Genomic DNA, 72,089 nt, shown 5'->3' with positions numbered 1-72,089 from the left:
AATATTTTAATTTTTTTTTTAGAAAAGTAAGTAAATACAATCTGTCTTGGAGTATATTTATCTTTATACCAACACAGTACCAAAATATGTTTTTCAATATTTTTATGGAGGAAGGGGCCTATGAAGGCAAAAGTCCGTAAGGCCCAGGAAAGTCATGCTTCAAGCAAATAGGAAGAATTGGATCATTCTGAAGGCCTGTACAGCTCTAACTATCTGCGGTTCCACATAACCATTCTCTTTTCCCTCCATTATCACAAAAGATAGTCGACTGGGGAGAAGGAACATGTCAGTCTGGACTGTTGGTTTCAGGGGCAGAAAACCAACTTAGGCAAATTAACTTAGGCAAAAGAGGAAGACTTTTAACTCTTGTCATTGAAAACTCTAGGAGTAGTTCTGGCTTCAGGCAGAGCTGGGTTCAGAGACTCAGTAAACCCCAGGTTCCCAGGTCTCCCCGTCTCTCAGCTCCCATTCCACTTTCTGGCCCTGCCCTGTAGCCACAAGATGGCAGCAGCTTTTTCACACTCACTTCTACTCTTTTCAGGCATCTAAGGCTCATTCTGTCTGGACCAGCTCAAGCCAACTTGCCACCCTGAGTGACTCAGGGGAATCCTATGCTCTGACTGGCTTAGGCCTGGGTCACCTGCCTTATTCTAACCACCAGGTAAGAGGCAGAGAGAGGGATTTCAGGCAAAACGCGGGCTATTCTGGAAGCAGAGAAAAAGAATGCAGGAGGCAGATGACACCTGCTGGATGGACTGCCCTCTGATCTGCACCGTGGAACAGCTGCTCCACCTTACAGCTGAGATATCTCCACCTCCATCAGCTTATTGCACCACCCAGCAACACCGGGACCAGGATATTATCATCCCCTTTTCACAGATGAGGAGACTGAGGATCAGAGAATTAAACTTCTCATCCAAGATCACCTGCCATGAACACAAAGCCATATCAAGATTCCAAATGTGTTCTGCCACTTAACCAGTCTCCCGGTTCTGTGTTTTCTCTTTGTTGTACAGGATGTGAGGAGAGAGGATTATCACAAACCTGAGAGAGGAGGAGAAGGAGAAAACACAGGAAGGATGAAAAATCCCTGACGAAGTTTTACCAAGGTGCCTCCCCACCACCCCGCCCCACGTGCTGTTCGGTTCATTGCTCTCCATTTAGGAGCCTTCTTCCCAGCCTTTTTAGTTGTTTACCAAACATACTCATTTCCATGTCATCTTCACGATTTTGCCACTTGTGTTTTTGTTTACTTATTGTCTTAAGTCAGCTCATTATTATACTTGCAAACATGTATGTAAATATCAACTTCATAGGGCAACTGTCAATCAAAAGGAGTGCCACTTGCCTCAAATAAAAATTAACTTCAGGATCAACAGAGAACTAATAAACTTAATAACAGCCATTCACACATCCCTCAAAATCATCTCACATCCAAAGTAGAGTCTTCAGACTAACTTTGGGGAATCAGAGCTACCTGGTCACACCGGAACACCAGCAATCACTGTGCTCTTTACTCTGACACGTGCATTCTGCCAGGCATGCCTGCACCTCCCTTATGCTCTGATATGCAGGGGAAGGAAGGCAGAGGTCCCTAGGATCAGGAGGCATGGGCGACCCACTCCAAATGTGGCCAGCATACTGCTGGATCACAGCCCAGTCCGTATCCCCCCACCACAATGCCACTAGTTCTTCTATTATCAAAATAGTTCCACTATCAAATTAGGGTATCAGAAATCCTCCCCTAACAAAAAATATTTTTCCTACCCTCCTTGGTTTTATTCCTTTGGGTAAGACCTCTTCATTTTGGAGATTTTTTTTTTGGAGACAGAGTCTCGCTCTGTCGCCCAGGCTGGAGTGCAGTGGCCGGATCTCAGCTCACTGCAAGCTCCGCCTCCCGGGTTTATGCCATTCTCCTGCCTCAGTCTCCCGAGTAGCTGGAACTACAGGCGCCCGCCACCTCGCCCGGCTAGTTTTTTGTATTTTTTTTTTTTTTTAGTAGAGATGGGGTTTCACCGTGTTAGCCAGGATGGTCTCGATCTCCTGACCTCGTGATCCGCCCGTCTCGGCCTCCCAAAGTGCTGGGATTACAGGCTTGAGCCACCGCGCCCGGCCTTTTTTTTTTTTTTTTTTTTTGTGACAGTCTTGCTCTGTTGCCCATGCTAGAGTGCAGCGGTGCGATCTTGGCTCACTGCAACCTTCGCCCCCCGGGTTCAAGCAATTCTGGTGCCTCAGTCTCCCAAGTAGCTGGGACTACAGGTGTGTGTCACCACACCTGGCTAATTTTTTTTGTATTTTAGTAGAGACAGGGTTTCACCATGTTGCCCAGGGTGGTCTCAAACTCCTCAGCTCAGGCAATCCACCTGTCCCGGCCTCCCAAAGTGCTAGGATTACAGGTGTGAGCCACTGTATCCAGCCTAGATTGTTCTTTATAACAGCATGAAACAGGAAGGACCCTAAACATTCAAGAGGAGGAAAGTAGTGGTGTCCACCATGGTGCAGCTATGTGACGAGATCTTATGCAGGATTAAAGTATAACGGGCCAGGTGGGTGACTCACGCCTCTAATCCAGCACTTACGGATGCTAAGGTGGGAAGATCATTTGAACCCAGGAGTTCAAGACTGTCTCTATTTAAAAAAAAAAAAAAAGTATGATGGTTAAAACATTGGAGTAAAATAACTCAGGTACTTCTCACATTTTTTAAAAAGCAGGAATTAAACTGCATGTGCGGTATAATTTCTAGTATCGAATAAAATGCTGCACTTTTAAAGCGAATTCTAGCTGTATATACACCAACAATAGCATTGTTAGTGGTGTACTCCTTGGGCATGGGTGGAAAAATAGCAAGATATGACTAATTAAAGGCAAGAGTCCCTGTTCCCACTCAGGGCCTCCCAGCTGCCTGGGACACCCAGCTCTGCCACTGCATGCCCTACAAACTGTCACCTGAACTTCAGGCTAGGATGCTAACCCAGGTGTGTGCTGAGCCCATGCACCTCAGGGTTTCTTCATGCAGGACACCACAACAGCAGGAATGCCACCAGATGTGGCAGAGTCCAAGTTCTCCTGGGGATTCTTTCTATCTCTTCAGACTTTCAGCTGACACTCACACAGTGCTGATTGCATCAATGCTGAGGACACTGTGAGCCCTGACCCTGACTTCAGGGAGCTTACAATCAATCTAGTATAAATATCCACAAGTGAACCCTACCTGCCCCTCCTCAGAAGTCCCCTCCTCTATTCATCTAACTGGCTGCACCTGCATCTCATCCTTGGAAGCCAAGGGCTGTAGAAGGACAATTTTCTGCCATACCCACGAGTCTGTACCAGTCCTCAGCATAGCACCTGGCCCATGGAAGCCACCAGTGTGCATGGGAAGGATGGCTGCATGAACCAGTGTTTTGTTTTGTTTTTGTTTGTTTGTTGAGACAGGGTCTCGCTCTGTTGCCCAGGCTGGAGTACTAAGGTGGAATCACAGCTGACTGCAGCCTCAAACTGGTGGCCTCAAGCAATCCTCCTACCTTAGCCCCCCGAGTAGCTGGGGTTACAGGTATGTGCCACCACAGTCAGCTAACATTTTCATTTTTTTTTTTTTTTTTTTTTTTTTGAGACGGAGTCTTGCTCTGCCACCCAGGCTGGAGTGCAGTGGCCGGATCTCAGCTCACTGCAAGCTCCGCCTCCCGGGTTTATGCCATTCTCCTGCCTCAGCCTCCCGAGTAGCTGGGACTACAGGCGCCCGCCTCGTCGCCCGGCTAGTTTTTTGTATTTTTAAGTAGAGACAGGGTTTCACCGTATTAGCCAGGATGGTCTCGATCTCCTGACCTCGTGATCCGCCCGTCTCGGCCTCCCAAAGTGCTGGGATTACAGGCTTGAGCCACCGCGCCCGGCCCGTTTTCATTTTTTGTAGAGATGGTATCTCACTATGTTGCCCAGGCTGGTATTGAACTCCTGAGCTCAAGTAGTCCTCCCACCTCAGCCTCCCAAAGTGCATGAACCAGTTTTAAAACAGTAATTAGAACTTCTGTAAGCTGAGAGCATGCTATCCTTAAGTCGGTAGTCCCCAGAGGCACAGGGCACCCTGTGGCCAGGAGGATCTTGGGCACCTCTGTTACCAGTCCAGCTTGGTTTAACTAGGGGGAGGGATCCTTGGACCAGAAGGGCATCTTCTATCCCTCCCACCCCAATTCAAGTACCAGGTCTGGTTCCCCCAGCTCCCCGCTATCTCAGTTCAACTTCCCTGGGGGCAGGTGGGGGCACCCGGCCCCAGCATGCTCTGTCGGCTGTTCCACTTCCTTGTTCCCTCTCTTCCCTCTTCTCACCCTTAGTTCCATTCTCCTCATTGTTGCAAGCCAGGGTCACCATGAACTTGGCATCCCCAGGACGCTGCAAATTTACCTTCATCTTCCCAGCGAATTCTGCCAGGGAGACACTGTCCCCATTTTATAAGCAAAGCACACTGGCCCCAGAGTATTTTGGCGGCTGCTGCTGCTGAAGGAAGCCAAATAACACATCAAAAAACTACAGATGAAAATGGGGCCAAACTGATGACACAGAACAGAAGGGAGTCCAGATCACAGCTGGATCCGGGGGTGCCTCTAGGCCCATGGCCCCAGTGTTTTCTATAGGATGCCCAAGGGCCAGAGAGGCTAAGAGGGAGGAAGGGGGCGGCCCCCACTGCACCCCCCAGCTTTCATGCCCAGGTGGGGAATCCCAAGGAATAGGTGAGTCTCAAGGCCCCCCACTTTCAACCTGTGGTGAAGGGAGGCAGGGTGCATTGTAGTGGGTTTAGTTGAATTTTTTATGTATGTATTTATTTATTTGCAAGTCTATGGGGTTAATGAAGTAATTCGGGAAATCTGGGGTCTGCACTCCTGGGCTCACAATGAAAGCTAAACTTTTTTTTTTTGGTAATCCCAGCACTTTGGGAGGCCGAGGTGGGCGGATCACATGAGGTCGGGAGTTCAAGACCGGCTTGGCCAACATGGTGAAACCCCCTCTCTACTAAAAATACAGAAATTAGCTGGGCCTGGTGGTGGACGCCTGTAGCCCCAGCTACTCAGGAGGCTAAAGCAGGAGAATCGCTTGAACCCGGGAGGCAGAGGTTGCAGTGAGCTGAGATCACAACTGCACTCCAGCCTGGGAGACAGCTAGACAAGAAGAAAGAAGAAAGAAGAAGAGGAGGAGGAGGAGGAGGAGGAAAGAGGAAGAGGAAGGAAGAGGAAGAGAGACACGCGAGCCCCTTTTAAGAATAAATCTTTTTAAGAATAAATCTCAGCTGTGTTATCTGTCTTGCCACATCACTGAAATGTGGGGATGAGGAGAACATAGTTTCACATTGACAGAGATGAGCTGTTTACATTGAGGCAGACGAGCAGGCAGGAGTGGGCAGTCTGTGCGGCTCTCTGTTTCTTTCACCTGTTAAGCGCAGAGTTTCTAGCTGCAACTAAAGACCCACCCAGGCCGAGTGCCCTTGGATTCTGTGGGAGGGCGGCCCCGTGTCCACCGCCTGGGGACACCGACTTGGGGCTGCGGACCTTGGATCGCGCCCGGCGGGCTTTGGTTTGGGCAAGGCTGCCATCGTGTGGCCGCCGTGGGTATTTCCCTCGGAAAGCGGCCGGGCAGCGAGCCGGCAGCGAGCAGGCGCCCGCGCGTCTTGGTTTTACAGGATTCCACGCTCTCCGCAAGTCTGTTCTGAGATCGCCGTTTTCTCCCACCAGCCAGAATGAGGCTCACTGCTGCAACCCTGGTCTCAGTCTTCTCCAGGGCACCTCCTAGGCCGTGCCCCGAGCCTTGACTGCAGTAGGTGGTGGTTTCTCCTCTAAAGGAAGAACTTGCCTGTCAGGGCAGTCCACAGTCCAAAATGTGACGAATACCGGAGCTCAGGCCTGGTATCAATCTTAGCATAGCATTTCAGGCTGAATAACTTTTATGGGAGCTTTCCCGCCTCTACCCACTAGTTGCCAGTACCACCCCTCACCCAACTGTGACAACCCAAAATATCTCCAGACATGGCCAAATGTCCAGGGTTAGGAGGCAAATCTACCCACCTGAGAACCTAGGAGGGGGTGTACTCATTTCCCATTGCAACTGTAAGAAATTATCACAAATTTAGTGGCCTAAAACTACCAGGATTTCTTACCACACAGTTCTGGAAGTCAGAAGTCTAAAACAGGTCTTGCTGGGCTAAGGTCAAGCTAGTTCCTTCTGGAGGCTCCAGGGGAGCATCTGTTTCCTCGTCCTTTCCACACAGGCAGCCTGCATTCTTTGGCTCATGGCCCCTTCCTTCATCTTCAAAACCATCAGTGGCTGACTGTGTCTTCCTCATGCTGCAACGCTCTGACAGTCCTCCTGCAGTCACATCTCTCTGTGCGTCCCTCATTTAAACGACCCTTGTAATCACACTGGGCCCACCCAGAGGATCCAGGATAATCTCCCCCTCTCATAATCTTTTTTTTTTTTTTCTTTTTTGAGACAGAGTCTCACTCTATCCCCCAGGCTGGAGTGCAGTGGCCGCATCTCAGCTCACTGCAAGCTCTGCCTCCCGGGTTTATGCCATTCTCCTGCCTCAGCCTCCTGAGTAGCTGGGACTACAGGTGCCCACCACCTCACCTGGCTAGTTTTTTGTATTTTTTAGTAAAGACAGGGTTTCGTCGTGTTAGCCAGGATGGTCTTGATCTCCTGACCTCATGATCCGCCTCCCAAAGTGCTGGGATTACAGGCTTGAGCCACCGCACCCCGTCTCCCTCTCACAATCTTTAGCTTAGTCGCATCTGAGAAGTCCCTTTTACCAGGTAAGGTAACTGATATGGTTTGGATGTGTCCCCACCTATATCTCATCTTAAATTGTAGCTCCCATAATTCCCTTGTGTGGTGAGAGGGTCCCAGTGGGAGATAATTGAATCATGGGGCACTTTCCCCCATACTGTTCTTGTGATAGTTAATAGGTCTCAAGAGATCTGGTGCTTTTATAAGGGGAAACCCCTTTCACTTGCTTCTCATTTCTCTCTCGTCTGCTGCAGTGTAAGACGTGCCTTTCACCTTCCACTGTAATTGTGAGGATTCCCCAGCCACTTGGAACTGTGAGTCCATTAAACCTCTTTTTCTTTATAAATTACCCAGTCCCAGGTATGTCTTTATCAGCAGCATGAAAATGGACTAATACAGTAACACACTCACAGGTTCCCAGGATTCCCATGTGAGCATCTTTGGGGGCTGCCACAAGAAGATACAAGTATAAGCCTTGACCAGGCTAGAGAGACAGTGCAGATGAGTGACACAGGCCAGTGAGTGGTGGGGATATGCCCTCCAGGAAAGGGATGGCAGCTTCCAGGCCCTAAAACATCTCACCTGCTGACTAATTTGAACCCTCAAGCTGCCAGTTTACAGACCCTGACTCATCCTCTTCCTTTCACCAACAAGAACCTGAGGGACCCAGAAGGAAAGTGATCATCCCAGCCCCCTCTGGAGGAAGGAGCCAGGCTGAAGCCAGACCCCAAGCTCTTCCCAGTTCTGGGACACAAGTCTATGTTACCCACTCTCAAAGGGAAACATTTCTGCCGTGGAGTTTCAAGCTGTGCATGAGGCCAGGGAGGAAGTGGTAGTCCCCGCACCATCTACACTCCACACCCCCCACCAGAGGTTGGAGACCGGCTGTGAGAATCAGCCCAGGGCCCTGCCTGAGGGGCTGGATGTGAGGGCAACGTGGGCACCATGACTCTCTGGGGACTGGCAGGATGAGCTCAGGGGTCTCTCCCTCACTTGGAGGGTGAGACCTGTGTTTGGCTCTGCATTGAGTATGAGGATACGGAGTGCCAGGGAGGGAAACAGAAAAGAAATGCCCAGTTATTGGCTTGGAAGTCTAAAAAGCCAGGCTCACTCGGGCAGTGGTGGGAAGGGCATCGTAGAAGCTCTCAAATAGATTTAGGGGTTCCAGAGTAGAAGAGAGGTGTGTTCCAATTCCAGCTTGGAGTTCTCAGAGAATGAGTGGCCCCAACCCCAGGGCTTAGAAGAGGACTGCATGAGCGTGCAGGGTCAGCCCCACAACAAAGCCAGGAGTCCCCAGTGGGGACAGACAAATGATGCTTTCCCACGTGACCAGGGACAGAGGCAACGCAGGTTGACAGCGAGAACTTGCCAGCCACAAACATCACTTCCTGGACAGGGATTTGGGGTAGAAGCGTCAACAGACGCCAGCAAGACCACACACCAGGTGTCATGGGAGCTTGAGACCAGAGACCATGACAGGACAATCGTGCATATTAGCTGGCACCAGGGTGGGCCAAGAGCAGATGGCATCTCCTCACCAAGGCCCCTGCCCTTGGAGCTGACCGCAGGAAGAAAGAGGTACCAAAGAAAATCCTACTTGGAGTGAGGTTAGTTGGAAGGTATCTAAATCCACTCAACTACTTTTTCTGCCATCAGCCAGAATGGGTGCTCCAGATACAGATAAAACTCAGTTTTAGGAAAATCAAGTCCTAATTTTGCACACTTGAGTGTGAACTGTGTAAAGTCAAAATTAAGTATGACAATAGCAGGTGCATGTAATAATGGAGCCTTTTACAGATGGAAGGGTGCTGTCCTGGGTGACATCCGTGGTGACCTCATAGGGACGTGCTGGGGCTGGTGTTTCATGCCCATGGATAGCCAGGACCTGTGGGGCTCAGAGCTGTGCAGTGATCACTCAACAAGACCTGTCCAAATGTGCAGGCCAAGTCTTCAAAACACTCTGTGTCCCCTCCCAAGCCGGCTTCATCAGAGAGATGGTGGAATGGAGCTCTCTCCCAGCGTCCACTTCCCGATCCATCAACAAGGGTCCCCACGCACCCAGGACCATCTGAAACACAAGGGTGGGAAGCCAGCAGGGCTAGGCACACACAGAATCCAGGCTTTGCAGGGGAGGGACCGAAGGCCTCCAGTCAGCTTGGCCTTCCCACAGCACAGGCACCAAGGCCAAAGCTGTTGGGCCTCCAGAAACCACCTCTGCAGCCCAGGCTCTGGTCCACAGCAAAAGTGGATGGGATAAAAGTCAGAGCGTGTATTGTGAAATCTGATTTATTCTGCTCAACTTATGTCTGCAGCATTCAGGAAGGGAGCAGGGGAGGGTTTTTTTAGGAAATTACCAAAAATCTCTGATGAGGAGAGATCAAGAGAGGAAAGCAGAGCTCCCGAGTTCAGTGTCTGAAGTCAAACCAGGGCCCATCGCCAACCCTTGCTGCCACATCGTCAGTCACCTACAGCCCAGGAAGGTTGGGGGTGGAGAGGGGCCGGCAGGGACTAAAGGAACCTTCCCAGGAGATCTCCTCTGGCAACTCCTTTCTGCTCCCAGAAGCATCTCGGGGAGGAAATAAAAGCTTCCGGAAAGTATGAGGAAATGGTTCTCAAACTTTTCAAACCATCGGCTATGATTTTATAGAACTTTATTTTCTAATACTAAATTAGTAACTTTTTTTCATTTTCAAAATATAGCACTGTGGTATTAGATGTCTTTTTCTAACCCACATCCACCTACTCCCACCTCACACCCCAAAACATCCTCAAGTACCACTCATGTGGCAGGGGTTTGGGGTAGGAGCAGCTACTAGAAATGCAAAGGAGTGGATGGGAAACTGTGCTGACGGCACAGTTCAACCAGAAAGGCACATGCATGGCCAGCAGCGGGACATTGCAGTGTGTTCCTTGTAGTCTTTCTCTCTCTTTCTTTCTCTTTCTTTCTTCTTTCTTTCTTCCTTTCTTTTTCTTTCTTTCTTTTCTTCTTCCTTCCTTCCCTTCCTCCCTTCCTTTTTCTTCTTTCTTTCTTTCCTTTTTTCTTTCACTTTCCTTCTCTTTCCTTTATTTCTTTCTTTTTTCTCTCTCTTTCTGTTCTTTTTCTTCTTTTTCTTTTCTCTTTCTCTCCTTCCTTCCTCGCTCCCTCCCTTCTTTCTTTTTCTTTCTTTTTTCTCTTTCTTTCTTTCTCTTTCTTCTTTTTCTTTCTCTCTTTCTCTTTCTCTCTCTCTCTTTCTTTATTTTTTTGAGATGGAGTCTCTCTCTGTTGCCCAGGCTAGAGTGCACAGTGGCACAATCTCAACTCACTGCAACCTCCACCTTCTAGGTTCAAGTGATTCGCACACCTCAGCCTCCCAAGTAGCAGAGATTACAGACACATGCCACCGCACCCAGCTAATTTTTGTATTTTTAAGCAGAGATGGGGTTTTGCCGTATTGGCCAGGCTGGTCTCAGACTCCTGACCTCAAGTGATCTGCCTGCCTCAGCTCCCCAAAGTGCTGGGATTACAGGTGTGAGCCACCACACCCAGTCCCTTGTAGTATTTCTTTATGTAGCTTATGTGAATTTAATTTAGACTGATTTTCATGAAGCTACTTTACAAATACAATACATATAGTTGGTTGTAATATCTACATTAGATGGTACGAATTTTATCTGCTTCTGTTGTTCACGTGGTGATATTGTATGGCTGTGTTCCACCCAAATCCCATCTTGTATTGTAGCTCCCGTAATTCTCACCTGTTGTGAGAAGGCCCCGGTGGGTGATAATTGGATCACGGGGACGGTTCCCCATACTGTTCTTGTGGTAGTGAATAAGTCTCACGAGATCTGATGGTTTTATAAGGGGCTTCCCCTTTTGCTGGGGTCTCATTCTCTTTTGTCTGCCCCCATGTGAGATTTGCCTTTCACCTTCTGCTATGATTATGAGGCCTCCCCAGCCACGTGGAGCTGTGAGTTTTATAAATTATCCAGTCTCAGACATGTCTTTATCAGCAGCATGGAAACAGACTAATACACATGGAGACCCAGCAAACATTTCCTAAATCAAAGCACCCCTATTGCAAGTTGACAGCCATGAGGGAATGATCATAAAAAGAGCCTACCTAGTCCTGTGACTGGCATTACCTAGGAAGATTATACCACAATCTGCCCCGAGGAGATGTCCTCCCAATCCCACAGAATTGGAACAGAATCTGGGTGCCCAAGGACCCAAAGCCGTCTGCTGGGAGCCCATCCTGTACAGCATCCATCAGCTGCCCACGAAGAATGGGTGCCTCGATTCTCAAGCAGTCAAGATCACCCAGGTTCACAGTCCTGCGGCCCGCCTGTCTGCACATTGTCAAGAATCCCTGTTAGAAGGGTTTGCTGCCTAGAAAATCGGAAGGTGACTTTTTTTTTTTTTTTTTTGAGACAGAGTCTCGCTCTGTTGCCTAGGCTGGAGTGCAATGGCATAATCTCAGCTCACTGGAAGCTCTGCCTCCGAGTTCACGCCATTCTCCTGCTTCGGCTTCCCGAGTAGCTGGGACTACAGGCGCCCACCACAATGCCCAGCTAATTTTTTGTATTTTTAGTAGAGATGGGGTTTCACTGTGTTAGCCAGGATGGTCTTGATCTCCTGACCTCGTGATCCACCCGTCTCGGCCTCCCAAAGAGCTGGGATTACAGGGGTGAGCTACCACACCCAGCCCTGAAGGTGACTTTTGTTTGGTGGGAAGGAAAGTTCAGAAAGATGAGGCAACTCCATTAAACAGAGTTAGTTGGCACTAAAGCACCCTTCCGGAAGCACCTCAGTGGCTGTGGTCACATTAGGATTTTCCTGCCAGGAAAGAAATTATTCCTTCCAATTGTGTCTCATCTGATGCTGAAAATAACACAGGACCTTCCTAGAGCCAGAAATCACAGCTGCGTAGATACCGGGCTTAGGGACCTCCCATGACTGCATTGCTGTGGTTTGAGCTCGGAATAATACCTAGCTCCAATCCCTCTTGCTTTGCCATGGTAATGTTTTGTGCCCTGTGTGAAATGGAGGAGCCAGGGGAAAAGAGGAAGGTGGCCAAGGAATTTCATGGCTTCTCAAGAGGGAAACTTAGATACCTAACTTTAAAACTTCCACCTGCTAAGCATGTTTTCCCTAGAAGGAGAATTAAATCAAATGCAAAGATTGATTCTTTAAATGGGGATTTTAAAAATTATCTCATAATCCATTGGCCCCCTGAGGTTTCTGGAAGTGGCCAATAAGTTGAGTTTATTTCTTCCTCATCCTGAAGGGCTTGTTCTCAAAGACTTCCTGGAACAAAATACTCAATGCTGCGAGAGTCTCAAAACCCTGCTTCCTGAAATATAACCTGTTTGAAGGCTCCATGCATAGCAGTGAGTGTCCGTCACCGCTGCCAGACCCTGGTCCAGAATGCAAGCTTCCAAGTGACTATGGACTCCCTGCCTGAGCCCATTTGTGAGTGTGGGGCAGAGCAGCCCTCAGGACAGTGTGACTGTTACTGGGCATGTGCACATGTGCATCTGGCCACTGCCTTTGAAGAACGTGGGATCCAGAAACAGCCTTGTTCTAAGTAATGACTTCTTTGTGGATTTCCCACATTCATTTTGGAGTCAGATCACTTTCTCCCCAATAACTCCTTTTAGATGGGAATGAAAGAGCATTCATTAAAAAAAAAAAAAAAACCACACACACACACACACGGCAGGGCGTGGTGGCTCACACCTGTAATCCCAGCACTTTGGGAGGCCGAGGTGGGCAGATGACTGGAGGTCAGGAGTTTGAGATCAGCCTAACCAACATGAAAAAACCGTGTCTCTACTAAAAAAAAAAAAAAAAAAAAAAAAAATTAGCCAGGCGTGGTGGTGCATGCCTGTAATCCCAGCTACTCAGGAGGCTGAGGCAGGAGAATCACTTGAATCCGGGAGGAGGAGTTTGTGGTAAGCAGAGATCGTGTCATTGTACTCTATCTTAGGCAACAAGAGCGAAACTCCATGTCAAAACACACACACACACACACACAATATTTACTACTGCAACTTTGTTGTTTTGTTAAAGCAAACAAAGAGAAAATAATTGGACATTGTCAAAATTAAAACTGGGCCAGCATGGTGGCTCACACATGTAACCCCAGCACTTTGGGAGGGTGAGGAGGGAGGATCACTTGAGCTCAGGAGTTTGAGATCAGCCTAGCTAACATGACGAAACCCCCATCTCTACAAAAATACAAAAAGTAGCCGGGCTTGGTGGCGCATGCCTGTAGTCCCAGTTACTGGGGAGGCTGAAGTTGGGGGATGACTTGAGCCTGGGAGGCAGAAGTTGCAGTGAGCCGAGATCACCCCACTGCACTCCAGTCTGGGCAACAGAGCAAGACCCTGACTCAAAAACAAAATTTAAAATGTGCTTCAAATGACATCAAGAAAATGAAAAGAGAAACCAAAGAATGGGGAAAAAACCTGCAAATCATATATCCAAAAAGGGATTAAAATCCAGAATTTATAAAGAATTCTTACAAATCAACAACGTAAAAACAACCCAATTCAAAAATAAGTGAGGATTTGAATAGACATTTCTCCAAAGAAGACAATGCAAATAACTGAAAAGCACATAAAAAGCTGTTTGACATCAGTAGTCACTGGGGCAATGCAAGTCAGCACCACAATGAGATACCACTTCCCACCCACTAAGATGGTGGCTGTACCAAAAAGATGGAATAGGCCCCGGGCGCAGTGGTACACGCCTGTAATCCTGGCACTTTGGGAGGCCAAGGTGGGTGAATCACAAGGTCAGGAGTTTGATACCAGCCTGGCCAACATAGTGAAACCCCATCTCTACTAAAAATACAAAAAATTAGCCGGGCATGGTGGCGGGTCCCTGTAATCCCAGCTACTTGGGAGGCTGAGGCAGGAGAATCACTTGAACCCAGGAGGCAGAGGTTGCAGTGAGCTGAGATCACGCCATTGCACTCCAACCTGGGGGACAAGAGCAAGACTTTGTCTAAAAAAAAAAAGATGGAATAAGTGTTGGCTGGGATGAGGGAAGCAGAAACTCTCATACCTGGCTGGTAAGAATGTAAAATGGCGCAGGGACTTGGAAAAAAAATTTGGCAGTTCCTCAAGAGTTACCATCTTGATCCAGAAATTCCACTCTTGGATGTGTGCCCAAGAGAACTGAAAACATATGTACACACACAAACTTGTATTTGTGTATGTGTATATTCATAGCAGCATCATTGAGAACTACCAAAACCTCAAATCAATCCAGACTACATCACCTAGTGAATGCCAAAATACAGTGTTCTACATCCATACCATGGGATGTTATTTGGCAATCAAAAGGAATAAGAACTGATGACACCCACCACAACATGGATGAACCTTGGAAAAATTATACTAAGTGAAAGATGCCAGCTGTGAAAGACCCCATATTGTGTGATTCTGCTTAAATGACATACCCAGAAGAGGCAAATTTATATATAGATTAGTGGCCACACCTCTGGTTAATTTCTGTATTTTTGTAGAGACAGAGTTTCACCATGTTGGCCAGGCTGGTCTTGAACTCCTGAGCTCAAGTGATCCACATGCATCTTCTCCCAAATTGCTGGGATTACAGGCATGAGCCACCTCGCCAGGCCTGAATTATTAGTTTAAATGAGGGAACTTTAAGGTTTGTATATAATATCTCAATAGAGCTGTTTAAAAATAAGAGACAGGAACACAGAAAACCGAAAAATAAAATCGATTTAATAAAAACAAGACAACACACACAAACATGTGCATTATGGGCAGTCCTGCACACAGTGCTGGAAGGGACCCCTGCACACGGCCTCACAGCTGGCACGGACTGGGCAGGAGGTTGCTCTCAGTTCCATGGCATTGCCTTCTAAATTGTGTGGTCGATTCATATGCCCTTAAACAAAGCCATCAATACATCAGCTGTTCTTCCCTGAGAGGTTTATTTTTATTGAACAGTAACTTCATCAAACCCCTGAGACATTTTTAAACATTTATTTTCATGTAAACACAAAATACTAACCATTCATCTCAAATAGCACAATGCTCACAGCACACACATCCCATGTGAAAGGTTACATCTGACACCACACACAGGGCACCCTCTAGGCTGAAGACTTAAGTCTACTTTTATGTTCTGTGCCACCTGCACAGAGAGCCCATGTGTAAGGGGCAGGGGGGAGGCAGGCTTCATGATGTCTCCATATGAAGCTCTAAACTATATTTCTAGTCAATTGGACCCTTCCATCTTTGTAATGGGTGCAAGAGAGATGAAAACTCCAGTTGAACACTCCAGAAGATATTCCTTTAAAGAGAAGAGAGTTTCCTGAGGCCAGTAACCACACCTCACTTATATCCCCTGTGCCCGGCACACAGCATGTCCCTGAGAAAGCATGCTGAATATCTGTTGTACAACAGAATGAATGGATGGATGGATGGATGGATGGATGGATGGATGGATGATGGATGGATGGATGATGGATGGGTGGATAGATGGATGGATGATGGATGGATGGAGGATGGATGGATGGAGGATGGATGGATGGATGGATGGATGGATGGATGGATGGAAGATGGATGGATGGATGGATGGATGGATGATGGATGGGTAGATGGATGGATGATGGATGGCTGGATGGATGGATCGGATGATGGATAGATGGAGGATGGATGATGGATGGATGGATGGATGGATGGATGGATGATGGATGGATGGACGGACGGATGGATGAATGGATGGATAGATGGATGGATGGTCGGAGAGATGGACAGCTGGGTGCATGGATGAATAAATAACAGCTCCCACTGTGTGTGTCCTTTGACTGCTCAAAGAACAGATGATGTATTCCCAGAACTTGGGACTGTTGGTGGTCTCCTTACCAGGCTACAGGAGGGGCTTTATTATATCCTAAAAAGGTAAAACCCAGCAGGGCGCGGTGGCTCACGCCTGTAATCCCAGGACTTTGGGAGGCCGAGGCAGGCGGATCACAAGGTCAGGAGATCGAGATCATCCTGGCTAACACAGTGAAACCCCGTCTCTACTAAAAATACAAAAAATAGCCGGGCGTGGTGGCGGGTGCCTGTAGTCCCAGCTACTCGGGAGGCTGAGGCAGGAGAATGGCGTGAACCCAGGAGGTGGAGCTTGCAGTGAGCCAGGATCGCGCCACTGCACTCCAGCCTGGGTGACAGAGCAAGACTCCGTCTCAAAAAAAAAAAAAAAAGTAAAACCCTATTTCTCTGTCAACAAGGTAACCAGGCAGCCCAGGGCTGACCCTGCAGCTGAACTCCAACGGCAAAGAGCAGAGGCGGCAAGGCCCACGGTAGCAGGCCCCTGGCTTCTCCAAAGTCAGTGATGAGCACAGAGGGTTTTGGGGTGTCCTCGGCAATGGGATCAGATTTGCATTTTCCCAAAAGCAGGGGCAAGAACTTGGGTCATCTCCCTCAAGAGGGCCTGACCAGCTTTCTCTGGGAAAAATCCTACTGAAATCAGCAAGGCTGGGCCCAGTTGTAGAGAAAGCACCGCCCCAGCTCTCAGGGAGCAAGCTTTGGGCTCCCTAAAGCAGCCTGGATTTGCGCTCCACCCTTGAGGAGGGCAGACGGCTCTGGGACAGCTCTGCCTAGCCCATCGGACCTGGGGCCTGAGAGTAGGTCCCTGTCTCTGCATCCCAAGTGTGGCCATACACAAGCCACCAGACAGGGCTCCATCAGTATTTGAGAATGGGGAGGTCAATGTCACATTCAAGCCAGGCTGTCATTTTTAGTTGCTTTTACTATCACAAGCTTTTCCACTCAAGGCCACCATATGCTAGAAGCACCATCTGCCCAAATTCCTACCTGGTGCTTCCCATCTAAGCTGATGGCTGAAGCCTGTGCAGAGCCCTCTCTGAGCACCTCCTGTATACCAGGCCAGAAAAGAGCTCCAAATCTGCAGTAGGCACCATCCAGCCCCTGCCCCTGCCCTCAAGGCACTTCTGATGTGGCTGAAGCCTCCCCGGAAAGAACATGTGTTCCCCTGGAAACCTCTTTGGTGTCCGTGGTCTCACAGCAATAGCAAGGCTGGCATGTGCAAACCTGCAATGAGTTTCTACAGCCCAGATGGAATGGGTGTGGCCCCTTCCTGAGCATCTTTAAACTTCTGTAAGGAAAGAGGTACATTCAGTAAAACATCCCTGTGGTTCCGGTGAAGTCCCACCAATTTATCCTAAGAAGCAGAAGCCACATTAGTTTTAACAAGTAAGCTTCTGAAATGTTTAGGAACTATCAACAATTAACTTAGGGAAATATTTCCCCACTGTTGCATGGTGTCGTATGCTGAGTGCAGCATGTTCTCAGGCATTCTAGAGCCTGAGCCCACCTCAGAGGTATGTGGGGCCTGCGGGGTCACTGGCCCCTCAAAGATCCCTGGGGAAGGTGCACTCCCGGCCACACAAGTCTCAGACCCGAATCCTGGGACCCCAGGCAGGCCTCCGGACCCAGCCCAGATGGGCGTCTGGAGACGTCAGGGACTGGACTTTGTAAGCTTGCCCAGTGTCTGCCCCACCAGCCCGGTATCCTCCTCTTCCACTCCACACTCTGGATCATTCTTTGTGTCTTCCAATTCTTCTCCACGCATCCTCTCCTGAAGTCAGAAAAGAATCCACAGGCATGCCAATTAAACATGGCAATGGGGTTGTCCCACACAGTCTGGGGCTGGACGTTCAGGACATGCAGGTGTCCTGGTCTGGCTTGCGCCTTCACTTCCTGCTGAGATTCAGAATAGGCCAGGTTCAAGCGCCCCAGCCAGCCACGAGGAAATCAGGTTTTGTGCATAAGAGCACATATTTACTGAAAGGAACTGAAGGACAGCCCAGCCTGGGGAGACCAGAGAAAGGGCAGGGAAGGAAGCACTGCTTTCAAAGCTGGCACTCCGTGCTCAAATGTGCAGAATTCCCCCAGGTCCACACCCATGGGCGTTACAGTACCCTGGACACTTCTGCTTCCTCTGACAGAGGTTTAAAAGAAAAGTCAAGGATCAACAGAAATGGCCAAGTACTACGCTCTCTGTTCAGTGCCTGTTGGGTCTTAGGTTAGCCCATCTTTCTATGGTGAACCAAAGAAAATGAAAGCCCTCATCTGCCAGATGGCTAGAGCTAATGTCAGACAGGAAGCAGCTTTCTAAAACAATCCAGCACTTACTGGGATATTTTATGCTTTCATTGTTGAATCTTCTATTTCAGAGCAATATATTTTCCAAAATAAGCAGTATTTGTCCATGATGTACAAGTGTGAGTTTAAAGTAATTTTGGACTCTTTAGGGATTTGAGAGCAAAGACCCTTTGGCACCAGAAAATGGACATTTTCACAATACCCTGTGCGGGCAAGAGTCTGGTTTAGCCACAGGAAAACCAGGAAAACCTAAAATCTTATGAAATACTGAATGACAACAAGCCTCTAAGAAATATTCTTAATATTCCCTCAAGATTCTGCTCTACAGTCACTCTGGATTATACAAAAACCTAATACCTAATTCCACTCCATCCCAGCAATCTGAGCTTTTGCAGTGGAGGAGGAAAGAAAGACAAATTTGTCTTGTTTTTTGTTCTGCTTGACAGACACTGGTCCATGGCAAAATTTGAAATTCAGATTTTTCAATATTTCCTTAACGATGCAAGGTTACGGCCAATTCCCATGTGTTCTGTTCCATTTTGGTTTCGTTAGAGCTTGTCTAGTTTAGAGAAAAGAACCATAAAAAATCTAATTACAAAGGCCTCTCCTCGCAACACCCTCCTCCCATGATAGCCCAGAGATTCTGAGCCTAGACCAAGGCCCTGCTGCCACGAGAAGCCCACAGCCGAGTCATTTAGGAAGCTGCCTGGTAGGTTCAGACCACGGCTTCACTAAGCAAGGACAACCTGATTACTAAGAAAGTGAGAGGTTCATGGGGGTGATATAGTATCACCATACCTTGCTGCTGTCTCCAGGGGCAGACTGTCTGGGTGTGTCATTCTGAGAAGTCCTCGCATGACGGCTCACGTTCTCCTCGGAATTTCCTGGGTGTGCTGCCCTCCCCAAGCAGGAGAAAGAGGATAAGCAAATGAGGGTGGCTCCCAAGGGGCTGGACAATCAAAAGAGGAAATGGTACACTGGGGACCTTGCAAACGTGTTGATAGCCATGACCCAATTCTATATCCTTTTTTTTTTTTTTTTTTTTTTGAGATGGAGTCTCCCTCTGTGGCCCAGGTCGGAGAGCAGTGGCGCCATCTGGGCTCACTGCAACCTCCACCTACCAGGTTCAAGCGATTCTCCTGCCTCAGCCTCCCAAGCAACTGGGATTACAGATGCCTGCCACCATGCCTGGCTAATTTTTGTACTTTTATAGTAGAGATGGGGTTTCACTATGTTGGTCAGGCTGGTCTTGAACTCCTGACCTCAAGTGATCCTCCGGCCTCAGCCTCCCAAAGTGTTAGGTCAATTCTATCTTCTTGACCTTCACTTTGCCACTTGCTGCAATGCTGTCCAGAAGACAGGTGTCAGGAGATGCAAAGTAATGGTTCCACTCAAGCATTTCTGAGCTGGAATTGTGATCTGTTCTTCCATCGATTCTGGCATTCAAGGGACTCACATTCCCAGTTCTAGTCCTGGATCCTTTTTTTTTTTTTTTTTTTTTTTTTTTTTTTGCTCACTGGTGGTTTTGCTCACAAGAGAGGTCATAATCACCCACGTTCAGTGAGTCACCCACGTTCAGTGAGTCTCCCTCCTCTCCTACCAAATCAGTACCGACTTGGAAAGCGATGACTTTCTTGTCCTCCTTTGCACCTCTCCACCCCACGTCCCCAAATCCATATGTGTGTGTGGTGTTCAGATCCCTAAAAAAATACGCAGTTTTGCATTTCAGCTGAAAATACCTATGTAACACATTTTGTTTACTAAAGAACAAATGAATTATTTAGTTGTTATCTATACAAGTAAATTTTTAAATGTATTTACAGAACTGCATAAATTAGCAAAATTTGGTTTGGCAAAATTTAATTGTGGGCACTTAAAAATATCAGCACACTTTAGCTCTCTTGGCCATACAGAGTTTTTATATCACACAGTAGTAGGTGCCCATGTAGTTAGCTGGTAAATGAGCTCAGAAGCCAGGTCAGCCCTATTCACTACGGCATCCCTAACGTCTAGGAAGTGACTGGCACGCCCGTAGATGCCCCATTAACAGTTATCGAATGAACAAATAAAGGAATACACGAATGAATGAATGAGAAAATGAAGTAGAAAACCCATTATCAATTTGCCACCTTTCCTAATGTTTTTATGTGTTGTGAGCTATCAAATGTTTACTTGTATTTCATTCCTAATAGAGGTTCATTAAATCTTAAAAATGAGTGCACTAGGCCGGGCGCGGTGGCTCAAGCCTGTAATCCTAGCACTTTGGGAGGCCGAGACGGGCGGATCACGAGGTCAGGAGATCGAGACCATCCTGGCTAACACGGTGAAACCCCGTCTCTACTAAAAAATACAAAAAACTAGCCGGGCGAGGTGGCGGGCGCCTGTAGTCCCAGCTACTCGGGAGGCTGAGGCAGGAGAATGGCAGGAACCCAGGATGCGGAGCTTGCAGTGAGCTGAGATCCGGCCACTGCACTCCAGCCTGGGTGACAGAGCGAGACTCCGTCTCAAAAAAAAAAAAAAAAAAAAAATGAGTGCACTAATTTGGAAGCACACCTGGAGGTATCAGAGCCCTAATCACAGAGATAAGTTATCATCCAAGGCTGCAGTAGATTACAATGGCCACTAAGGGGAGCCACACAACCTGTCAAAGAGCAGCATTTGCCAGAAGAAAACACACCCAGTATGGTGGTTTTGCCCCCAGCACTCCCCAGCACACTGCACCACCACAAAATTGCTGTTGCTATTGTACTCTATAATGTATGAGTCACCAGAACAAACTGAAAAAAAAAGGTCAGAACTGCAGTTTCCTGGGCATTAAACTTTCAGAAAAGTAGCCCCCGCCTCCCATATTTTTCACAATTCTTGATGCAAAGATCCTTCTGGTTTAAAAATTAAATGCAAATAAATGTATTTGTGGATGACAACTGAATCGATTAAAAATTCATCTGGAGAAAGAAAGCAAAACTATGACTTATAGATTGAAAAAAATTAATTTTTAAAGCAGTAGTCAATTATTTCCTGCCCCCAATAACAATTTTGTAAAAGAACATTTCACTGTTGACATATTCAGTTTCATTCTCTCTGGTAAAGAAACTTAAGCCATGTTTAGGCTGACCAGGAAATCACATCAGAAGCAATTATGATCCTATTGGTCAAGTTTCAAAGGCTTTGTCTGTAACTGAACGTAGGAAGAAAGAAATTTCCCACAAACTCCTTCCCTCAAAAGGTCTGCATAACCTGAAAACATTTTCAGGGCCATTATAAGCTGCAGATGTTATCAACAGCCAAGATCGCACAAACTTTTAAAGACCTGGCCCACCAATCAGGCTGCTTCAAAAATAGTATTTAAAAAAACATTTGCAATGAGCACAAGTTAATTTCCCTTTGAAATGTTGTGAAATGTTCATGCCTTATTTAGAGCAAGAAGCAATTGATTCCACTGGGCTTCTTGCTTACAGTTCTATTTCTATGGCACATAAAATTATAGGATACCTCCAAAATAACTGTCAGGAAAAAGAAAGAACAGATAAAACTTGAAAAAACAGAACAAGTCAAGAAAGTAACTCTAAGAATCACTGACTAATTTAAGACTAACATCCAATTAATGGCCTGAGTTTCCCAGGGAAGAGAAGGTTCCGGAATCTGCATTGTTAGGTGACCCGTAAGAAGTTCTAATCCACTAACACTTGCTGATCTCCATGAAGACAGAAACAGACGAGAAACTGCAGAGCACTGAGCTAATCTGTGATCACATTTGCAGCCCCAACTCACCAACTTGAAAAAAACCTGAGATGTCAGCACTAACTGTCATAATGGCTGCAAGTTGAAGTCGGTTGGCTGAAAACCTTCCTGAGTGAATTAAAACCCTGACTGCGGGCCCTCGAGGGGAAAGAAGATGTGGGTGAAACTGGGAACTAGCCATGATTTATACAGGCAGTGAAAAGACCATAACTTAGAATTTTTTTTTTTAATTAAAGAGTTTTAGTAATCTAATTATATCCTAATTATAATGATAACCCTTATTCCTTCAAGGGACTCAAGCATGCTTCTGGAACATTCTCTGTGCAAGTCCCCTCATTTGCTGTTTTAAAACGAGAGTTGGTGAATCTCAGAATGAATTAAAGTGACAGGTTTGGCATCTGACTTCCAGCTCAGTTTCCTCTGCCCAGACCACACTGACTCCCAGCTCTTGAAACAGCCCCAGTGGAATTCTCCAGGAGGAGCCATCTCCCCAATTAGGAGAAAACATCCTCGTCCCTGCTCACCCCTCTGGCCTGTGCGATTTCCACATTTCAATATGCAACACATTTTCTTTTTCCATTCCCAGCCAAGGAACTGAAACATCCAAGCACAGAGGCTGTGCGAGGCCCCACAGCCTCATTTGTGAAGTGTGTCCATAAACCCGCACAGCTGGACAGCTCAGTGCCCAGGGACACGACTGGCTTCCATTCATTCCTCAGTGCCACAGGGCAAGTCACTTAACCGCCTCATTAGGATCACAGCACAGCCCCGCCCTGCCATGCCTCCTTCCCGGGTGCCTGGTCACCCCACTAATATCTGTAAAGATCCATTAAGCCTTCCAGCATAAAAGCAAAACTGATCACTATTATCATCAATAAACTCCAAGGCACGCTCACCTGTCAACACCTAAGGTGGATCAGTCACCACGTGGAGAGAAAGCCTGACACCTCGGCTGCCCGTCAACCCCTTAATGAGCCACCTGCAGCCGCAGAAATGGCATTTGACGCTGATGGGAGCACCCACTCCAGGAGTGAAGGAGAGCCAGGGCTTTCATTTTGGACAGTTAATTTAAATTAACTGTCCCCCCTCACCTCCCACCCATGGCAGCACCTGCAGCCTGGAGGTGTCTGCTGCCCCAGCCCTGGCCTGGCCTCACCTCTCAGTGCTGAGCTGAGAAGCGCCTGTCATGAGCAGCCGTTACCCACTTGCAAGAAGTGGAAAGTTCACTGTCAAAAAAGCAACTTGGGGTTGGGCACGGTGGCTCATACCTGTAATCCCAGCACTTCGGGAGGCCAAGGAGTGCAAATCACCTGAGGTCGGGAGTTCAAGCCTGGCCAACATGGTGAAACCCCGTCTCTACTAAAAATACAAAAATTAGCCGAGTATGGTGTCACATGCCTGTAGTTCCAGCTACTCAAGTGGCTGAGGCAGGAGAATCCCTTGAATCCAGGAGTCGGAGGTTGCAGTGAGCCAAGATTGCGCCACTCCACTCCAACCTGGGTGACAGAGCCAGACTCTGTCTCAAAAAAAATAAAAAGCAACTTGGAAATCCTGACACTGCAAGCCTGCTTTCCCATCTGACTGTTTAAAGGATTTCCCATCCCCTGCCTCTCCCGGAAACCCACCACCAAAGGCTCTGTTTTCGTGCTTCCTCCACTAAACCCCACTGGCAAACTGCCACTGGGGCACTGTCTCGAGCAACCAGAAACTGAAGACGGAGTGCACATCTGTCAACAGGGAAACAAATGACATCATGTCCATGCGACATCATACTATGCTGCTGTGAAAAAGACCAGGCAGCGGTTTTGCAGCACGTTGTCTCTGCGGCACTACCATTATGTGTGCAGTCCCCTCAGCGGTGAGGAGGATAGGAGACTCGCGTTTCATAGTAAACCCTTTTGAGTTTTCAACCAAGTGCACACATTACCTTTCTTTTTTTTTTTGAGACAGAGTCTCGCTCTGTCACCCAGGCTGGAGGGCAGTGGCGCCATCTCGGCTCACTGCAAGCTCCGCCTCCCGGGTTCACACCATTCTCCTGCCTCAGCCTCCCGAGTAGCCGGGACTACAGGCACACGCCACCACGCCTGGCTAATTTTTTTGTATTTTTAGTAGAGATGGGGTTTCACCGTGTTAGCCAGGATGGTCTCGATCTCCTGACCTCGTGATCCACCCGCCTCCGCCTCCCAAAGTGCTGGGATTACAGGCATGAGCCACCGCGCCCAGCCACACATTACCTTTCATTACCTGTTCAGAATAGTGTTTTCAACTCATCTTCAGCTAGGCAGAGGAAACTGATCTTATATGTTTCAATAATCTATCTAATTTTAAAAGGGGAGTCCCTTAGTCCCAGGGAGCTCCTAACTGCTAAATTGGGGGTGATCTTTTTGAGCAAGAAAGACCGGAAGGTGTGCTTCACTCAGGAGGGGAACGTTGGAGGATAAGATATCCCCACCCAGGTCCTGCCTCTCCTTTGTTCTTGCCACAACAGAAATAACATCCACATGGGTCTCATTAGATCATGTAAATCCATACTAGTATTGAGACCAGAAATAACTAGACACGGTGCAGTGTTTCAGTCCTACTCACAGTCTGGAAGCTTTGCCTGGTGAATTTGAACCTTGAGCCCGACACTGATGCACTGGCCCCAGGCCCCCAGGGGCTCCACCTCCCACAGGTGCCCTCGCTCCTCCGGACAGACCAGCAGGAACTGCCTACAGACTGGGAGAAGGGAACGCAGTGTGAGTCAGGAAGTCCCCCACCTCACCCTGGTTCACTCTGCGCCAGCTCTCTGGGTCTCAGAGACAGCCCACTCCAGTCCTCTAGCAGCCCTCCACCCCCTGATCTCTGCTGGAATCCCTGGGGCACTCAAACCACTTTTTCACCTGCCTACCATGGACACGCCCATCTCCCTGGCTCCTCCCAGTGAGGAGCTCTCATCTCCATGCTTCCCATCTGCATTCATTTACCAGGGCTCCTCTAACAAAACACTGCAGACCAGTTGGCTTAAACCAGGAGTCCCCAACCCCTGGGCCACCGACCAGTGCCAGGACGCACAGCAGGAGGTGAGTGGTGGAGGAGTACACAAAGCTTCATCTGTATTTACAGTTGCTCCCATTGCTCATGTTATCACCTGAGCTCTGCCTCCTGTCAGATCAGCGGCAGCATTAGATTCTCATAAAAGCATGGGTTCTATCATGAATTTTGCATGCAAGGTTGTGCCCTCCTTATGAGAATCTAATGCCTGATGATCTGTCACTGTCTCCCATCACCCCCAGATGCGACCATCTAGTTGCAAGAAAATAAGCTCAGGGCTCCCACTGATTCTACATTATGGTAAGCCGTATAATTTTTTCATTATATATTAAAATGTAATAACAATAGAAATAAAGTGCACAATAAATAAATGTAACGTGCTTGAATCATTCTGAAACCAATCCCTTGTCTCTGCCCCATCCATGGAAAAACTGTCTTCCACGAAACCAGTCCCTGGTGCCAAAAAGGTTGGGGACCACTGGTTTAAACAACAGAAATTTATTTCTCACAGTTATGGAGGCTGGACATCCAAGATCAAGGTCCATCCTGGTGCCTCTCTTCTTACAAGGACACCAATCATACAGGACTAGGGGCCTACCCTCAGGACTTCATTCAACCTTAATTAACTTTTTAAAGGCCCTATCTCCAAATGTGGTCACACCAAGGGCTTCAACATATGAATTTGAGTGGGGGGCCCAATTCAGTCCTCAGCACCATCCACCCAGGCCACTCTTCATACACCATCCTTCTTCCCTCCCAAAGAACCTTCAAGCTTATCCTCTGCTCCCTCCTGGATTCCAGGGTCCACTCAAGCTTCCCAGACTTTTATGCTCACATTCATGGGTGAACATTTTCACATGGCAATGTCCTGAATCCAGGTGAATGGGAAACGGCTCCTGGTTCTGCAGGTGCCCATGAGGACTCCATTAGGCCCTCTTCTTAACATTTGGGGGGCCCTGGGAAAGAACACAGATGGAAACCTACACAGTGCAATGCTAAGTGCAGGCAGACCTCGGAGATACTGTGTGTTTGGTTCCAGACCACCACAATAAAGCAAATATCACAGTAAAGCAAGTCACGCAAACTTTTTAATTTCCTAGTGCATTCACGTAAAAGTTATGTTTATAGCATACTGTAGTCTAGTAAGCATGCAATAGCATTTTTGTCTAAAAAATACAATGTACATACCTTAATTAAAATATATTTTAATGCTAAACAATACTAGTGATCATCTGAGCCTTCAGGGAGTCATAATCTTTGTGCTGGTGGAGGGTCTTGCCTCAAGGTTGATGGCTTCTCAGAGTGGGGTTGCTGTGGCAATTTCTTAAAATAACACAGCAATGAAGTTTCTTCCACTAATCGATTCTTCCTTTCACAACAGATTTCTATGCAGCATGTGATGCTGTTTGACAGCATTTTACCCACAGTAGAACTTCTTTCAAAATTGGAGTTCATCCTCTCAAACCCTGCTGCTGCTGCTTTCTCAACTAATTTATGGAATATTCTAAATCCTTTGTTGTCATTTCAGCAATGTCCACTGTATCTTCAACAGGAGGAGATTCCAACTCGAGAATCCACTTTCTTTGCTCATGCATAAGAAGCAACTCTTCAACTGTTCAGGTTTAATCATGAGATTGCAGCAATTCAGTCCCATCTTCAGGCTCCACTTCTAATTCTAGTTCTCTCTTTATTTCCACCACATCTGTAGCGACTTCCTTTGCTGAAGTCTTGGACTCCTCCCTCAAAGTTATCCATAAGAGTTGGAATCAACTTCTTCCAAACTCCTATGAATGTGGATATTTTGACCTTCCATGAATCATGAGTGTTCTTGAGTGTTCTTAATGGCATCTAGAATGGTGAATCCTTTCCAGAAGGTGTTCAGTGTACTTTGCCCAGAACCATCAGAGGAATCACTATCTATGGAAGTCTTAGGAAGTGTATTTCTTAAATAAGACTCGAAAGCTGAAATTATTCCTTGATCCACAGAATGGATATTATGTTAGCAGGCATGGAAACAACATTAATCTCTTCGTACATCCTCATCAGAGCTCTTGGATAACCAGGTACATTGTCAATGAGCAATAATATTTTGAGAGGAATCTTTTGTTCTGAGCAGTAGGTCTCAACTGTGGGCTTAAATTATTCAATAAACCATGCTGTAAACAGACACGCTGTCATCCAGACACTGTTGTTCCATTTCTAGAGCACAGACAGAAAAGATTTGGCATAATTCTTAAGGGCCTTAGGATTTTCAGACCAGTAAATGAGGATTGACTTCAGCTGAAGGCCACCAGCTACATCAACTCCTAACAAGAGACTCAACCTGTCCTTTGAAGCTTTGAGGCCAGGCACCGACTTCTCTTCTCTAGCTATGAAAGTCCTAGATGGCATGTTCTTCCAGTAAAAGGCGGTTGCACCTACATTGAAAATCTGTTGTGTAGTGTAGCCACCTTTATCAACGATCTGAGCTAGATCTTGCAGGTAACTTGCTGTAGCTTCTGTATCAGCACTTGCTGCTTCACCTTGCACTTTTATGTTATGGAGACGGCTTCTTTCCTCAAACTTCATAAGCCAACCTCTGCTAGCTTCAAACATTTCTTCTGCAGCTTGCTCAAATCTCTCAGCCTTCATAGAATTGAAGAGAGTTAGGGCCTTGCTCTGGGTTAGGCTTTGACTTAAGGCAGTGTTGTGGCTGGTTTGATCTTCTATCTAGACCACTAAAACTCTTCCTATCAGCAATAAGGCTGCTTTACTTTCTTATCATTTGTGTGTTCACCAGAGTAGAACTTTTCATTCCCTTTAAGAATTCTTCCTTTGCATTCACAACTTGGCTACCTGGTGCAAGAGGCCTAACGTTCAGCATACCTCAGCTTTTGACATGCCTTCCTTGCTAAGCTTAGTCATTTCTAGCTTTTGATTTAAAGTGAAAGCCATGTGACTCTTCCATTCACTTGAACATTCAGAGGCCATTGTAGGGTTATTAATTGGCCTAATTTCAATATTGTTGTGTCTCATGGAATAGGAAGAAAAGGAAGGAACAGCTGATCGGAAGCGGAGTCAGAACAGGCTCGTGTATCGATTAAGTTCACTGACTTACACAGGCATGGTTTGTGGTGCCCTCAATTGATGTTGTAACAATTATAACTTCAAATATCACTGATCACAGATCACCATGACAGATATAATAATAATGAAGAAGTTTGAAATATTGTGAAAATTACCAAAACATGACACAGAGACATGAAGCGATACCATGCTGTTGGAAAAATATCCCTGATAGACTTGCTTGAAGCAGGGCTGCCACAGCCTTCAAAATGTAAAACATGCAGCATCTGCAAAGTGCAATCAAGGGAAGAACAGTGAAATGAGGAATGCCTGTCTTCCAAAGGTACAAACCAAGTTAGCAAAGCGCTATATATGACACGTTCTGCCCTCCTATCTTGACAAATATAACTTCCTAACAACAGGAGAAGCTCGTTTCAAATTTAGAATTCTTGGACTCCTTGGAGTGTTGCACCAGAATGTGGCAATACCAAGTGAGCTGGCCCCCAGCCGGCAGTCCACCCCCTTCTCCTCCCACCCCAGCCCCCAATACCTCACAGGGCCTGTGAGTACAAATGTGGCCGTCCTCCCCACATGCCATCCACAGCCCCCCAGGAGCCGCCCCTGGGCTCTGAGGATGTGCAAACTGGCGGCATGGTCCACCCTCATGAGCACAGACCCAGGGATGAGGTCCACTCAGGCCCACAGTGGCCACTGGCAGGAATCCTGGGGTACTGGCACCCTGAGCCAGTTTAGAAGGAGCAGCATGAGCCAGGTGGGCACCTCCTCTTGGGCCCATGGAGCCCTCGCCCCCTGGAGGGAGATGCAGTTGAAAGAAGGCTCAAAGCATGGGGCCCAGGACTCCTGCCAGAGTCCCTCCTGTCCAGTTGGAAGGCATCACTGAACTCAATAAAAACCTGACAGGCACACCTGGGTGGCTGAAGCCCGAGAGAAGTAGCGTAAGTCAGAATCAGCACATTCAGATCTTTCTTTGCAGGTAAAGACAGTGGAAGGATGGGAGGGATCACAGGGCCCTACAGGGTCTCAGCAAGGCTGGCCCAGGATCAGCAGCCAGCCCTTAGCCTTGGAGCCCACTGTTCCTTTGAGTAAAAGGCTCTCTTCCACTCCCTTGCTAAAGCTTCCTAAAACCCTGAGGTGGCCTGCACCTGAAGCAAGAAGGAGGCGCGGGCCTGGAAGGACATGGGTATGGACACCAGCTGCCTGGGCCCCCGAATGCTCCTGTACCTGAAAGTGAGCTACATGATGCAGGAAGCCTCGAGCACTCTTGCGGAAATTCAAGGCTCTTCAGAGTTTTAACAACAGGCTAAGAGTTTGAAAATACAAAGAAACAGCCAGACCCACTTGGGGAAAAGTATGTTTTTACCTGCTTTTCTTTATGACTTCACAGCAATGGAAGCTTCCTTGCCTTTCCTAACTGTTCTCTCCTATCCCTTGAGCCAGAAAGACGCCAGAAACTGCATACTAAGCGTTCAAAAACCACCGCACACCAAGAACAGAGGCAGGGCACAAAGTAGGGTGGGTGTGCTTCATGGGGGAGAAGGGGACTCAGAGACACGCTCTCCAGAGCCTCCCACCCTTGTCACCTTAGAGTGTGATGTTTCACATCAGAGCTGTTTCATCCTCCTCTGGCAAACGTGGATAAAGAATATGGGAGGGAGGCGTCTTATGCGTAGAGAGCTACAGAGGTGCTGGAAAGCTGAGTCCATTCAGAGCTTGCCTTTCTACCTGGTCCCTGCCTTCCCTTCAGCTCCTGGGCTCTCCCGTGGCTTCTAGTTCAAAGGACAAAGTGAGGAACTACAGGCATCAAGTGAAATAGCAAAGGCACTCCAAAGCCCCGCAGCCCGCAGCATGGCGGTAGCTCTCTGGATTCCCTTCTCTCTGAGCTCGTTGATTTGTTTGTGATTGTTTCTGAATCCAATTATTTTCCAGCTTGGGAGAAGTTCACTTCTTGTGATCAAACATGAAGTCTCAGTTTATGCTGCAGCAACCAGAGATTTCTCAGAAAGAAAGAAAACCTCACGAGCGTGCTGCCAAGTGGAGGCCTGCATCTGCCCACGAGGGCTCCCCAGGGCCTCCCCCTGCAGAGTCCTCCAGAATGCACATGTGTTATCCATCACCATTACCCAAATGCTTCTGCAAGACATAAGGGGTTTTACCTTGGTACATGGCAGGAGACATCAGGCAGCTGACCCCCAGGGCTTTGTCCTCTGGGAATGTCTCACAGAAGTCCCGCAGCATGGCTGTTCCCAAGCCTTGGTGCCAGTGTTTCCTCCTGATGAACACAGTGTCAAAGACGGGCAGCAGGTAGCATGCACCAGTGCCATCACCACACAGGCTGCCTGTAGAGAAAGAAAGAGACAGACACTGTCCCCTGGGCTCATGGCTGACCCACTAGGACCCTGTAGGGCCCCTGCACAGCCAGAATCATGGGTACCTCCTGGAAACATGGTCAGTTTCACAAGCTAAACAAGTGATGCTAAAATAGCAGATCATTCTCCAGTTGACTGATCAGCTTTCTTTACAAACTCACATGATACAAGACCACTGGACTGAAATGAAAGGTGAACCTGGGAGACTAAGCAGAGTGAGGCCACTCAGGCAGCACCCTCCTCAGATTCCTCCCTTCACTGCACACAGTTCAATAAGACCCTTGGAGCCAACCAGGAGTATCTGGCAATGTCAACCATCTCCCTGCAGAAGTGAAACCGGAAGAGACCAATTCAACCCATTTCTAGGGTACGCACTTGTTTCAGTAACTCTAGCAAGGGCTCACCATGTCCAATTATAGCAAAATGCACTTACCCCAAATAAACGCAGCACCAGGCCCTGCTTCTCATGAAATATTGATGGCCCTGCTGCAGCAGAGCAAGAGAGGTGACAATTGGCACCCTCCCCGCTTTTCACCCACTACTTAACTGTATTGCAACCAAGGTCAACACCAGCACAGTTGCCATTTCTGCAATGAGAACATGGCCTTTCAGCCAGGCATCCCTGTCATCACCCTAACTAGAACACCAATTCTACATTGACCCTACTAGCTCACCTTCCTCACCTCTAAACTGCACAGGTGCCCATGCCCTAGATGCAATGGAAGAAGAAAACAAATAAGGAGCATTTTCAGCTCCTGTTGGAAGTGGTGGTATTTGTCCCTGCCAAGATTCAGAAGTGGATAATTTCCCAAACAAACAAACAAACAAAAATATGACTCCGATTCTAATCAGCCAGACTGAACTGCAAAGATACACACTCCCATGGTGAACTGTTTGCAAAAATGGCCACGATTACTTCCTTCCTATGGCCATGCCCCTTTGCATTTGATTTTGAAGCTCCTCCCATCAAGAGATGGGATCAATTTCCCCTCACCTTTAGTTCCAGCTGGCCTTGTGACTCACTTTGGTCAACAGAATGAGGCAGAGTGACAGCACCACCACTCTAAGCCTAGGTCTCCTGAGGTCCAGTGGCCTGTGTTCTCTCTCGGATCCCTGCAACACACCACAAAAGCAAGCCCAGGGTAACCTGGTACCATGAAAGGAATATGGCCCAGGCACTGTTCTGGTCCCCATCAATGTCTAGTCAGCCCCAAGCAGCAGAGCCACCTGACAGGCAGGTCACCATGGATACACAGCAAGCCAGCTAGACTAGAAAACCACCCAGCTGAGCTTAGCCTAAAATGCCAACCAAAATAATTGTTAGCTAAATAAGCAGTTACTATTTCATACCAAAAATGAATTTAAAAATAAATAATCTATGGCCAGTAAGGAAGTTCATTTCTCTTGAGACAGTAACTATAAAATATTTGGGATTTCAACCTTGATGCGCTTGAGATGACAGTACCAACTTGCTTGCAATTATATTATTTCAATATATAGAAGACAAGAGCAATGTTCTTGTAACTGTGAAGTCTTCCAAAACTAAAAAGGTTTAATATTAAATAAAAATGCAATTTAATTTACAGTAGCATTAAAAAGAAGTAAATAATTAAGAGTATGTTTAAGAAAAGAATTGCATTGAACACTGAAAACTACAAGACATTGTTGAGAGAAATTAAAGAAGATCTAAATAAATGAAGAGAAATTCCATGTTCTTGGATTGGATGACTCAATTCTTAAGATAATTCTTCTCAAAATGATCTGTAAACTCAATGCTAGTTCTATCAAAATCCTCTTTGTGATTCTACAACTAAGCATATGAAAGGATGCTCCACATCATATGTTATTAGGAAATCACAAAATTTAAACAATGAGATGCCACTACACACCTATTAGAATAGCCAAATTCTTTTTTTTCGAGATGGAATTTTGCTCTTGTTGCCCAGGCTGGAATGCAATGGTGTGATCTTAGCTCATTGCAACCTCCACCTCCTGGGTTCAAGCGATTCTCCTGCCTCAGTCTCTCAAGTAGCTGAGATTACAGGCATGTGCCACCATGTCCAGCTAATTTTTGTATTTTTAGTAGAGACGGGGTTTTGCCATGTTGGCCAGGCTGGTCTCAAACTCCTGACCTCAGGTGATCCGCCTGCCTTGGCCTCCCAAAGCGCTGGGATTACAGGCATAAGCCACCATGCCCGGCCTAGAATAGCCAAATTCTTGAACACTGACAACAACAAATGCTGGTGAGGATGTGGAACAACAGGAACTCTCATTCATTGCTTGTCAGAATACAAAAGGGTGCAGCCACTTTGGAAGGCATTTTGGCAGTTTCTTACAGAACTAAACATACTCTTACCTGATGATTCAGTAATCACACTCCTTGGTATTTACTCAACAGAATTGAAAACCATGTTCACACAAAAACCTGCACACAAATATTTATTGCAGCTTTATTCATAATTACTAAAACTTAGAAGCAACCAGGATGTACTTCAGACGGTGAGTGGATAAACAAACTGTGGCTCATCCAGTCAATGTAACATTATTCCGCACTAAAAAGAAATGAGTTATTACTACACAAAGATATAGAAAAACCATAAGGGCATATTACTAAGTGAAAGAAGCTAACTGAACAATGACATTCCATCGGATTCCAACTACAGTAATGTGCTTCATAAAGTCGTTTTGGTCAACAATGGACCACATGTGTAGTGGAGGTCCCATAAGAATAAAATACAGCTGAAAAATTCCTGTTGCCTAGTGATAGTCATAGGCACCATAAAGTCATAATGCAACACATTATTCATGTGTTTGCTGTGATGCTGGGGTAAAAAAACGTACCACACTGCCAGTTGTATAAAAGTCTAGCACATACACGCCAGGCACAGTGGCTCACGCCTATAATCCCAGTACTTTGGGAGGCCAGAGCAGGTGGATCACTTGAGGTCAGGAGTTTGAGACCAACATGGCCAACATAGTGAAATCCCGTCTCTACCAAAAATATAAAAAATTAGCCATATGTGGTGGCGTGCACCTGTAATCTCATCTACTCAGGAGGCTGAGGCAGGAGAATTGCTTGAACCCGGGGGCAGAGATTGCAGTGAGCTGAGATTGCACCACTGCACACCAGCCTGGGCAAGAGAGCAAGCCTCTGTCTCAAAAAAAAAAAAGTCTAGCACATACAATTATGCACAGTACATAATACCCAATAATGATAATAAATGACTGATACTGGTTTATGTATTTACTATACTATATTTTTATTGTCATTTTACAGTGTACACCTTCTACTCATTAAAACAACAAAATTAACTGTAAAGCAGCCTCAGGCAGGTCCTATAGGAGGTATTCCAGAAGAAGGCACTGTTATCCTAGGAGATGATAGCTCCACGTGTGTTACTGCCCCTGAAGACCTTCCAATGGGACAAGATGTGGAAGTGGAAGACAGTGATATTGACAATACTGACCCTGAGTAGGCCTAGACTAACGAGTGTGTTTGTCTCTGTGTTTTTAACAAAAAAAGTTTTTAAACTTTAAAAAATATTTTTGTAATTAAAGCTTAAGAATAAGAAAATATTTATGTACAGGGGCATGATGTATTTATGTTTTAGCCAAGTGTTATTACAAGAGTCAAAAATTTAAAAAAATTAAGAAGTTTTTGTAAAGTAAAAAGGTTACAGTAAGCTACAGTTCATTTATTATTGAAGAAAACTGTACAGTAAGCTACAGTTCATTTATTATTGTAGACATTTAGTGTAACCTAAGTGTACAATGTTTCTAAAGTGTGCAGTAGTACACAGTACTGTCCTAGGCCTTCACATTCACTCACCACTCACTTACTCCCTGACTCACCCAGAGCAACTTCCAGTCCTGCAAGCTCCACACAAGTTAAGTACTCTACACAAGCATACTGTTTTAAAATCTCTTTACTGTACCTTTTCTATATTTACATATGTTTAGATATACAAATACCATTGTGTTACAATCGCCTCCAGTAATCAGTACAGTAACAAGCTATACAGGTTTGTGGCCTAGAGACGACAGGCCATACTTGACAACCTAGGAGTGCAGGACGCTCTGCCATAGAGTCTTATGTGAATACATTCTATCGTGTTCACACAATGATGCAATTGCCTAACAGTGCATTCCTCAAAATACATCCCTATGGTTAAGTGACAAATGATCGTATATTACATTCTGGAAAAGGCAAAACTAGGGAGGCATGGTGACTGGGCACAGTGGCTCACATCTGTAATTCCAGCACTTTGGAAGGCCAAGGTGGGCGGATTACCTGAGGTCAGGAGTTCGAGACCAGCTTGGTCAACATGACGAAACCCTGTCTCTACTAAAAATACAAAAAAACGAGCCAGGCAAGGTGGCTCATGCCTGTAATCCCAGCTACCTGGGAGGCTGAGACATGAGAACTGCTTGAATCGGGGAGGTGGAGGTTGCAGTGAGCTGACATCATGCCACTGCATTATAGCCTGGGTGACAAGAGTGAGACCCCATCTCAAAAAAAAAAAGAAAAAAAGATCTGTGGTTACCAGGGCTAGGAGTAAGAAGGATGAATAGGCAGAGTACAGAGGATTTTTAGGCAGTGAAACTACCCTCTGTGATATTACAACAGTGGACACATGCCATTAAACATTTGTCACAACCCATAGAAGGTACAACACAGAGTAAGCCCTGATGTGAACTATGAACTTCAGTTAATGATCATCTATTTCCATAGGCTGAACCTTGTGTCTCCAACATTTGCAAACCCACAGTACCTCAGAAGATATTTTCTTTGGAGATCTTTGGAGATAAGGCCTTTAAAAGAGGTCATGAAGCTAAAAAGGAGGCCATTAGGGTATGCACCAGTCCAACCTTCTTACAAGGACTAGTGTCCCTATAAGAAGAAATCTGGACCCACAAAAAGACACCAGCAATACTCAAGTAGAGAAAAGACCAAGTATGGACATAGTGAGAAGACAGCCATCTGCAAGCCAAGGAGAGAGAGGCCTCTGAAGAAAATAAGCCTTCTGACACCCTGACCTAGAACTTCTAGCCTCCATAACTGTGAGAAAATTAATTTCTGTTGTTTAAGCCAGCAGTCCCCAACCTTTTTGGCACCAGGAACCAGTTTCATGGAAGATAATTTTTCCATGGACTAGGAAAGGGAGGGGATGGTTTCAGGATAATTCAAGTGCATTACATTTATTGTGCACTTTATTTATATTATTACAGTGTAATATATAATGAAATAATTATACAACTCACCATAATGTAGAATCAGTGGGAGTCCTGAGCTTGTTTTCTTGCAACTAGATGGTCCCATCTGGGGGTGATGGGAGACAATGACAGATCATCAGGCATTAGATTCTCATAAGGAGAGCACAACCTAGATCCCTCACATGCGAAGTTCACAGTAGGGTCCGCACTCTTATGAGAATCTGATGCTGCCACTGATCTGACAGGAGGCAGAGCTCAGGTGGTAACGTGAACAATGGGAGTGACTGTAAATACAGATGAAACTTCACTCACTCGCCCACCACTCACCTCCTATTGTGCAGCCCAGCTCCTAACAGGCCACGGACCGGTACCGGTCCATGGCCTAGGGACTGGGGTCCCCTAGTTTAAGCCACCCAGTCTGTGGTCTTTTGTTATGGAAGCCCTAGAAAACTAATGCATATGTCAATATTGGCTCGTCAATTGTAACAAATGTACCTCACTAACCCAATATGTTAATAAGAGGGGAAACTGTTGGGGAAGGGGATACAGGGGAACTCTGTACTTGCCGTCCAATTTTTCTATAAATCTAAAACTGTTCTAAAAATAAAGCCTATTCATATTTTTAAGTGTATTAGGTATTTTATAAAGTGAGGTTGGACCCTTACATCACACACAAAAAATGTTTCAAAATGGATCATAGACATGAATGTAAGAGCTAAAACTATAAAGCTTTTAGAAAAAGTAAAACTCTTCCCAACCTTGGGTTAGGCAAAGAGTTCTTAGATTGAACACCAAAAATACAATCAATTGACAAACCTAACTTCATCAATGTTTTAAATGTTTTGTTTCAAAAGACACCACTGGGAAACATGGCAGACGGGAGGCAGGACTAGATTGCAGCTCTGACTGGGACAGACAGAGCAGCGTGTGGAGGTTTGCATTGTTAATTTCTGCTCCAGAAAAATTGCAGGAATAAATCAGGACACCTGAGAGGACCCACAGACTCCCTGAAGGAAGCAGATTGCTCCTGCAGGACCCGGGAGACACCCCAAATACTGTGCTGGTGTCCACGACTGAGAGACCCACAGATGGTTCACATCACAGGACTCTGCAGACAACCCCCAGTACCAGCTGGAGCCTGGTAGACTTGCTGGGTGACTAGATCCAGAAAAGAAATAACAATCACTACACCTCGGCTCTCAGGAAGCCACATCCATAGGAATAGGGGGAAAGTACTACATCAAGGGAACACCCTGTGGGACAAAACAAACCTTCAGCCCTAGCCCTTCCCTCTGACAGAGGCTACCCAAATGAGAAGGAACCAGAAAACCAATTCTAGTAATATGACAAAATAAGGTTCTTTAATACCTCCAAAAAATCACACTAGCTCACCAGCAACGGACCCAAACAGAGAAGAAATCCCTGATTTACCTGAAAAAGAATTTAGGAGGTTAGTTATTAAGCTAATCAGGGAGGCACCAGAGAAAGACAAAGACCATTGTGAGGAAATCCAAAAAAATGATACAAGAAGTGAAGGCAGGAAACAGATATTCAAGGAAATAGCATTAAAAAAAATCGAAACTCCAGGAAACAATGGACACACTTATAGAATGCAAAATGCTCTGGAAAGTCTCAGCAATAGAATTGAACAAGGAGAAGAAAGAAATTCAGAGCTCAAAGACAAGGTCTTCAAATTAACCCAATCCATCAAGACAAAGAAAAATAATAAGAAAATATGAACAAAGCCTCCAAGAAATCTGGGATTATGTTAAATGACCAAACCTAAGAATATTCAGTGTTCCTGAAGAAGAAGACAAATCTAAAAGTTTGGAAAACATATTTGGGGAAATAATTGAGGAAAACTTCCCCAGTCTTGCTAGAGACCTAGACATCCAAATACAAGAACCACAAAGAACACCTGGGAAATTCATCACAAAAAGATCATCACCTAGGCACATTGTCATCAGGTTATCTAAAGTTAAGACAAAGGAAAGAATCTTTAAAACTGTCAAACAAAAGCACCAGGTAACCTATAAAAGAAAACCTATCAGATTAACAGCAGATTTCTCTGTAGAAACCCTACAAGCTAGAAGAGGTTAGGACCCTATCTTCAGTCTCCTCAAACAAAACAATTAGCCAAGAAATTTGTACCCAGTGAAACTAACCTTAATGTATGAAGGAACGATAGTCTTTTTCAGTCAATCAAATGCCGAGAGAATTCGCCACTACCAAGCCACCACCACAATAACTGCTAAAAGGAGCTCTAAATCTTGAAACAAATCCTGGAAACACAACAAAACAGAACCTCTTTAAAGCATAAATCTCACAGGACCTATAAAACAAAAATACAATTTAAAAAACAAAAACAAAAAACCAAGGTATACAGCAACAAACAGCATGACGAATGGAATGGTACCTCATATCTCAATACTAACATTGAATGTAAATGGCCTAAATCATCCACTTGAAAGATATAGAATTGCAAAATGGATAAGACTTCATCAGCCAACTACCTGCTGTCTTCAAGAGACTTACTTAATACATAAGGACTCACACAAACTAAAGATAAAGGGGTGGAAACAGATATTACAGGCAAAAACAAGCAAGAGTATTCTTATATTAGACAAAACAAACTAAAGCAGCAGCAGTTAAAAAAGGCAAAGAGAGGCATTATAATAATGATAATTTTATTTCCAACAGGAAAATATCACAATCCTAAACATATATGCACCTAACACTAGAGCTCCCAAATTTGTAAAACAATTACTACTAAACCTAAGAAATGAGATAGACAGCAACACAATAATAGTGAGGGACTTCAATACTCCACTGACAGCACTAGAGAGGCCATCAAGACAGAAAGTCACAAAAGAAACAATGGATTTAAACTATACCCTGAAACAAATGGACTTAACAGATATATATAGAACAGTCCATCCAACAACTATAGAATATACATTCTATTCAACAGTGCATGGAACTTTCTCCAAGATAGACCACATGATAGACCATAAAATGAGCTTCAATAAATTAAGAAAACTTAAATGATATCAAGCACCCTCTTAGACCACAGTAGAATAAAACTGGAAATCAATTCCAAAAGGAACCTCCAAGACTATGCACATATATGGAAATTAAATAACCTTCTCCTGAATGATCACTGGGTCAAAAATGAAATCAAAGGAAATTTAAAAATTCTTCAAACTGAACAGCAATAGTGACACAGCCTATCAAAACTTCCAGGACACAGCAAAGGTAGTGCTAAGAGGAAAGTTCGTAGCCCTAAACACCTATATCAAAAAGTCTGAAAAAGCATAAACAGACAGTCTAAGGTCACACCACCTCAAGGAGCTAGAGAAACAAGAACAAACCAAATCCAAACCTAGCAGAAAAAAGGAAATAACCAAGATCAGAGCAGAACCAAATGAAATTGAAACAAACAAACAAAAAATACAAAAGATAAATGAAACAAAAAGCTGGTTATTTGAAAAGATAAATAAAATTGATACACCATTGGCAAGATTAATCCAGAAAAGAAGAGAGAAAATCCAAATAAGCTCAATAAGAAATGAAATGGGAGATACTACAACTGACACCACAGAAATACAAAAGATCATTCAAGGCTACTATGAACACCTTTACATGCATAAACTAGAAAACCTAGAAGAGATGGATAAATTCCTGGAGAGATACAACCCTCCTAGCTTAAATCAGGAAGAATGAAATACCCTGAATAGACCAATAACAAACAGCATGATTGAAATGGCAATTTCAAAATGACCAACAAAAAAAGTCCAGGACCAGATGGATTTACAGCAGAATTCTACCAGACATTTACAGAAGGATTGGTACCAATCCTACTGACACTATTCCACAAGATAGAGAAAGAGGGAACACTCCCTAAATCATTCTATAAAGCCAATATCACCCTAACACCAAAACCAGGAAATGACATAGCCAAAAAAGAAAACTACAGACTGAATCCCTGATGAACATAGATGCTAAAATCCTTAACAAAATACTAGCTAACCGAATCCAACAACATATCAAAAAGATAATCCACCATGATCAAGTGGGTTTTATACCAGGGATGTAGGATGGTTTAACATACACGAGTCAATAAATGTGATACATCACATAAACAGAATTAAAAACAAAATTCACATGATCATCTCAATAGATGCAGAAAAAGCATTAGACAAAATCCAGCATCGCTTTATGATTAGAACTCTCAGCAAAATCGGTACACAAGGGACATACCCCAATATAATTAAAGCCATGTATGACAAACCCACAGCCAACATAATATTGAATGGGGAAAAGTTGAAAGCATTCCCTCTGAGAACTGGAACAAAACAAGGATGCCCACTCTCACCACTCCTCTTCAACATAGCCAAACTCTGGAAGTCCTAACCAGAGCAATCAGACAAGAGAAAGAAGTAAAGGGCATCCACACCAGTAAAGAGAAAGTCAAACTGTCACTATTTGCTGATGATATACTCATTTACCTAGAAAACCCTAAAGACTCCTCTAGAAAGCTCCTAGAACTGATAGAAGAGTTCAGCAAAGCTTCCAGATACAAAATTAATATACACAAATCACTAGCTCTTCTATACACCAACAGCAACCAAGCAAAGAATCAAATTAAGAACTCAACCCCTTTTATAATAGCTGCAAAAAAAAAAAAGAAAGAAAGAAAGAAATACTTAGGAAATCAAGAAGGTGAAAGACTTCTACAAGAAAAACTACAAGACACTGCTGAAAGAAATCATAGATGACACAAACAAATGGCAACACATTCCATGCTCATGGATGGGTAGAATCAATATTGTGAAAATGACAATACTGCCAAAAGCAATCTACAAATTCAATGCATTTCCCATCAAAATACCACCATCATTCTTTGCAGAATTAGAAAAAATTCATATGGAACCAAAAAGATCCTGCATAGCCAAAGCAAGACTAAGCAAAAAGAAGAAATATGGAGGCATCACATTACCTGATTTCAAACTATACTATGAGGCCATAGTCACCAAAACAGCATGGTACTGGTATAAAAATAGGCACAAAGACCAATGGAATAGAATAGAGAATCCAGAATAAACCCAAATACTTATAGCCAACTGATCTTTGACAAAGCAAACAAAAACATAAAGTGGAGAAAGGACACTCTTTTCAACAAATTGTACTGGGATAATTGGCTAGCCACATGTAGGAGAATGAAATTGGATCCTTATCTCTCACCTTATATAAAAATCAATTCAAGATGGATCAAGAACTTAAATCTAAGACATAAAACTATAAAAATTCTAGAAGATAACATTGGAAAAACCCCTCTAGATATTGGCTTAGGCAAGGGTTTCATGACCAAGAACCCAAAAGCAAATGCAATACAAACAAAGATAAATTGTTGGGACCTAATTAAACTAAAGAGCTTTTGCATGGCAAAAGGAACAGTAAGCAGAGTAAACAGACAACCCACAGAGTGAGATAAAATCTTCACAATTTATACATCTGACAAAGGATTAATATCCAGAATCTACAATGAACTCAAACAAATCAACAAGAAAAAAACAAACAATCCCATCAAAAAGTGGGCTAAGGACATGAACAGCCAATTCTCAAAAGAAGATATACAAATGGCCAACAAATATATGAAAAAAATGCTAAACATCACTAATGATCAGGGCAATGCAAATCAAAACCACAATGTAATACCACCTTACTCCTGCAAGAATGGCCATAATCAAAAAGTAGTAGATGTTGGTGTGGCTGTGGTGAACAGGGAACACTTCTACACTGCTAGTGACAATGTAAACTAGTACAACCACTATGGAAAACAGTGTGGAGATTCCTTAAAGAACTAAAAGTAGAACTACCATTTGATCCAGCAATCCCACTACTGGGTATCTACCCAGAGGAAAAGAAGTCATTATAATAAAAAATAAAAAAAAAAAAAAAAAAAAAATACTTGCACATGCGTGTTTATAGCAGCACAATTCTCAATTACAAAATCAGGGAACCAACCCAAATGCCCATCAATCAACAAATGAATATAGAAACTGTGAGAGATATATATATATACACATACACATACATACACATGATGGACTACTACTCAGCTATTATAAAAAGAACTAATGGCATTCGTAGCGACCCAGATGAGACTGGAGACTATTCTTTTAGGTGAAGTAACTCAGGAATGGAAAACCAAACATATCATAAGTGGGAGCTAAGCTATGATGATGCAAAGGCATAAGAATGACATAATGGACTTTGGGGACTCAGGGAGAAAGGAAGGGAAAGGGGTGAGAAATAAAACTCTACAAATAGGGTACAGTGTATAATGCCCAGGTGATGGGTGCACCAAAATCTCACAAATCACCACTAAAGAACTTACTCATGTAACCAAACACCACCTGTTCCCCAATAACTTATGGAAATTAAAAAAAAAAAAAGACATCACTAAGAAAATAAAAAAACAAGCCACAGACTGCAAGAAAATGTTTACAAATCACATTTCTGATAAAAGACTTAGATTCAAAATACATAAAGAACTCTAAATTCAATAAGAAAACAAACAACCCTATTAAAAATGGACAGAAAATCTGAACAGACATTTCTTCAAAGAAAACACACAAATGACTACTTATCAATTAAAAAATATTTCACATCCTAAGTCCTTAGGGAAATGCAAGTTACAACCACAGTGAAATGCCACTTTTGGCCTACTAGAATGGCTGCAATAAAAACACAATAACAACTGTTGACAAGGATGTGGAGAAATTGAAATCCTCATCTACTGCTGATGGAAATGTATTATGGTACAGCCACTTTGTGAAACAGTTTGTCAGTTACTTAAGAAGTCAAACATAAGCTTACCCAATGACCCAGCAATTCTACTCCTAGGAACCTATCCAAAAGAAATGAAAATGATGCCTATGCAAAGACATGTTTGTGAACGTTTATAGCAGGGTAATTCATAATAGCCTAAAACTGGAAACAACCAATCAACTGATAGATGCATAAACAAAATGTGATATCCATACAATGGAATACCACTCAGCAATAAAAAGGAACAAAATATTAACACATGCTACAATTTGGATGAACCTTGAGAACACACTGTGCTAAACAAAAAAGAAACCAGATGCGGCCGGGCACAGTGGCTCAGGCCTGTAATCCCAGCACTTTGGGAGGCCAAGGCGGGCGGATCACGAGGTCAGGAGATTGAGACCATCCTGTCTAACATGGTGAAACCCCATCTCTACTGAAAATACAAAAAATTAGCCAAGTGTGGTGGTGGGCACTTGTAGTCCCAGCTACTCGGGAGGCTGAGGCAGGAGAATGGCATGAACCCGGGAGGCAGAGCTTGCAGTGAGCCAAGATCACGCCACTGCACTCCAGCCTGGGCAACAGAGCAAGACTCTGTCTCAAAAAAAATAAAGAAAGAAAGAAACCAAATGCAAAAGATTGCATATTTTATCATTCAATTTATGTGAACTGTCCTGGAAAGGCAAGTTGGTAGAGACAGAACAGATCAGTGATTGCTTGGACCTGGGATGGAAACAGACAGACAGCAAACAGACAGTATTTTTGGAGGGGTGATGGAAATGTCCTAAAACTGGATTTTGATGATGGTTACACAACTCTCTAAATGTGCCAAAAATCACTGACTTATACACTTATAATTGGCAAATGTTATGGAATGCAAAAATTATTCAACAAATTGAATTATTCAATTAATAATGATTCAAAATTATTCAAGAATATTCAATAAAATTGATTTCTTAAAAATGCAATGGATTAATTTTTTTTTATGATTTTTTTTTTTTTTTTTTTTTTTTTGAGACGGAGTCTTGCTCTGTCGCCCAGGCTGGAGTGCAGTGGCCGGATCTCAGCTCACTACAAGCTCCGCCTCCCGGGTTCACGCCATTCTCCTGCCTCAGCCTCCCGAGTAGCTGGGACTACAGGTGCCCGCCACCTCGCCCGGCTAGTTTTTTGTATTTTTTAGTAGAGACGGGGTTTCACCGTGTTAGCCAGGATGGTCTCGATCTCCTGACCTCGTGATCCGCCCGTCTCGGCCTCCCAAAGTGCTGGGATTACAGGCTTAAGCCACCGCGCCCGGCATGGATTAATTTTTTTAAAAAAAGATTGTAACATATCAATTTAAAAAAGGGAAAAGAGTAACTTTACAGTGGAGAAATCTAGCAGACACTCTCTTAACTGTGATCAGGGTTATCACTAGTAGTAACATTCATATCATGCACCCCACCTCTCTGATATGATGTGAGGAAAAAGGTACTTCCCTTTTCCCCCAAATTCAAAGCCCCACAGTCTAATAATGAGTAAACATCAGGCAAGTATATATTAACGGACATTCTATAGATCACCTGACCAGTACTTCTCAAAAGTGTCCAGATGGTGAAAAACAAGGAAAAACCAAGGAAAGGTCTCAGATTGGAAGAGTAGACTAAAGAGACTTGAGGACTAAATGTAACATGGTATGCTGGATCAGGAAGCAGGATTGTTATGGTCTGAATGTGTCCCCCAAAATTTATACATTGAAACTCATCACCAAAGTGATAGTATTAAGAAATAGGGCCTTTAGAGGGTGATTAGGCCCTGAAGGCTCCAGCCTCATGGATGAGATTGGCACCCTTATGAAACGGCTGGAGGGAGTGAGTGAAAAGGGGCCCTTTTCTCCCCTTTCCATCCTTTCACCATGTGAAGACACAGCATTCATCCCCTCAGGAAGATACATTAACAAGACGCCATTTGGAGGCAAATGGCGGGACTCATTTGGGTCCTCACTATACACTGAACCTGCTAGTATCTTGATCTTAGACTTCTCAGCCTCTAGAATTGTGAGAAATAAATTTCTATTGCTCATAATTACCCAATCTGTGGTATTTTGTTATAGCACCACAAACAGACTAAAGTGGGGATTAATATCTAGAAAATATAAAGAACCATTCAGCCTCAACAACATAAAAACAATCTGCAAGTCCATAGCTTACATCATATTCAACAGTGAAAAGCTGCAAGATATTCCTCTAAGATCAATAACAAGGATATTCACACTTGCCACTTCTATTCAACATAGTACTAGAAGTACTAGCCACAGCAATGAGGCAAGAGAAAGAAATAAAAGCCATCCAAACTGGAAAGGAAGAAGTTAAATTGTCTCTGTTTGCAGCAGATGACATAACCTTTACTTTTTCTTTCTTTCTTTTTCTTTCTTTTTTCTTTTCTTTCTTTTCCTTCCTTCCTTCCTCTTTCTCTCTTTCTTTTTTATTTTCTTTTCCTTCCTTCCTTCCTCTTTCTTCTTTCTTTCCTTTCCTTCCTTTCCTTCCTTTCCTTCCTTTCCTTCCTTCCTTCCTTCCTTCCTTCCTTCCTTCCTTCCTTCCTTCCTTCCTTCCTTCCTTCCTTCTTCTTTCTTTCTTTCTTCTTTCTTTCTTTCTTTCTTTCTTTCTTTCTTTCTTTCTTTCTTTCTTCTTTTCCTTTCTTTCTCTTTTATTTTTGAGACAGGGTCTCACTCTGTCAACCAGGCTGGAGTGCACTGGCATGATCATAACTCACTGTAGCCTAAACTTCCCAGGCTCAAGCAATCCTCCTGCCTCAGCCTCCCAAGGAGCTGGGACAACAGGCACATCACCATACCTAGCTAATTACTTTTTGATTTTTTTTGTAGAGACAGGGTCTCCCTATGTTACCCAGGTTGGTCTCAAACTCCTGGGCTCAAGTGAGCCTCTGGCCTTGGCCTCCCAAAGTGCTGAGATTCCAGGGAGGAGTCACTGTGTCCAGCTGACACAATCTTATATATAAAAAAAATCCTAAAGACTATGTTAAAAAAAACTATTAGAACTAATAAACAAATTCAATAAATTTGCAGGATACAAAATCAACACACAAAAATCAGTAGTATTTCTACACACTAACAATGAACTATCCAAAAGAGAAATTAAGGAAACAATCCCATTTACAATAGCTACAAAAAAGAAATAACAAAATACCTTAGGAATACATTTAACCAAAGAGATAAAATTCTATACAATGAAAACTATAACACTGATGAAAGAAATTGAAGAAGACACAAATAAATGAAAATTATCCCATGTTTATGGATTGGAAAAATTAATACTGTTGAAATGTCCCTGCTACCCAAAGCTATCTGTAGATTCAACACATTCTCTATCAAAATTCCAATGACATTTTTCACAGATAGAGAAAAAAAATCCTAAAATTTGTATAGAACCACAAAAGACCCAAATACCCTAAGTGATCTTAATTAGAAAGAATAAAGCCACAGGCATCACACTCTGTGATTTTAAAACATATACAAAACTATAGTAATCAAAATAGCATAGAACCGACATAAAAACAGACTGACATAGCAATGGAACAGAATAATGAGCCCAGAAATGAACTCACATATGTACAATCAGTTGATTTTTGACAAAGATGCCAAGAACACACATTGGAAAAAAGGACAGTCATTTCACTAAACGGTGTTGGGAAAACAGGATATCCACATGCAAAAGAATGAAATTAGGCTCTTATCTCACATTATATACAAAAACCAACTCAAACTGGATTAAAGATTTAAATGTAAGGCTGAAACCTGTAAAACTACTATAATGTCATGGAAAGCTCCATGACATTGGTCTGGACAATGGTTTTTTTGAATATGATCCTGAAGCATAGGCAACAAAAGCAAAAATATCCAAAGGGGACTACATCAAATTAAAAAGCTTCTGCATAACAAAAGAAACAATCAACAGAATGAAAAGGCAACCTACAGAATGGGAGAATATTTGCAAAGCATACATCAGATGAAGGGTCAATGTCTAAAACATATAAGGAACACATACAACCTAATAGCAACAAAACAAATAACCCATTTTAAAAATGGGTGCATGATCTCATTTACATGTAGAATCTAAAAAAGTCCAATTCATAGAAGCAGAGAGTAGGATGGTGGTTACCAAGGGCTAGAGGTGGGGAGAAACTGGGAAGATGTTGGTCAAAAGATACAAAATTTCACATAAACAGGAGAATAACTTAAGAAATCTACTGTACAACATGGTGACTACAGTTAATAACAACATATAGTATACTTGAAAATTGTTATGAGAGTAGATTTTAAGTGTTCTCACTACAAATTACTGATAAATATGTGAGGTAATACGTATATTAATTAGTTTGATTTAGCCATTCCACAATCTAGACATATTTCAAAACACCCTGTTGTACACCAAAAAATATATATATATCTATTTAAAAAACTTTAAATATGAATAATGTTATGTAACCATCATCACCATCCATGTCCAGAACTCTTTCCATATTATAAATGGAAACTTTGTATCCATTAAACAATAACTCCCTGTTTCCCTCTCCCTCTAGTTCTTGAAACCACCATTTTGCTTTGTATGAATTTGAGATAAATTCACAATTTGAATATGATTATTTTTTAAATTAATATTTTTTAATTGCCAGAAAATATTGTATATATCTTTGGTGTACAACATGATGTCTTGAAATATGTATAGATTATGGCCAGGCGTGGTGGTTCACTCCTGTAATCCCAGCAGTTTGGGAGGCCAAAGCGGGTGGATCACAAGGTCAGGAGATCGAGACCAACTTGGCTAACACAGTGAAACCCCATCTCTACTAAAAATACAAAAAATTAGCTGGGCGTGGTGGCGGGCGCCTGTAGTCCCAGCTACTCAGGAGGCTGAGGCAGGAGAATGGCATGAACCTGGGAGGCGGAGCTTGCAGTGAACCGAGATCGCGCCACTGCACTCCAGCCTGGGTGACACAGTGAGACTCTGTCATAAAGAAGAAATATGTATAGATTACGTAATTAAAAAATTTTTTTTAATTACGTACACACAACCAATACAAAAAATAGGCAAAGGATTTGAATAAATACTTCTCCTAAGAAGATATACAAATGGCCAATAAGCATGTAAAAACATGCTCAGTAATCTTTAGGGAAATGCAAATCAAAACTACGAGATACCACTTCATATCCATTAGGATGGTTACCACAAAAAAATAAGTGTTAGGAAAAATGGGGAGAAATTACAACCCTTGTGCACTGTTGGTAAGAATGTAAGGTGGTATAGCCACCATGGGAAACAGTGCGGCAGTTCCTCAAAAAATGAAACCTAGAATTGCCACATGATCCAGCAATTCCGGTTTTGAGTATATGCCTAAACCAGAGTCTCAAAGAGATATTTGTATATCCATGTTTACAGCAACATTATTCACAACAGCTACAACATGGATGCAATCCAAGTGTCCACTAACAAATGAATCAATAAGCAATATGTGGCATATACATACAGTGGAATATTATTCAGTTTTAAAAAGGAAGGACATTCTGACACATGCTATAACACAGGTGAAACTGGAGGACATTATGCTAAGTGAAATAAGCCAGTCACAGACGGAAAAACACTGAGTGATTCCACTTATATGAGGCACCTAACGTCGTCAGATTCAAACAAAGTAAAATAAATGGTAGTTTTAAGAACTGGAGAGAGAGTGAAATGGCGAGTTATTGTTTAATGGGTACAGTTTCCATTTTATAATATGGAAAGAGTTCTGGAGATGGATAGTGGTGATGGTTATACAACATCATTAATATATTTAATACCATTGAACCATACACTTAAAAATAAGTAAGATGCATTTTATTTTATGTGTATTTTACTACAATAAAAAAATTAGAAACACAAAGGAAAGAAACTACCAACAAATTATAGAATTAATAGGAGATTTTAGCAAGGCTGACAAACCCAAAATCAATACTTAAAAATCTATATATTGGCCGAGGCAGGCAGATTGCCTGAGCTCAGGATTTCGAGACCAGCCTGGGCAACATGGTAAAACCCTGTCTCTACTAAAATACAAAAAATTAGCCAGGCGTGGTGGCGTGTGCCTGTAGTCCCAGCTACTCAGGAGGCCGAGGCAGGAGAATCACTTGAACCCAGGAGGCGGAGGTTGCAGTGAGCCGAGATCATGCCACTGCACACCTGGGCAACAGACCAAAACTCCATCTCAAAAAAAAAAAAAAACTATATATTAGAAACAATTGGAAAAAGGCTTTAAAATAAAATATCATTTCATAGCCTCAGATCAGCAACCACTAAAACGCTGGACAATACCAAGTGTTGGCAAAGATAAGGAGCAACAAAGCCTCCAACCTTCTGCTGGTGAGAATATAAATGGCTACAGTCATTTAGCAAAACAATTGAGCTTCTTCATTACCTAGGAATGCTGAACTCATGCCTACTCCACAGGTGGAAAGCCCAGTTCGAGTTATACACCCTAGATCAGTGTTTCTTAAACATTTTTCATTATGGCCAATTCAAGTAGCCTTTTAAGACATTTTTAATTAAATACTGATAAAAAATAAGACTTTGTTAAATAATGTTGATCTTTGAAAAGCCACAAACCACTGTAAATATCTAGGATTTTTTTGCTCCCCAAAAACAAATCACTGTCTCATTGGGGGCAATACCCCCTTGCTGAGAATGTGTGCCTTAGGTCAGTGGTTCTCACACTTTAGAGTACATGAGAATCACTTGCAGGGCTTGTTAACACAGACTGCTGGGCCCCGCTGCAGAGTTTCTGATTCAGTAGGTCTGGGGAAGAGCCCGGAATTCCTGTATCCTACACTACATGAGCAGCACAAAGCTGTGTCCTCTTGGGGTGGGGGGGGGATCTAAAAATTAGAGTTGTCAACAAAGGGCTGCCTGGTGGTCTTGACTAAGAGTATTCCAGCCCAGGTTGACACCAGAATACTTTTAGGCAAGACCACCAGGATTCTTCCATGGATTATTATGGGATATCTGCCAAACCCATAGCTCTTCCTTAAAATTGCCCCACCATATCTTCAGTTAAAGAGACAGGGCTAGACAGCTGTCTCTGATCCACAGCACCCAGCCCACTTGACCACAGTTGAGCAAAAGGTGGACCCATGATCCATCCATAAGAAACCAATCCACCAGCCAGCTGGTCTAGCACTATAGTAGGTCCCGGTCCTTGAAAACAGTACAGTTAGAAGCCAGGCTGGCATCACAGCAAACTAAAGTCAACATTCTAAGGGAGCAAGAAACTTCAGTAAGTAAAGGAAGCTGGTCTGCAAAGAAACTAGCAGAGTAGCACCCCACTAGCAGCTGTGGGGTCACCATCCTGGCCTTAGAAGCCAGGCAGCACCCCACGAACTTCCCCTGCCCTCTTCCAGTGCCCTCCCTTCTTGTAATTCCAGGAGTAGACTTCTATTCCTTGAAGTGGCAAGTCCCTTCTCTTTGGGTGGCAGACTTGGTACCTGAAACAACACTGCACTCTTGCCCCTCCATTTTTGGCTATGCTTCTACTAAAGTCCGGAAGACGGCAAGGCGGTCCCTGCTTGATGGGACAACAGTACAGGAGGTCCCTGTGGGCCTGGTGTCTGGGGAAGACAGAGAACTGAAGGCCCTGGTGACAGGCAGGGCTGAGGCCGACTCCACAGTGTCACTGTCATCTCACAGGTCCCATGCTTGCCTGGGCTCCAAATCACCTAGTTTAATATTTTTAAGTGTTGCCCTTGCATTTGTTCAAGGACTTTCAGGAATCATTTGTGTTGGGCTTTCAGGAATCTGAAATGCAAAGGTGTTCTTTTTAGATTTTTATACAAAACCAAAATACTTACTAGCTCTGCCTTAAATTGACCGACTCTCCACTCCCCAGTCCAGTATTTTCTTCCCTTGAATGCTAACAGTTTTGTGGAATGGTGGTTTTAAAGCAAAAGTTAAAGTAAAACCTCACAATTTTGATTACCTAGGGAAAATTTCAACATGAAATAGTGAAATGGCTGAAGTGTCAATATTTTGTCAGAAAGACAATTACAGCACCATCAAACAAAGGGAGAAACTCAAACCACCCTATTAGCAAAATGTGTCCAAAGAGGGGTCTACCTGAAAATATCTTATTTATTCTATATAAAAGCACTCACTTGTTTGAAAACTGACTGGGCTCTTCAGCAGTAATGGGCCACAAACTACTGATACACACATTATTGTGGATGAATCTCAAAGGCACAATGCTGAGTGAAAGAAGTCTCCAATGGCTAAACACTGCCTGATTTCACATATAGGATATTCTAAAGGAGACAAAACTGTAGTGATGGAGAACAGACCAGGGGTTGCTGGGGTTATGGGGAGGGGGGACGAAGTGTATGGGGAGGTAATGAAACTATTGTTTATTTTCATTGTGGTTGTGGTTATTCAAACCTATACATGGGTTAAAATTCACAGAGTTGTAAAGCCCCCCAAAAGTGAATTTTACTCTACAACTTTTAAAAATAAGATTTAGTTCCTGGCCCGCGGCCGTCGGGTGTTAGCTGCGCCCACCGCTCTGAGGATTCGTGGCCCAACGCTCCTTCGCCGTCCCTGCCGCCACCATCCACGCTCAGCGTCGTAGAGAAAGAAAATGGTGGGTCGGAACAGCGCCATCGCCGCCGGTGTATGCGGAGCCCTTTTTATTGAGTACTGCATCTACTGCGACCGCAAAAGACGAAGTGAAGAACAGGCTTCGAGAACGAAGAAAGAAACAGAAGCTTGCCAAGGAGAGAGCTGGGCTTTCCAAGTTACCTGACCTTAAAGATGCTGAAGCTGTTCAGAAGTTCTTCCTTGAAGAAATACAGCTTGATGAAGAGTTACTAGCTCAAGGTGAATATGAGAAGGGCGTAGACCATCTCACAAATGCAATCGCTGTGTGTGGACAGCCACAGCAGTTACTGCAGGTCTTACAGCAAACTCTTCCACCACCAGTGTTCCAGATGCTTCTGACTAAGCTCCCAACAATTAGTCAGAGAATTGTAAGTGCTCAGAGCTTGGCTGAAGATGATGTGGAATGAGAAACAAATGTCAACATAATAAAATCTCAGTTAAAAATATTTTTAAAATTTTTGGTAGTTGAGCAGCTCTGGGGGAATAAGGGCAAATATGCTTGTTATGAACTACACTGAAATCTACCAAAGTTAATGTTTACTTTGTGTAGATCCATTTGTCTATTTTATTTATTTTTCCCAGTGAAAAGTGTATTTTGGTAGATACACTTTTTATTCATTTTATACACTTTTTATTCATTTTATAAATACACTATGAGTTACTAAAAAAATAAAAAATAAGATTTAAAGTTACAAGCAGACAGAAAAGGCATAGCTAAAATGCTTAGAAACAATGTACACTCTGCCGGGCGTGGTGGCTCATGCCTGTAATCCCAGTACTTTGGGAGGCTGAGGAGGGCAGATCACAAGGTCAGGAGTTCGAGACCAACCTGGCCAACATGGTGAAACCCCGTCTCTACTAAAAATACAAAAATTAGCTTGGCGTGGTGGCACGTGTCTGTAATCCCAGCTACTCAGGAGGCTAAGGCAGGAGAATCGCTTGAACCTGGGAGGCAGAGGTTGCAGTGAGCAGAGATTGTGCCAGTGCACTCCATCCTGGGTGACAAAGCAAGACTCCATCTCAAAAAAAAAAGGAAGAAAGAAAAGAAACAACGTATACCCTTCAGTAGGCGTATTAATCTGTTCCCACATTGCTATAAAGAAATACCTGAAACTGGGTAATTTATAAGAAAAAAGGTTTAAGTAGCTCAGGGTTCTACAGGCTGTACAGGAAGCATGGCTGGGGAGACCTCAAGAAACTTTCAATCATGGCAGAAGGCAAAGAGGAAGCAGGCACATCTTACATGGCCAGAGCAGGAGGAAGAGACACTGAAGGGGGAGGTACTACACACTTTTAAACAGCTAGAACTTTTGAGAATTCATTCACATCATGAGAACAGCAAAGGGCAAGTCCACCCCATGACCCAATTACTTCTCACTGGGCCCCCACTCCACCACTGGGGGTTACAATTGGACATGAAATTTGGGCGGGGCCACAAATCCAAACCATATCAGTAGGTAAAACCTGGCCCCTGTGATCCTATTTATGCAATGAATTTGTACATTTTGTTTTCCTCACAGAATGAAATTATAAACTTCAGCCAAGCCCAGGCTAAATTAACAGACATTCTGAATCATATGGATCTAAGCTTATGAAGAGAAACTGTTGTACTGAAAAGTGAGGAAGCATGCCATTTGCTGTGCCTATCTCTCAAACACCAATACAGCACCACCACATAACACTGTGGCAGGCACCAAGACAGAGCCAAGGCTGAAGAAACATCAGTAACTGTTCTGAACTTTTGAACTACAAACCCTTCCTATAGTCAATTAAACCACATGTACTCAGTGGCAAATTTTCTTAACTTACATATGTAAAATAACAAAATATCATAAAATATACCTAATCACCATCAAAATTACTTTTTGTTTAATTTACCTGCATGCATAGCAACCGTTTTTTAATTCATCTAAATAGATCCCTCTCTCAACTTACAGGAAGAGATGGGAAGGCAAGGAACAAAATTCTATGATCTATGCATGAACAGAATATTAGATAATGCTGGTGAGATGAAGTGGTCATGCAAATCCCTACATATAATAACTATTAAAAAATAAATTTAATAAAATATGTAAAGAAACTGCAAGGCATCCAAAAGCAGAGAGAAGCCAGAGGAAAACTGGCTGGGCGCAGTGGCTCACGCCTTTAATCCCAGCACTTTGGGAGACCGAGGCGGGTGGATCACGAAGTCAGGAGATCGAGACCATCCTGGTTAACACAGTGAAACCCTGTCTCTACTAAAAAAAATACAAAAAATTAGCCAGGCATGGTGGTGGTCGCCTGTAGTCCCAGCTACTCAGGAGGCTGAGGCAGGAGAATGGCGTGAGCCCGGGAGGCAGAGCTTGCAGTGAGCCAGGATTGTGCCACTGCACTCCAGCCTGTGCAACAGAGTGAGATTCCATCTCAGAAAAAAAACAAAAAAGAAGCCAGAGGAAAATTTACTTTCAGAAAACTGCAACCGAAATTGGTAGAACCTGTGAGTTTACAGCTTACCAGCCACAGGATTAATTCCACCTGCAAGGCTACAAAAAAAAAATTGGTGGAAAAAACTGCAGCCTTACCAGCTAAATGTGTCAAATATCAGAAGTCAGGATGGGAAAAGAAGCAGAAATGTAATGAGGAAGCCCTAGCAGCATGAGGACCACAGAATTAGTGAGACCCAAATTCAGAGCATAAACTTCCCAAATCTGGCTTATAGCTAGTCTACATATGAGTGCAGCAGACCCCAAGGGATCCGGCACAAAAGAAGTCAGAGCCCAGAGAGATACCCACTCTTGAAAGATGGAACTACACAGGATTAGACCTCTGTGTCCTCACCCAAATCTCATCTCGAATTGTGGTCTCCACATGTTAAGGGAGAGATCTGTAATACCCACATGTCAAAGGAAGGAGGTGATTGCAGTTTAAATCCAGGCAAGTTCAATGCCTGCTAAAACAAAAATCTCAAAATCCTCAGGAAAAAAAAATTAGTTGCTGCAATGACTAGTTATCAACCAAAAATTACTAAATATGCAAAGAAACAGGAAAGTGTGACCCTTACTCAGGAAAAAAAATAAATTGCCGAGTAACTAACAGTCCATTGCCACTTCAAAAACCAGTTCATTGATGAAAATAATGTGACCTCACAAGCAGCTTCAGGGAACTTTTCACTGAATTGGTGGGATCCATCAGAAATGAAAAGGCAGAATTCAAGCACCCAGTCTGACCTGCCTCAGCTCAGCATCCTTAGGTCCTCCCTCTCCTCCAAGGCTCTGAATCTCCCTGGGGAAGAGCATGGCAGTTGCAGACAACCCCTGAGTCCCTCCCCAGAATCAGGACCCTTGGTATCACTGCCTCCAGGAATAGCAGCAGGACCAGGCAAGACCAAGGTCAAGCTCTTTCTGCCACCTACCTGTGGTTTCACACATCAAGCTGGAATCTATTAACAGTTTTTGTTATTATTAGTAGGATGTCTACACCACAAATGATTTGGTTACAGATTCAAAAACAGCCATTTGGTAGAAAATGACCACTGATGAGTCTCCCAGGAAACAGGAGTTACAAAAAGCTTCCTTTTCATTTTAATTTTTCTCTAGATCCCTTGGTCTATCTTAAATGGCGAAAGAACATGACCATTCAAAAAAGTGAAAGGGCATCAAAATCTGAGGGCAAAGGCTGTCGTGAGGAAAGGAGATGAAAGCCACAGGGGCTAAAGCTACGACTGACTTTGCAAATAATTAACCAAGAAATGAAGAAGTGGTCTGGATGAGAAACTGCTGTATCTCACTGAGGAAAAAACAAAAAAGTGAGAAACACAAATTTATCGCATCCTGGACAGGTCAAACACACACACAATGTGAACATGGCTCAGAACCAAACTCAGCATCTTTAGTGCCGGAGAAAAACATCTAACTCATAGTACATCCATGGCAGTTTACTGAGTAGATTGATTTTTGTTAAAATTGAGAACTTTTTGACAACCAAATGATGGAGCTGGAATTAGTTAGGTGAGAGATGTTGACAGCCTTTAAAAATTAAATAAAGAGGTGAGGCATGGTGGTTCATGCCTGTAATCCCAGCACTTTGGGAGGCTGAGGCAGGAAGATCACTTGAGCCCAAGAATTTGAGGCAGCAGTGAGTTATGATCACGACACTGCACTCCATCCTGGATGACAAAGAGATCCCATCTCAAAAAAAAAAAAAAGAGAGAGAGAAGAAAAGAAAGAATGAAAAAAAGAAAGCAACTTTAAAGAAGAAAACCGGTGGCCAGGCGCAGTGGCACACACCTGCAATCCCAGCACTTTGGGAGGCTGCAGCGGGCAGATGGCTTAAACTCAGGAGCTCGAGACCAGCCTGGGCAACATGGCAAAACCCCATCTCTACAAAAAATACAAAAATTAGCCAGATGTGGCTGGAGTCCCAGCTACCCAGGAGGCTGAGGCGGCAGGATCACCTGAGCCCAGGGAAGTTGAGGCTGCAGTGAGCCATGATCGTGCCACTGTACTCCAGCCTGAGCGACATCAAGCAAGACCCTGCCTCAAAAAATTTAAAAAAAAAAAAAAAAAAGACGAGACAAATCCGTTCAGCAAAATGGTACTAGTCCCACACTTATCACTGGCGACTGCCCTTCGAGTCAGAGATTTTCACCCTAACCTTGTTATCATGGCCGGACTCCCTCTCTTCTGAGGTAATGTCTATAAATCTTGGCATCCAAGGTGCTTTTGCTCCACATGTCAGCTATTAGCACTGGTATTTTTCCTGACAACTAACTAGTAACACTGAAGGAAAGAAATGAATTTTATACCATTAACTACAATTACGTGTTTTTTAGAGGGGAAATGGCACTGCCTGGAAATCAAAGGGACATGCTTTTGACCATGTTTACCACTGAAATGAGAAATGTGGTGGAAATGGAATCCATACATGGGGTTCATTTACACCCAACTTAATCCACGAGAGAAGATTCTTTCCACACAGCTGGTGCTGAGGGAACCCTCCAGGCCAGGCAGAGCCCTAGAGAGCCCCGCTCAGTCCAGCCTGAAGTAGTGGCCGTGCATCCCTCACCTTTCATCTTGGTTGTGTAAAACCCAACAGCCGCTCCACATCTCCACAGGATTTTAGCTTGTTCCTTCACAGAGTGAGGTAGAAAAAACATGTCATCATCATCCAAATTTCTCTCCAGTCTTCCAAAAATAATGACGTTTAGAATGAAAAGCACAATCCTTTCCCCAAACGACTGAACCTTTGAAAAAAAAAAAAGAAAGAAAGAAAGAAAAGAGCAACAATAATCACGTGAGACAAGAGAGGAAAATCATATGCAATAAATTCTGGGCTTGGACGTGACCCACATGTTGGGGCCAGGTGTGAGCTCCTCCATCGAAGATTCATTTTGTGCTCAAAGATCCAAAACGTGAATCATGGCATCTCACAGAGGCTTCCACACCACTGACCTTTCGCACCATGCAGCCTCCAGGAGCAGAGAACGATGCCAGGGGCGGACCCTGGGTCCTCAAGACCACAGACCAGGAATATGAGACGACAAAGCACAATCCATCACGTGGTAACAAAACAGGAATTTAACACTGGGGGACTGGGCAACCCATTTCAACTGACTCGCTGGATGTGTCCTGAAATAAACCCAATCTGCCATTTTTTTGACAACAGGCCCCAGAATTCTGGCCATCAGAAGGAGGGTAAATAATGTGGGAGATCAATTGCTACACCAAAAGCAAGTGAGTTTCAACGGCTTGTGACAGATTTGGAGCACACACTGGCGTCCTAATCCCAGAGAATTACAGGGACTCGGGGCACACCCCTTCTAAGGCTGTAAAATTGAACCATCTCTTGCCTGTAGCAAAGTTATCACAAGTGAGGAAATTGTATTGTGGTCAAAGTCAGGCCCACACAGTTAGAAGCTTTCCCCTTCGCAAGTCAAAATGGCTTCACACTCCTGCCTATTAAAATGCTGTGCATTTGTGTAGCCCACGGATGGCAAATAGGGGGTAGAAACCAAGATCTCCCACCCCTGGATTCAGAGCAGACCTATCTGTCCAGCTAAGCGTGGACACGGTCTCAGAAGCCTCCTTAACGCAGCCCTTCAGACAGTCACGAGCAGCTGCTAAAATGTGGCACGAGGTGAAACCAATCAGCTATTTATGAAGTGACAATGCTGTTGTATTGGAATTTACTCTGCAACACTGCTAGGTGACAGCCTCTGCATGTGTGTATTTGTCACTTCATCCTATGCATTACCTCCAGATCAACAAGGCCACTAACTGGTCCATGACATCCACTCACATGCTCCCATTTGATTCTCACCACCTGGCTGGGGAGGTCCTGGTTCATAGGTGGGGAAATTGAAGCTCAAAGAGGGTGATTACATTTATTGATTTGCCTGCCTCATTTCAAAGAGGACTTGAGACAGCTGGACAAGGGATCTGTCAGAGGCAGGCACAAAACAACAGACTGGGGCTTTCCAGTCCAGCCAGCGGTTTCCTTCTTCATCTTCATCCATTAGAAATGAGATTTGGGGAAAGGGGATAATACAAATGTTAATACTTCATTTTATATTTAATACTTGACCCTTGGATTATCATCCTCATCGTTTGTGGTTTGTGGGTTGTTACCCTGGATTTGCTGGGAGATCTTCAGCAATTCACAACCTCTTTGAGTCTTGGTTTCCCCCTCCAGTCAAGGGAGAAGATCCTTCATGTGGTCTCTAAAATACGTGCATGTTTTTCAAATGCTCTGGTAATAAAAATAAGGCAGCTTGCAGCAAATGGCACGAAGTGTTCAGTGCCAGTAAACTTACGAATTGGCCAGAATGTAAAATATTTCACCTTCATCTGGAGTTAAATCTTAAATGAGAAAAAGATTAGTGAAAACCACACTAGCTTGGCTCTGAGAAGCCATCACATTTTGTATCTCAGACAGCGGCAGCCAAATCAAGTTCAGACATTAAAAATAACTAGCTAGTCACAAAACCAGATCGGTGTCGTGGGGGAGGTTATATTTTTCAACTTATAAAACCAAAAAGTTCAGAAGAAAGCCAGAAGACAAAAGCAGATTGCATCTGGCAGAAGGGAAATATCCAATCAAAAACTGGCAGGAGAAAAAGGAGGAGAAAGAAAATATACTTAATTTGTCCAATTTCATTACAGGGGAGGAAAACGTGTGACATGTGATTTTGACTCAGAAATGTTTCTGAAAACACAAAACTAAGTTCCAGTTCACATCCCTCATTAGGACCACTAATTAAGTTAACAGGAAAAACATTAAGAAATCTTGTGGGGTTTTTTTGGTAATTTGTGAAGAAGAGCTGGCTAGGAAACAAAATGTAATTAAAAGAAAAAGAAAAAAGTCAAGACCTAAAGTTCTACAAACAGAGAGGGGAAATATTCCCTTGTACAGCTGGGGTAGGATAGATCTTTACAACATGGTTCATTAAGTGGAAAAAACACCCAAGTTTCTTTCTGTTCATAATATAGGCCACATTTTCAGAAAATCTGGGGGGTTTCTCATTTAAACTTAGAAGAGATGACAAATGAAGGGAGTAACAACTCTTGTTCTGAAAAAGTTATTTAAGGAGCCTTTCACATTCTTCATAGCATTCAGAACAGTCAATCATTAAGTGGCACCTGGCCCACCTGCGGCACCAGAGCTGGGACAGCAACGCAAACCAAGATGCCAAGCACCGCACTGGGTACGTCACGCTTACTTGCTGAATCTCAGGCCACCTCTAATGTGCTGGAAGAAAAACCTTTTCAAAATAATATCTACCGAGTCAATTAAAATGAGACCTAAAAAAGACAACTCAGAATGGGAAAAAAATAATTGCAAATCATATATGTGATAAGGATTATGCATATGAAAAACCCTGCATATGAAACTGCATATGAAAAACTCTCACAACCCAATAGCAAAAAGTCAAATAGCCCAATTAAAAAGTGGGCCAAGGATCTTCATAAACATTTTCCCAAAGAGGATCTATAGATAGCCAATAAGCACATGAAAAGATGCTCACCATCCTTAGTCATCATGGAAATGCAAATTAAAACCACAGTGAGATTCTACTTCACACCTACTAGGATGGAGAACATTAAAAAGACAATAACAAGTGCTGGTGAGGATATGGAGTGACTGAAACCCTCAGACACTGCTGTTGAGAATACAGAACGGTGTGGCTGCTGGGGAAGGTAGTTGGACAATTCCTCAATATATGAAACATAGAGTTACCACATGACCAGCAATTCCACTCCTAGATACATACTCAAGAGAACTGAAAATATGTATCCTCACAAAAACTTACATACAAATGCTTATAGAAGTATTATTAATCATAGCCAAAAAGTGGATACGATTCAAATGTCCATCAACTGAAAAATGGACAAATGAAATGTGGTATATCCATACAATGGACTATTATTCACCCCCAAAAAAGAATGAAGTACTGACGCATGCTACAGTGGATGAACTCTGAAAAGATTTTGTCAAGTTAAAGAGGCTGTTTACACAAGACCACCTGTCATATGATTCCATTTATAGGAAATATCTAGAATAGGCAAATCCATAAAGACAGAAAGCAGATTAGTGGTTTGCAGGGACTGGGGAAAGACAGGAATGAGGAGTGATGCTAATGGGTAGAAAGCTTCTTTTTAAAATGATGAAAATGTTCTGGAATTAGTGGTGATTGATATACAATGTTGTGAATGTATTAAAACTCCCTGCATTGTGCACTTTAAAAGAATGAAGCTTATGATGTGTGAATTTATCTTAATTAAGCTCTTGTTTAGAAAAAAATCAAGAACGAATTTTTTTAATTGCTCAGCAGAAAAAAAATAAATAAATAAAATAAAACCTGGATTAACAACTTGGGAACATTACCTGAGACCTCTTATAGGGATTATCTAATTTCAGAACCTTCGAGGTATTTGTTGTGTAGATGAAGACGTTGAGGCTGAGTCACACTGCCAGTAAATGAGGTAGCTGGGTACAAACTTCCATCTCCTTGACATCAGGCTGGAGATCTTTGACGTGTTGTGCCTGAGACTATTTCCCCTCTCTGTCTGTAGAACTTTAGGTCTTGACTTTTTTTCTTTATCTTTTAATTGTATTTTGTTTCTTAGCCATTCTCCATACTGAACCTGAAAGAAAACTGATATTTCATTCATTATTTACAGGGCTCTATGAAGGGAACTGAATGGCATGCCAGACAACTGTAAACAAGATCACACATTTCAAGACTACAGGGAAGCATCATCCTTCTTCCCACCTATGGAATTAAGATAAATATACCAATCAAATGAAAATGGGTGAATGTGAGGCACACAGTCCAAACTCTCAGCTGAGTACTGGCTTCCTCCTTAGCCTCGGCCCCAGCCAAAGTTCAGCCAAGAGGACACTACCTGGACCTCTGAGAAGCTCCTCTGGCTCCTGCCTTCACACCTGCCATTGCAGGTCTCTGCTTTACTACTGCTCAACAGAGGCACAGCTCTTCAAAGATCACCAGGTCTGATGTCAAGGAGACAGATGTTTGTACCCAGCTAAATCACTTACTGGCTGTGTGACTCAGTTTCAATGTGTTCATCTGCAAAACAAATACCTTGAAGGTTCTGACATTAGATAAGCTCTGTAGAGTCTCAGGTAACATACAGGATAATATCTGCTATAATTCTAACTTATGCTAAGTGCCAATAAACGTTACCTGAATGTACTAAGCAGAAGTTTCCCATACGACAGAGAGATGGTGTATATTAAAGTTTTAAAACTTAGACATGAGGGGCCACTCAGGAAAGTAAAATAGGCTTATCAGTAGCCAGATATCTGTTATACATAGCACTGAGTGCTGTTTTCCTTGCTAGCAGGATGTTATGGATTGAATTATCACCCCCAAAAAGCTGTTGACGTCCTAACTCCCAGTTGTGTGAATGTGACCTTGTTTGGAAATAGAGTCTGCTGATCAGTCATCATGAGGGGATTCAGTTGGTCTCTAATCCAACATGACTTGTGTCCTTATAAAAAAGCAGGATTTTGACAGAGACAGACACACATATAGAGAACAATGTGGAAATACAAAGAGAAGGTCATCTACAAGCCAAGAAACCCCTGAGGTTACTAGAAGCTAGGAGGGAAGCCAGGAACAGATTCTCATTTACAGCCCTCAAAAGAAAACAACCCCGTCGATTGCTTGATTTCAGACTTTCCAGCCTCCAGAACTGTGAGACAATACATTTCTGTTTTGTGGTACTCTGTGGTACTAGGAAATGAAGACATGGCTAGACTGCTTTAAATTATCAAATTATCAAGTAAGCACTGTGACTTTTAAAACTTCTTTTACAATGTTCATTTAAAATTGCATCAACTCACCTTCATCAACCCTTCTCTTGCGGGATCAGAGGTTCTTAGTGCATCTTCCGTGGATCATAAGGATTCCTTTATGTAAACAGCCACAACTGGAGAGAAAGCCAAGAAAGGACGATGTGCACACAGGAAACTGGCCAACAGAGGGGCAGCTTCGCAGCACAGAGCCACTGACAAGGTGCAAAGGGAAGATGATTTGTGGGGACAGCAGGTGATATTTTTAGAGCTGAATTTACTGAACAGGAAAGATTGACCACTCTCACATGAAGGAGGCTTCACAGATGTTTCAGAGGTGGCCTATTGTTGACGCAAAACAGGATATATCCCAATGTTTGGGGACACAGCAGGATACACACCAATATTGACAAATCCAAAGAGTAAGAATTACCTTTTTTTGAGTCAGAGTCTTGCTCTGTCACCCAGGCTAAAGTGCAATGGCACAATCTTGGCTCACTGTGAGCTCCACCTCCCAGGTTCAAGCGATTCTCCTGCCTCAGCCTCCCAAGTAGCTGGGACTACAGGTGTGAGCCACCATGCCCTGCTAATCATTGTATTTTTTGTAGAAACAGGGTTTCGCCATGTTGACCAGACTGGTCTCAAACTCCTGACCTCAAGTAATCTGCCTGCCTCAGCCTCCCAAAGTGCTGGGATTACAGGCATGAGCCACCGTGCCCAGCCAACTCTTTTCATGTCAGAAACATGTGCCACAGCCCAGAATTTCCCCAATTTAGTACAATTCAACATGGGCTAAGCACGTTAAACTGACTTAATACCTGTGTATTGAGCATCACCTTGGCCTTGGGCTTGGTGCTGCCTTCTTTTACTTGAGTTTCTTTCATCCTCACCATGAAACTGTTACCAGCATCTTTCTGAGGAGGATGCTGAAGCTCTGAGAGGTGAAGTGACTTGCAGGCAATCAACTAGAAGGGGCTGAGGTGGGGTTCAGCCCTGGGTCACTAGACTCCTAAGTCAGTGCTCCTTCTAAGAGGCTGGAGATGGGTCTGGTGTTAAGAATGGGTGAATCATACGGGGTGGAGGGAGTGTCTTTGGATGAGAAGGTCCTGGGGCTAAGATTTATAAGAGAAGGGTAGGGAAATCCCCCCCTTCTCCCCACTCCTACCCCAGGCGTCCCCAAGGCCTGCTGACTCTGCCTCAGAAGCATCTCCGGAACCATTCCAAGGGTAGACATAGGTCCCGCTGCTCAGCAGGGGAGAACTGGACATGACTTCAACTTCACTAAGCCCCATATTCCTCATCGGAGTTGCCCAAACTGATCACCCCAGGTGGCTGGGAAGTTCCCATGAGGAACTGAAATGCCCAGCATAGCGCCTGGCACACAGGAAGTGCTCAGTGTCTACTAATCATTGAGTTGATTTCTCCTCTTCCTCTCATGCTGGCATCACCATGTCCCATCAGTTCCTCCTGCTGCTTCATAACAAAATCTGTCCTCTTGGTTCCAGCCCCAGATCCCAGCTGGATGAGGCCACCACGATCTCCACTGATGGCTGAGACAGCCCATCGCCTGGTCCCCACCTCGGTCTCCGCTGCCAATCCATCCCTACTGAGTGGTCGCCCTAAATCCCATCATGGTCTCTGCCCCTTGTCTCAGCTCAGCAATTTTCTTTTCCTTGCTTAAAAATTAAATTCTTTTCTTTTTAACTTTTTTCCTTTTTAATTTTTTTTCCATTTTTAATTTTTGTGGGTACATAGTAAATGTATATATGTATAGGATATCTGAGATGTTTTGATACAGGCATGCAATGCATATTAATGGAGTATCCAGCAGAGCACTTACATCTGTAATCCCACACTCTGGAAGGCAGAGGTGGGCGGATCGCTTGAACCCAGGAGTTCAAGACCAGCCTGGGCAACGTGGCGAAACCCCATCTCTGTGAAAAATACAAAATAATTAGCTGGGTGTGGTGGCACATGCCTGTCATCCCAAATACTTGAGAGGCTGAGGCTGGAAGATCACTTGAGTCCTAGAGGTCAAGGCTGCAGTGAGTCATGGGTGCACTACTGCACTCCAGCTTGGACAACAGAGTGAGACTCTGTCTTAAAAAAAAAAGGGGGGAAAGACAAAAAATGATGTATATGTCCCCTCAAGCATTACATTCTTTGTGTCACAAACAATCTGATTCTACTCTTTCAGTTATTTTAAAATGTACAAGAATCACATTTTAAGCATCAAAGTTAATCTGGTTGTTTTCTAGTGTCTTTTTCGTACCCCTTTGATCATCATTTTTATATCTGCGTCTCAAGGCCAGTATTTGAGCCTGAGGGTTCCAGAATCCACAGAATTATAAAAGAGGCCTCCTCCCAGTCAAACCTTTTTAGATGGAGATTTGGAGGAAAATGTGAACACGGAGTAGAAAACAAAAGCAATTGAACATTTCACATAAGCCTCAAGATTTTAAAACAAATGTTGTGGGCCACTCGGGGTCAGCTGCCACAGCCTTTCTCCCTGTTCCTCTCTGCTACTGAAGGAACTTTAGTAGAAAACTCTGTGAAGACCAAGCTACAGTGGTGTGATGGTTAATAATGAGTGTCAACTTGATTGGATTGAGGGATACAGAGTATTAATCCCAGGTGTGTCTATGTGGGTGTTGCCAGAAGAGTTTAACATTCGAGTCAGGGGGCTGGGGAAGGCAGATCCACCCTTAATCTGGTGGGCACAATCTAATCAGCTTCCAGCAAATATAAAGCAGGCAGAAAAACGTGAAAAGGAGAGATGGGCTTAGCCTCCCTGCCTACATCTTTCTCCCGTGCTGGATGCTTCCTGCCCTCGAACACTGGACTCCAAGTTCTTCAGCTTTGGGACTCAGACTGCTTCTCCTTGCTCCTCAGCTTGCAGACAGCCTATTGTGGGACCTTGTGATTATGTAAGTTAATACTTAATAAACTCCTCTTTATACATATATATAATACTTAATAAATTCCCCTTCACATACATATATAAAATACTTAATAAACTTATATATATACATACACACACACACACATATCTCCTATATGTATCCTGTTAATTCTGTCCCTCTAAGAGAACCCTGACTAGTATAAGTGGCATTAGCCAGGTATTAAACATTAACTCTGCATAGCCAGCCCCTCCTCCCTAGAGACCAACAGCATGGAACTCACCTTGTCAGTTTCATATGGATGAATTATATCATCTCTGACAATGGTTCCAAAATTGACAGAGTCAGCTGGGAGCAAAGAGCCAATTAAATGCTTGACATCTGCCTTCATTTATTCGACTCAATTCACTTCCAAAATGGCACCTACTAGAACTTTCAGGAGCTTTATAAGCTACAAGGATTATTTTCCTGCTTAACAAGGTGAATCAATAAAAGCTGTTGAAGTTACTAATATGCTGTATTGCTGTAATACAGATGTTCAATTTGCTAATACAATTTCAAACAAGAAATGTGTTATGATTCAGTGTTTATGTGGTGCCTTGCAAGTTTCACGGTGCACTGCAGACCATTAATTAGTCACACAAGTTGTCACAAATAAGACTGAACTGTTGTTGTTTTTTTTCAAAACTCATCTTAAACTGCTAAGTATACATAACAGTGAAACTGAAGTCCAATCACATGTAACGGTTAAAAACAAACTGCCCTCAAAACCAACTCTTGAAAAATAGAATCAGCCTTCTGAAGAGCAGGAGCTTTTGATCAATGAAGTATAATACCTTGTCCAGAGAACACAAGAGGGAGACATGGTGGCACAGCCCTTGGAGAGAGGCAGTCCCCAGCTCAGCAAGGACAAATGACAGCTTCTGGGGGCTGACAGGTGCCACAGAGCCAGCCTCAGGGCATCACTGCTGAGACCCTGGAGCCAGCAACCTCCAAGGGTTAGAAAATGGAAGTCACAATATCCTTGTTTTTAAAAAGGAAAAGTATGGTCCTGATCAATCATTTCCACCACCTAAGGACTGAGAAGAGCCTGGACACCTGCAGCGAGATGCACCATGCCGAGAGCCACTCGGAGGGCATTATGAAGAACCAGCCTCACCAAGCCAATTCAATTTCCCTGTCTCCGAGTGGCAGGTGACATGGACCACAAGGAAGATGTCAGTAATGGATTTTATTCTATGACACTCCAAGGTCTCCCAAAGAAGTTAAGACAGTGAGGTCCCTAAGGCTAATTCCTAGAGGCCTGGATTCACCTGAGGCTAAGCATGATTCACTGAATTCAACTCTCCATGGCTGAGTTCCCCACTGTGTGACTGATGCTGTCCTGGGACCTGGGAGCTGATGATTAAGCTTCCATCCTTACCTCTTGGAGTTGAGAGCCCACTGAGAACGAGAGAGTTAAATAAGCTACTCCCGTACAGGGCAGAGAATCATCGGTGCTGGAATCAAGTTTCACGAGGACCCAGAGAAGGAGGTCGACTCTGCAGAGGGGAATTGGGAAAGCATCACCAGAAACTCCACCAGCTCCGCATCACTGGGTGAGGTTTCAACAGACAGAGACGGTGGGGAAGGCTGATGCAGGCAACCCGGGAGCAGAGACACAGAGTCCTGTAAGTCCCGGGCTGTGTTCAGGGCATCCCAAGCGGCAGGGGTAGCTGGGCAAGGTCTAAATATGGAAGAGACTGGGCTGCAAACACCATCTCAGCAAAACACTGGTTTCGTTCACTCGGAAGTCACTAGCCGATATCAGTGCCTAGTGCTGTAAAATGACTAGGGAGTAAGTGCCTAGGGAGTAAGATGACTCAAGGCATTTTAGAAACGGCTCTACATACTGTCCATGGTAAAGGAAAAGGAAAAGGAATTGGAACCTCAGAGCCAGACAGGGCCCAAATTCTGGCGTCTCCAGTTACTAGTTGCATGACCTAAGCCCATCCCCTCCCCAGCTTTGATTCACCCAGTCAAATGGAGATCACATCCTCTTCTATTGTTATAAAGCAACGTAGGTGAGAGAGTTCACCTCACCAAACTGCTTTTCCTTAGGTGTTTGAAGCATTCCAGTAATTTCTAGAAAGTTCCTCCACCTACTTCAAACATTGCTCTGGGATTACAATGAAGTATGAAAAGGCTGTGTAATATTTTCATTGTCAACAAGACAATGGAAAGTGTTCTGTAATGCTCCATTTCTCCCTGGGAGATCCCCATCCAACCCATCTTTCTGCTCCGGTTTACACAGAAATGTCTGTCTTTCACAGCTTGAGATCTGCCCATCCAGTGAGTATTTACTTTTCACATCACATTTCCTCACGACCATCCCCTTTTCTATCAGGAGTTAAGCTGACCACAGCATTCCTTACTCTGCCCTCCCAACGTAGTGGGCACGCATCAGCGCCAGATTCAGACACATAACAGGACCTCTGACAAGATTTTTTAAACTTTATGTCTTGCTTAAGACTTCTTAAAGAAGCTGAACCTTTTTAATCTGATTTTTTAAAATCTATAAATAAGCAAAACAATCCTTTTGAAAAAGTTAGCATGACTTTTTCACAGTACAGGTCAGAGAGACCTGGTTGTCACCTGTCACCTTGGATGGATGGGCTGTGGCAACTAAGAGTAAGTGGTGCCTTCAGAAGGATTTTGAGGCCACAGACAAATTCAGCAAGGAGGAGTCTACTTAAGGAATTAAACTATACCCTGGCTTAAGAAACTTACAATTTAAAGGAAGACACAGAATCGAGTCAAATCAGACCCAGGCTGTGTGGTCTGATGTAGTAGCAACGTCCAGCAGGGGACAATGGAGCGCAAAGTTGAGCTTGAGGTCCCCCTCCACCTGCCTCAGCACAGAGATCAGCAGGAGGTACCAAAGCGGTGCACAGACCCTCCGGAGGTCACACGTCTGTGGCACGTGTTGCTTATCCAACCCACATGTAGAGCAGCTATAATGTGCAAAAGACATATTACATCCAATCAAGGAATCAAACCAGACCCTGGCTTAAGAAACTTACAGTTTAGAGGAAGACACAGAATAGAATCAAATCAGACCCAGGCTATGTGCTGTGGGAGGGCCAGAAGGGAGAAGAAGGTCATTTGGAATGGGGGATGAGAAAGTATCCAATGGCAGCTGACCTAACCAGGTGGGAAGAATGAGTCAGGCCAAAGTAAGGGGTGAAGGCCATGCCAGGTGAGGGAGGTGAGATGTAGAGATGTGACAGGCAAGGACAGGAACTGCAGCATGCCAGAGCCACCAGCATTCAGAGTGGTGAGGAGGCAGGAGGAGGCCCATCAGGAAGGCTATGAGAGCCAAACTCTGGACAGCTACTATGTTTCAGAAAAGGATAGGAACATGATCCAGTTACTGCTTTAAAATAATAGCATTGGCCGGGCGCGGTGGCTCATGCCTGTAATCCCAGCCCTTTGGGAGGCCGAGGCAGGTGGATCACGAGGTCAGGAGATCGAGACCACCCTGGCTAACACAGTGAAACCCCGTCTCTACTAAAAATACAAAAAAATTAGCCGGTCCTAGTGGCGGGCGCCTGTAGTCCCAGCTACTCGGGAGGCTGAGGCAGGAGAATGGTGTGAACCCAGGAGGCAGAGCTTGCAGTGAGCCGAGATCGCACCATTGCACTCTAGCCTGGGCGGCAGAGTGAGACTCCGTCTCAAAAAATAAATAAATAAAATAAAATAAAATAATAGCATTGACCACCACAGCACAACCAAGCACTCATCAAGCCCTTGGTGCAATGCCAAGGGCACATGTAGTATCTCATTTTTTTGCTTGTATTCTTTTTAATTGACACATTATAATTGCACATATTTATGGGGTACACATGATATTTTGATAAATGTATGCAACATGTAATGACCAAATCATTACATGCCACCTCAAACATTTATTCCTTCTTTGTGCTGCAGACATTCAAAATCCACTCTTCTAGCTATTTGAAAACATAGAATAAATTGTTGCTAACTGGAGTCACCCCGCAGTGCTATGGAACCCTAGAATGTATTTTTCCTATCGACCTGTGCTTTGCATCCATTAGCTAGGCCCTCCCTCTCATCCCCCAACAGCCTTCCCTGCATCTAGTAACCACTATTCTACTCTCTACTTGTATGAGCTTAACTACTTTAGCTTCTACAGATGAGTGAGAACATGTGGTACTTATCTTTCTGTTTTGGCTTTTTTTCATATTTCGACATAATGTCCTCCAAGCTCATCCATGTTGCTGCAAATTACAGAATTTTGTTCTTTCTTATGTCTAAATAGTATTCCTTTGCATATACATTGCCTTTATCCATTCATCTGCTGATAGACACTTAAGTTGATTCCATATCTTGGCCATTGTGAATAATGCTACAGTAAACACCAGAGTGCAGATATTTCTTCAACATACTGATTTTATTTCCTTTGGATATATACCCAGAAGTGGGATTGCTGGACCATATAGTAGTTCTATTTTTAGATTTTTGAGGAGCCCCCATACTGTTCTCCATAATGGCTGTACTATTTACATTCTCACCAACAGAGTACACACATTCCCCTTTCTTCACAACCTCACAGCATCTGTTATTTTTTGTATTTTTCATAATAGCTGTTCTAACGGGTGAGGTGTGGCTTTGATTTGCATTTTACTGATGATTTGTTGTGTTGAGCATTTTTTCTTACATCTATTGGCCATTTGTGTGTCTTCTTTTAAGAGATTTGTATTCAGCTCATTTGCCCTGTTTTTAATCAGATTATTTGTTTTTTTGCTGTTGAATTGTTTGAGTCCCTTGTACATTCTGGATGTTAATCTCTTGTCGGATGAATAGTTTTCAAATATTTTATTTGATTCTGCAAGTTGCCTCTTCATTCTGTTGTTTATTTTTCTGTGCAGAAGATTTTTAGTTCAGTATAATCTCACTTGTCCTATTTTGATTTTGTTTCCTGTGCTTTTGAGATTTTCTCCATAAAATATCTGCTCAGATCAACGTCCTGAAGCATTTCCTCTACGCTGCCTTCTACTATTAATAGTTTCATAGTTTCAGGTCTTACAGTTAAGTCTTTCATCTATTTTGAGTTGAATTTTGTATATGGTGACAAATAGGGGGACTAGTTTCATTCTTCTGCATATAAATATCCAGTTGTCCGAGCACTGTTTACTAAAGAGACTGTCCTTTCTCCCAATAAATGTTCTTGGTACATTTTTCAAAAATCAACTGTCTGTAAGTACATGGGTTTATTTCTGGGTTCTCTATTCTGTTCCATTGGTCTACATGTCTGCTTTTATGCCAGTACCGTGTTGTTTAGGTTACTATACCTTTGTAGTATATATTGAAGTCCAGTAGTTTGATGCCTCCAGCTTTGTTCTTTTTGCTCAGTATTGCTTTGGCTATTCGAAGTCATTAGTAGTTCCAAATTAATTTTAGAATTTTTTTTCTATTTCTGTGAAGAATGCCATTGGTATTTTGATAAGGAGTACACTGAATCTATAGATTGCTTTTGGTAGTATGGTCATTTTCACAATATTAATTTGTCCAACCCATGCACACAGGATGTCTATTTTCTGTGTATCCTTTTCAATTTTTTCATCAGTGTTTTATATTTTCCCTTGTAGAGCTCTTTGACCTCCTTGGTTAAATTTATTCCTAGTTTGTGTGTCTGTCTGTATGTGTGTGTGTGTCTATTGTAAATGGATTTCCTTTCTTGATTTCTTTTACCACTAGTTTGTTATGGATGTATTAAAATACTACTGATTTTTTTATGTTGATTTTTGTAGCATGCAACTTTACTGAATTGATTTATCAGTTCTAAGAGCCTTTTTGGTGAAGCCTTCATGGTTTTCTATATATAAGATCATGCCATCTGCAAACAGGGACAATTTGACTTCCCCCTTTCCAATTTAGATGACCTTTATTTCTTTCTTTTGACTAGTTGCTATAGCTAGGTCTTCTAGTACCGTGTTGAATAAAAGTGTTAAAAGAGGGCATCCTTATCTTACTCCAGATCTTAGACGTAAAGCTTTCAAATTTTCCACGTTCGGTATGATGTTGGCTAGGGGTTTGTCATACATGGCCTTTATTGTGTTGAGGTAGGTTCCTATTATACCTAACTTGAGAGCTTTATCATGAGGCAATGTTGAATTTTGTCCAATGCTTTTTCTGTGTCTATTGAGGTACTAATATGGTTTTTATCCTTGATTCCACTGATGTATCACATTTATTGATTTGCATATGTTGAGCCATCTTTGCACCCGGGAGAAGAATCCCACTTGATCATGGTGAACAATCTTTTTAATGCATTGTTGAATGGTTTGCTAGTATTTTGTTAAGAACATGTGCAATATGTTCATCAGGGATATTGGCCTATGGTTTCCCCTTTTTGTTGTTGTTGTGTCCTTGCCGAGTTATGGTATCAGGGTATTGTGACCTCACTGAATGAGTTTGGAAAAATTTCCTCCTCTTTCATTTTCTGAAAGAGTTTGAGAATAATTGGTATTAGTTGTTCTTTAAGTGTTTGGTAGAATTCAGCAGTGAAGACGTCAGGTCCTGGGCTCTTCTTTGTTGAGACTTTTTACTGATTCAATCTCATTACTCACCTATCAATAATAACCTTGATAGGTCTCTTTAAGTTTTCTCTTTCTTATTTGGTTCATCTTGGTAGGTTCTATGTGTCCAGAAATATATATATTTCTGCTAGCTTTTCAAATTTGTTGTAAAGTTGTTTGTAATATTCTCTAATGATCCTGTGTATTTCTGTGGTATCAATTGTAATTGTCCCTTTTCATTTCTGATATTATTTATTTGGGTATTTTTTCTTTTTTCTTGGTTAGCCTAGCTAGTGGTTTGTCAATTTTGTTTATCTGTTCAAAAAACTAACTTTCATTTGTTGATCTTCTGTATTTTATTTAGTCTCAATTTATTTTATTCTGCTCTACTCTTTATTATTTCTTGTCTCCTACTTATTTTGAATTTGTTTTGTTCTTGCTATTCTAGTTCCTTGAGATGCATTGTTAGGTTATTTGAAATATTTTCACTTTTTTGATGTAGGTGTTTATTGCTATAAACCTCCCTCTTAGAACTGCTTTTGCTGTCTCCCAAAGGTTTTGGTATGTTGTGTTTCTATTTTGATTTGTTTCAATAAACTTTTAAATTTCCTTCATAGTTTCTTCATTGACTCTTTGGTCATTTGAGAGCATGATGCTTAATTTCCATGAATTTATACTATTTCTAATGTTCGTCTTGTTATTAATTTCCAGTTTTATTCCACTGTGGTCAGAAAAGATACTTGATATGATTTCAATTCTTTTAAATTTGTTTAGACTTTTTTTGTGGCCTAACATGTGATCTATCCTGGAGAATGTTCCATGTGCTGATGAAAAGAATGTGTATTCTGCAGCTGTTGGATGAAATGTACTATAAATGTCTGCTAAGTCTATTTGGTCTAAAGTGCAATTTAAATCTAATGTTTCTTTGTTGATTTTGTCTAAATGACCTGTCCAGTGCTGAGAGTTTGGTGTTGAAGCCCCCACCTATTATTGTATTATAGTATATATCTCCCTTTAGATCTAATAATATTTGCCTCATATATCTGGGTGTTCTGGAGTTGGATGAATATAGATTTATTATTGTTATATCCTATTGCTGAATTAACCTCTTTATCATTACATTATGATTTTCTTAATATATTTTTACCATTTTTAAAGTCTATTTAATCTTCGCATAGCTATTCCTGCTTGCTTTTGGTTTCTGTTTGCATGAAATATCTTTTTTCATCTCTTCACTTTCAGTCTATATGTGACTTTACAAGTAAAGTGAGTTTCTTATAAGTACCATATAGTGGGGTCATGTTTTTTATCCATTAAGCCAGTCTATATCTTTTACATGGAGGATTTAATCTGCTTACCTTCAAGGCTATTATGGATAGGTGAAGACTTATTCCTGTCATTTTGTTAATTGTTTCCTGGTTGTTTTGTATGTAATTTGTTCATTTCTTCCTCTCTTACTATTTATAATTGTAGTT

At 43.4% G+C, this 72,089-nt stretch overlaps 1 protein-coding gene and 1 pseudogene across 2 annotated transcripts; one reads left to right on the top strand and one right to left on the bottom strand.

Annotated features, from left to right (window-relative positions):
- Positions 1-16,082: 16,082 nt before the first annotated feature.
- On the bottom strand, positions 16,083-64,495 carry FAM169B (family with sequence similarity 169 member B). The gene is made up of 6 exons (XM_033188880.1): positions 64,317-64,495; positions 61,185-61,270; positions 55,884-56,061; positions 29,908-30,090; positions 18,713-18,807; positions 16,083-17,387 (listed from the first exon to the last, which is right to left on the bottom strand). The coding sequence occupies exons 2-6, from the start codon at positions 61,188-61,190 to the stop codon at positions 17,268-17,270; spliced, it is 582 nt and encodes a 193-aa protein (XP_033044771.1). The 5' UTR covers positions 61,191-61,270; positions 64,317-64,495; the 3' UTR covers positions 16,083-17,267.
- LOC117070148 lies at positions 50,821-51,286 on the top strand (annotated as a pseudogene). Its single transcript, XR_004431784.1, has one exon. The product of XR_004431784.1 is annotated as a mitochondrial import receptor subunit TOM20 homolog (transcript).
- Positions 64,496-72,089: the final 7,594 nt, after the last annotated feature.

The sequence above is a fragment of the Trachypithecus francoisi genome, unplaced genomic scaffold (genome assembly GCF_009764315.1).
Source record: "Trachypithecus francoisi isolate TF-2019V2 unplaced genomic scaffold, Tfra_2.0 Lachesis_group3, whole genome shotgun sequence".
Lineage (NCBI taxonomy): Eukaryota > Metazoa > Chordata > Mammalia > Primates > Cercopithecidae > Trachypithecus > Trachypithecus francoisi.
The sequence above is the reverse complement of the archived record's forward strand: the minus strand, read 5'-3'. Positions and strand labels throughout refer to the sequence as shown.

Bases quoted from the DNA above. Each gene is read 5' to 3' on its own strand.
- FAM169B (XM_033188880.1), bottom strand. The intron at 18,808-29,907 runs GTAAAACCCCTT...TGGGGAGGGCAG, and splicing joins GTCTCCTGCCATGTACCAAG to CACACCCAGGAAATTCCGAG. The intron at 17,388-18,712 runs GTATGGTGATAC...TTCTGACTTCAG, and splicing joins CCCCTGGAGACAGCAGCAAG to GAGAGGATGCGTGGAGAAGA.